Here is a 72089-nt window from a genome sequence, read left to right on the forward strand (position 1 = left end):
TGTATTTTTTTTTTGTAGACTTCCCCAGTGAAGCTATCTTGTCCTGGCCTTTTGTTTGCAGGGAGATTTTTATTATTATTATTATTACGGATTCTATTTCATCTCTAGTGACTAGTCTGTTCAAATGATCTGTTTCTTCTTGACTAGTTTTGGCAGGCTGAATGTTTACAGACACTTGTCCGTTTCTTCTAGGTTGTCCAATTTGTTGGCATATAACTGTTCATCGTATTTTTGTTATGATTTTTTGTGTTACTGTGGTTTTGGTTGTTATTTCTCCTTTTTCATTTCTTATTTTGTTTATTTGGGTTCTTCTCTTTTCTTCTTGGTGACCCTGGCTAGAGGTTTGCACAAAGCAGTGCAAAAGGATTAAGTCTGATGAATTATCACAAAACTGACAAGCCTGTGTAACGAATATTCAGGTCAAGAAATAAACTTTACCAGCATTATGGAAGTTCACTTCTTTTTCCTTTGCAGAGGTTATCACTATCTTGATTTCTAACGCCATATTACTATTTTTCTTAGTTTTAAACTCCATGTAAAAGGGAGTCATGGATTTCTTTACTCATCATTGTGTTATTGAGATTGACCCATGTTATTGTGTGGAGAAACAGTCTATTCATTTTCATTGTAATGTAGTGTATTTATTTTCCTGTTGATGTACTTTAGGGATAAGAAGATGCTTTTATGAATGTTCTTCTACATGCCTTTGATGAACATGTGTACTCATTTCAGTTATGTATGTGCTTAAAGTGGGTATAGTGAAGCATATGAACTTTATGTGTCCAATTTTTCATTTATATACTTACCAGCAATTTATGAAGGTTCCAGTTCCTCCACATTCTCAGCAACATATGGAATCATCACATGTTCAGCCATTTGGCATATGCTAAATAACATCTCACTGATGCTTTGACTTTTACTTGATAGCTAATGAGTTTTGACACCCTATCATATGTTTAGTGGCCATTTAGATACCCAGTTTTTTGAAGTGCCTCCTTATGTCTTTTTCACTCTCTGTGGTAAGCAAGCAAGGTAAAATATAATCTCCTTCCTCTGTACCCTCTACATCTACTGAACAATCCCAGCATTTTATTTGCTTTTTAGACTAGAGTCTTTTACCAAATTCTATGGCTCCCACCCGACCTCCCTCCCCTAATCATGAATATTCATAGTGTAAAAGACAGACAGAGGAGGCTGGAATGAAATTTTATAGTGAAAAAAATTGACAGGAAGATTTTAATAAAGGGAAAAGGTTGAGAATCTTCAGTAAGTAGGTTGACTAGTGGTGATCCAAAATTTTGACCAGTCAATGTTATTCTCTACTACATTAGAAAGAATGGTTGCATATGATTTCACACAGCACTTTTTGCCATTTGCACAGTAATGTATTTCAGCTTCATTTGCTCTGCATTTCCTTCTGCATAATCCTTCACCTCCCTCACACGTACTTCCAAAATCCTCTGTCTTCTGTTGTTTGGGTAATGTCTTCATGCTTCCTGGGGAAAATATGGCTATGGTTAGTCTCTATGTGATCATGATAACGGAAGATATAAAATTTTAAGTGCATGGGAGCTGTAATAAAAATAATCTATTTAAAATACACCCAAAGTAATAAAATACCTAGGAATAAATCTAACCAAGGAGGTGAAAGACTTATACATGGAAAACTATAAAACACTGATTAAGGAAATTAAAGAAGACTTTAAAAAATGGAAAGATATCCCATGCTTTTGGATTGGAAGAATCAATATTGTTAAAATGGTCACACTGCCCAAGGCAATCTACAGATTTAATGCAATCCCTATCAAATTACCCATACGTACTTCACAGAACTAGAACAAATCATAATAATATAACAAATATAACAAATCATTTATATGGAACCATCAAAGACCTAGAATTGCCAAAGCATTACTGAAGAGAAAGAAAGAGACTGGAGGAATAACTCTCCCAGACTTCAGACAATACTATAGAGCTACAGTCATCAAGACAGCATGGTATTGGTACCAAAACAGACATAGAGACCAATGGAACAGAACCGAGAGCCCAGAAATGAACCCACAAATTTTGGTCAACTAATCTTCGACAAAGGAGGCAAGAATATACAATGGAATAAAGACAGTCTATTCAGCAAATGGTGCTGGGAAAACTGGACAGCAGCATGTAAAGCAATGAAGCTAGAGCACTCCCTTACACCATGCACAACAATAAACTCAAAATGGATCAAAGACTTAAATATAAGACAAGATACAATAAACCTCCTAGAAGAAAATATAGGCAAAACATTATCTGACAGACATCTCAAAAATGTTCGCCTAGAAGAAATAAAAACAAGAATAAACAAATGGAACCTAATGAAACTTACAAGCTTCTGCACAGCAAAGGAACCATAAGTAAAACAAAAAGACAACCTACGGAATGGGAAAAAAATTTTGCAAGTGAAACCGACAAATGATCTCCAGAACATATAAGCAGCTCATACGACTCAATAAGAAACAACCATACAACCCAACCCAAAAATGGGCAAAAGACCTAAACAGGCAATTCTCCAAGGAAGACATACAGATGATCAATAGGCACATGAAAAAATGCTCAATATCACTAATTATCAGAGAAATGCAAATCAAAACTACAATGAGGTATCACACACCAGTCAGAATGGCCATCATTCAAAAATACACAAATGACAAATGCTGGAGAGGCTGTGGAGAAAAGGGAACCCTCCTACGCTGCTGGTGGGAATGCAATTTGGTGCAGCCACGGTGGAAAACAGTATGGAGATTCCTCAAAAGACTAGGAATAGACTTACCGTATGACCCAGGAATTCCGCTCCTGGGCATATATCCAGAAGGAACCCTACTCCAAAATGACATCTGCACCCCAATGTTCATAGCAGCACTATTTACAATAGCCAAGACATGGAAACAGCCTAAATGTCCATCAATGGATGACTGGATAAAGAAGAGGTGGTATATTTATACGATGGAATACTATTCAGCCATAAAAACCAACAACATAACGCCATTTGCAGCAACATGGATGCTCCTGGAGAATGTCATTCTAAGTGAAGTAAGCCAGAAAGAGAAAGAAAAATACCATATGAGATCGCTCATATGTGGAATCTAAAAAAACAAAAACAAACAAACAAAGCATAAATACAAAACAGAAACAGACTCATAGACGTAGAATACAAACTTGTGGTTGCCAAGGGGGCGGAGGGTGGGAAGGGATAGATGGGATTTCAAAGTTGTAGAATAGATAAACAAGATTATACTGTATAGCACAGGGAAATATATACAAGATCTTATGGTAGCTCACAGAGAAAAAAAATGTGACAATGAATATATACATGTTCATGTATAACTGAAAAATTGTGCTCTACACTGGAATTTGACACAACATTGTAAAATGATTATAAATTAATAAAAAAAAAATCTAGATTCAAACCTGGGCTCTGTCGTTTATTAGATCTTGTCTTTGGACAAGTAGCTTAAGCTCTCTGTCTCTCCATTGTTCTCATCTTTACAATGGCAGTAATAATAGACCACTTATTTTTTAGCATTTTTTTATTGATAAATCTATACTACACTTGAAACCATTTGGGCATTGCCACCCAACCCAGAAACAGCTACAGTGTATCAGAGGTCACATTGGCATGGATACATATGTACAACTCAGTTTATTCACAGATCCACAATCACGTGCAAACTGAGTATGGACATATGGGCTTACTGTACACACCTATTGGTGTGAGTTCAACAACTATGTATCAATGGACATGACAACGAAACAGTCACTCAGATATATACATGTGTATAAAAGACTTTTGTCTGAAAATCCTTTAGTGATACAGTCCCTAACATATTCTATAAGCATTAATTATTAGAAATATATGGGTTTCTCAAAAGAAAAAGAGGTCTTTAGAAAGAAAATAAAAACTATTATCAAACGTTTAACACTACTAGTGCCAAGAGTTTTTATATGTTGCTTCAGTGAAAACTTACAACAACCGGTAATTATCTCCATTTTTCAAATCAGAAAACTGAAGTACAAAAAGAGACCATGTTCCTGCTAAGGTCACCAAATTGGTAAAGGTGAGAGCCAAGATTTAAGTTCTGGTCTACATGACTCAAAGCTTCTGGAGTTAGTTACATCAGCAAGATGGTGGACTAGGAAGCTGCAGGCCCTCATTTCCCCCACAGAAACATCAAATAAATATTTTGAGGACCAAAGTAGCTTTGTGGGAACTCTAGTAACCAGTTAAGAAGCTTCATCAATCAAGCAAACACCTAACCAAGGAAAAGCCACACTCAGAATGCTAGAAACATTTGTAGCAATTTTGCTCACCCTTGCTCCACCCACTCCTTGGTGCAGCATAGCATGGTCAGGAGGAAGTTACTCAACTCCCATCTCCTCCCTCAGGATGGAAGAAAAAAAGTGGAATTTGCTTACAATATTCTGGCCTGTGTGTCGGCTGCCTGAGGGACTTGTTTCTGCCTTGCTTGACTAAGAGCATTGATGGAAATGATGGCATAGTTTGGATATCGAGTTAGAGCTGCTGAAGGCAGTGGTGTGCACTGAAGCTTGTGAAACTTTCAGGGGACTATAGTCCCATAGGTGCCTTAGAACAAGAGATTATGGAAAGAGGAATACAATAGAACACCTAAGGCCTTAAGAATAAACAAATGAGAGTAAGGGAAATTAAGACATTTAAAAGCAGCCATATATATGGGAAAATTGGGATAAGAGGAAACACACGCACAGGCTTAGGGAAAACACATTCTCAGAAAATACCAGAGAGGAACTTGAGCTTTCACAGTGGACTGATTAATGAAGATCTACCCCTAAATAGAGCCTGTATCAAACACTGGAAGAGAGAACTGTGGTTTTTTGTTTTTTTTAAATACCCAGTTTTCAGTAAAAGATCTCAAGGCATGCAAAGTACAGGAAACATGGTCCATTCAAAGAAACAAAATAAATCTCCAGAAACTTACCCTAAAGAAACACAGGTCTCAAACTTATTTTACAGACTTAAAACAACTGTCTCAAATATTCTTAATGAGCTAAAGAGGAACAAAAACAGACATCTAGCAAAATCAGGGAAAAAAATAAACAAAATGAAAATATAACAGAGAAAAAAATTAAAAGAATTAAACAGAAAATCTGGAGCTGCAAAAGAATAACTGAAATGAATGTCACTAGAAAGGTTTAACAACAGACTCAAAGAGGCAGATAAAAGAATCAGCAAACCTGAAGAAGGACATCTGAAATTATCAAGTTCAAAGAGCAAAAAGAAACAAAATGAACAGATCCTAAGAGTCTATGGACAACTATTGAGAATCCCTTGTACGTGGCAATTTGCTTTTCTCTTGCTTATTTCAAGATTGTCTTTTTGGCTTTGACTTTTGTAGTTTTATTATAATCTGTTTCAGTGGATCTCTTTGAGTTTATCCTACTTGGATTTTCTTTTTGCTTCTTATATTTGTATACCCATGTCTTTCCTCAAATTTGGGAAGTTTACAGCCATTATTTCTTCAAGTAAACTCTCTGCTCCTTTCTTCTCCTAGAACTCTCAATATACATTTATTAGTTCATGATGTTGTCCTTCTCCGGAGATTCAGTAGGCTTGGGGAAGGATACTTTGCAAGAGTTGCCCCCGCTGTGCCCAATTATAATATACCTCTACGTGATGTGAATTCCTCAACTCTTCCTAATCCTGACCTCCTAATACTCACATCTAGGTATTTCCCATACCACATCCCCTGGAGATGCATTTTATGATCTTTACTTCAAGATCAATTTAAGAGATGTTAAATCAAGTACCGACTACATCAGCAAACAAGAACTTTCCCAGCTCCACCCAGAGCCCAAACATATCTAATGCATTTATATCCTGCACACTGGACACCCCAAAATTTATCCTCTCCAAACTTCAAAGATTTTGCCCACTCATCTACATTTCTATGGCCCACTATTTTTATTTATTTAGTCATAAATCATTCATATATTAATTAATTCAATAGACATTTACTAAGGAAGTAAATAAAGCATTTAGATTAAATGAGAGATACAGATATTTATGACAGTCTTGGCTTTCAAGAAGATCAAGTAGGCTTTGATTTTCTTATTGGAGTAGATTGGTCAGAATAGTTCCTGGAAATGAATTGTTGCAGATGTATATATTAAATAATCATTAAGGAAGCAAAACTTTTTATAGTTCTTGAAGAATGAATTTCTGCCTTCCTTTTATTTGTAAACCCACTTCTGTGACCAATACTATTTGACTGTTTTACTGCACATGGGAACAAGTATACCTCAAGGAAGAAGGTAAAATAGGTCAAGAAATAGGGGGACAGGAGGCTAGAGAGTAAGAAGAAAGGGAGTGATGGAGCAGGAGAGGAGGAAGGAGGCGAAAGAAGAGAAAAGGCTAAACATAGTAACTCTGAGCTCAGGCCCAAGAAAGAAGTAACAATTCTGGTTGTCTACAGGGTTAGTTAAAGCTTCTCCTATGTTTCTGTCGTATTCTGGGGTGCAAGGTGAGAGCATATTTACTTGACAAGCCAAGGTTTTAAGGGATCTGGAAACATTAGAGACTCCCAGTTTTATTTACCTTCACTGCCCTCACCTGCATCTAAGGCTATTTATGGTTAATGATAGCCACATTCAAGGACGTTTTTGAAGAATGGGGAAAGATCATTGGATATATTTAATCCAGAGATGATTGACTGCCCAGCTGTGATCATCTCAGGGGATCTCATTCAAATCCAACCAACCTGTACCCTAGACTAACCCAAATTCTATCTATAGCAACCTCACAGTCAACCTCCTTGAAACAAACACCTGAAAAAACTAACTCCAAATCCCAGCTTTACCTCTATCCTATGCCCGCCCAAGCCCCAAGCCCAGGACAAACACAATACTAATCAAGCCAACCAACACCAATATCCAGCTTCAATCTAACAAACAGCCCATATGGAAATCCCATCTACTCCCAGCTTCTCACAACTTCACTGCAAGATCCATTGAGTCACAAATAGCAGTTCCATCTCTTCCTATTTCAAACCACCAGCCCCCCTGATTCCATAAATACAATCCCTCACTTCCAGTAAATCACTATTTATTTTTCTACCATCACTCCAACCAAAAGGTTTTATCTTCTTTGCACCACAATTCATTTCCCAATCTCCAAAGTAACCCCTTGATTGATTTTATAAATTCTCAACTTGGACTCAATTCCTCACACCTAACACATGTCCCAACTTGTCATTTCAATGACATTACCATCTTAATATACTCTTATGTCCAATTCTCTCCACCATTACTTCACCCAGAAGCACAAAACTCTTAAATGGATCATAACATTACAAAGCCAGTAAGACTCTGGCGTGACATGAACCTGGGGTTAACACCCTAAGTTGCCTACTCAAGGTTACCAGAATTACCAAACCACATGCAGGACTCCAGAACCTTTGAGAGTAGCTTAAGTTACCTGATGTCTTATGAACCAGGATCAGAAGGATGACAATGGTCATTAAATAAGGCTTCATAACTGCCAAGTCCTGAGAGAATAAAGAGCACCCAAGGAGGACAGAATAGAAGTCTTTGCAGCAGGACAGTGTCTTGCTTTATTAGTTTCAGAAGTAGGCCAAGTTTGTGGGCAGTGAACTAATAAGGATGGGACATACCTGAAGTCAGTGAGGCAAAAAGATAACATGTATTCCATACTTTATCCTGGACACTCTGTGTGAGTGTAGGAGCTTTGCCAGCACCCACAATGAGGTGGGCCTTCCTTCCCAGTAAGAGACAAAGTAAAAGTAGAGCCAGTTTGCATTTTGTGTAAGACAAATTGGAATGAATGAGAGAATCACTCAATCAACTAAACAAAAAAATGAATATGTAGTTATAAGAATTAAATAAACTTAATATATATATATATATATATATATATATATATATATATATATATATATATATTTATTGATACTCCTGTCAAGAGTATATCACACTAATCAGTAGCATTTACTGCATATCCAGCACTATACTAGCCATCAAGATAAAAGAAAAAAGATGAAAGGAAACTTGAGGGAAGGAGGATGGAAAAGGGAGGAAAATGGAAGGTAAAAAACATTATGCATTGGCTTCAAGATGGCAGAATAGAAGAATGTGGAAGCTCACCCTCTCCTGTGAATGTATCAAAAATACATCAACATGTAAAACAATTCTCGCAGAATACCTACTGAACTTTGGCAGAAGATCTTGTACAATTGAAAGCACAAGGTAAATCTTCATAAAACCAGGTAGGAGAACAAAGGAAATGGGGTGGGACAGAGCAGCGAAGGAGGAAAAGCGCCCTCACCTGGGGAAGCCCCCTCTCCAGTGGGGCAGAAGGGGAGCTTCATTTCTGCCAGCAACTCTACACTACAATCCTAATTATTCTTCTATTCCTTCTAGTTATTGCCCCCATGCTAATCTAGTGTAGTGGCCACTTGACCTTGCAATGCATTATTGTCCACCTGAATTTCATCCCATGTAAACAGGTGGAAGTTTTAGTAATAGTGATGCTACTATGTGCCAAGGGTAATTAGCACCCTGCTTACCACTAATAATAAGATCCCTATTCCTTTCAAACAAGTGGAAAATCCAATTCCAAATACCATTCAAAACTCTGCTTTCTAGGACCACTCGACGTCAACTGTCTTACCCTGGGTTCCCAAGGATGGGTTCTCAAAGTGTGCTTTGTGAACCACCAGTATCAGTACTACTCGGGAAGTAAGAAAATAAAAAGGTCAAAAATTGCCAAGAAACTTCTGAAGAAAAATCATCGGGATGATGACTTAACCTACCATATATTAGAACTACTTACATGACTATATAGTTGTTAAAATAGAGAAATCTTGATGCAGAGATAAACGTAATGACCAATGGAACAAAATAGGGAGCCCAGAAATAGATCATGCATATAAAGAATTTTGATGTATGATCAACATAGGTGGGAAATCAGTAGAAAAAAGAGACTAGTCAATTAGCGGAGCTATAAAATTTGGTCATACTTAGGAAGATGCAGTTATATTCCTGCCTCTTACAAAAAAATAAGAAAAATATGTCCCAGTAAAAAAAACTCCATTTAAAAAGTAAATTTTTAAAAACTTTATAGGTGTCAAAAGCAAGACTGAAATGTGTTAATTTCTTTCATTTATCCGCTAATATTTACTGAGTGCCAACTGTATCCCAGACCATCTGGGAACAGCTGGAGCTATAAGGATGAACAAGACAAACTTGAGTATTCAGAAAATACAGGTTAATATGTTCTTGACCCTATTGTAGGAAAGAATTTCTTTTCAAAAACCCAGAAAATGCTACCAGTAAATAAAAAACTAATAAATTGGACTGTATCAACAACAGAGTGGTCCATCTACTGGGGGGACTTTGATCTGAGATCCAAATACCTTGCCAGTTACTGATCTACAGATTGGTTCATCAGGCAAAATTAAATTTCTCTTTAAGATTTTACAACTCTACTGGAAAAAATGTATTATTAATTTAAAAATAATTTGACATAATTATTTCATACTGAGACATTCAGTATTACTGTTTTTCTCTCAAAAAATCACCAAAGCACAAATACAAATTTTACATGTTTAATACTTTCATCCTGTATGTCTTTATTGTCATAAAGGATAGGGTGCAATATAAAGTTTGTAAAGTTAAAAACCTGACACATGTGAGTATAAAATGAGCAAATGTCAATGATTTCATTTGACTAATGAATAATGAAGAAACCAGTAAGATGTTAAGACTGGTTTAGAGGAACAATGATGAATATAATCAATCGAAAGGATTCTGAAATAAATTTGCAAATAGATATAGACCTGTTTAATATCCTAAAGAGCAGTAAAGTATAACATTCAGTATAAACTTTCCCACCAAACAGAAATCATGTTCATCCAATTGCATCAAGACTCTTTGCATTGTTACGTATGGGAATAGTTGGCGTGACTTTCGAAAAAGAATTTTTGCAATATCAGTTTTCTGAAAATTGGCCTTTACCCATACAAAGTTTTAAAATAGCCTAGTCATGTGACAATGAATATATACATGTTCATGTATAACTGAAAAATTGTGCTCTACACTGGAATTTGACACAACATTGTAAAATGATTATAAATCAATAAAGAAATTTTAAAAATAAAAATAAATAAATAAATAAATAAAATAGCCTTGTCATTGGAAAGTCATTCAAAGGACCACACCCTTAATAGAATTCTAATCCCAGGAGGATCCACAAAATAATTTCTAGCTCTGCACAGAAAGGACACCCAGTAATCTCTTTTACTTATTTCCAAACGTCTGATAATTTTTCTTAACAATTTTTTGGTATAACAGTGCCTTTCTGAATATAGTTTTATTTCAAAAAGCTTAAATGCATGTGTAATGCTCCAAAATGCTTTTGTTTGGGGGTGGTGTTTGGTTTTATTTTGTTTTATCTTTGAAAGGAATAGATCTATTTATCTATAAATTAGAAATTACCTTACATGTTAACATACAGCTTTGTTGCCTATATTTAAGGTTAGCATCTATTCAAGTGCCTCCTTCTAGATTCAGTTTTGTTGTTTAAAATACAATCAATTCCTCCATGCCTTTGTATTCCCAAACATACTCTGAGAAGAGAGTTCTTTCTTTTCATCTATTATGTTTTGAGCAACAAGTGATTCAATTTCCCTAAAATAGAGTGAATCTGGTGAAAAGCCTTTGGTGTATTTAATCTAAGTGGAATAACACCTATTTACTATTATTTAGGATGTATTCTTTTGAACACTAGGAAATTATAGTAAGAATGCTTTGAGGGCTTAACTTATAGTGAGGCAATACTGTAGAGTTTCTGAAACCTTTCTGTACAAAATCTGGAGGTATATGAAAACTCTGGTAATGGGTTGGCTTTTAAGTCAGCAATACAAATGAGTTTTTTGAAGGGGGGAGTTTGACCTATATGTGCCTGAAAAGGCTTTTTTCCCCATTTTGGGTTTCATTAATGATATTTTTCAGCCTCTCTTAGACATACCTGTAAAACAGAGAATTTCGAATTTTGATTTCTTTTTGTAAGCCTCTTCTTCCCACAAATACCATGACTATCTTGTTGGCCAGAATGGAAGGTTTCTAGATTTTTCTCTTAGATATTTTGGAACATCTTGCCCTCAGAATAAAGCAAAAAAAAAAAAATACTAGTTTGGAGGTAATCTCTAATCACCAATTCCAAATTATACTAAGTGATATTATACCAGTTTAAAATAAGCTAAACAGAGATGGAACTGTCTTCTTGACCATTTGATTGAGGACCATTCAGAGCAGAGTCTGCCCTGAAAAACAGTAGACCTGATTTTTCTCAGGTACAGACAATAAGAGTTAACAGAGGTGACAAAAAATATAGTCAAACTCAGTTGATGGTTCCTACCTGAAGTACAAAGCATTTCTGAGCTCAAGTGTGGAACCGTGGAATCCCTGGACCACAGGAGGGAAATACAGAGGAGGATCTGAAAGTAAGGCCATATGGGAATTCGGTCCGCATTCTGTATTCCACCTCCACTTTCCTTAGGATCTTACAAACTATGCCAAATGGTTGCACAAGAATGGCCAGATTCAAAAATCTTAAGTGTTTGCCATTTATTAGAAATCTTTTTTAGTAATGTAGGTCTTGATGATTTATTACTAATTTGGGTGGTATCTATTATTTTCAGTTATTCAGATACAGTCATATTGAATTAGCATTTCATATCTGATACTGATAAATTGACATATTTCAAATTTGAGTAAAATATAAATTCCATATTTTAAAAAAAATCTTTTTCAAGAAGTAAGGAGGTAAATGTTTATCAGCCAGGGGCTGAAATTCACTTCACACCTGTTGATTAACACATCAAAATTACAGGCTTTCTTTTATAACGTAATATAGCTTAACATCCCTATAAGATCTTTGTTGATGAGCAACGGAGAGAGTGAAACTCGAGAAGGAAGAATGACAGGAACTGATGCTATGCTAGGGAGAATGAGGTGGACCTTATAAAATGACAGACTTCAAAGACACCATTTGATGGGCATACTGATAACCATCAAAAACAAAGGTAGACAAAGATACACTTGAAAACAAAGGAAAGCACATTACTTTTGAGAAGAGCAAAGGGGAATATGATACTGAAGATCCCTAAATGAGTAAAAATGTACATTCTCGGGAATAAAACATTAAGGACCTCTTAATTGGTTGAGTTTTTTCACTTTCAAAATAGTGAATCCTCTACTTTTGATTTTGCAAAGCTGATCTCATCATTAAATTGAGATCAGTCTGAGAGTTGGAACTAAAAGCACATCTTAATGGTTTGAACATGGTGACTTGAGATGAACTGGGGGGATCAAGAATGACTCTCAAGTTTCTAAACTGAGCAACAGAACGAATTGTAGATGCTGATTATCAAAAAGGAAAAACAAAGGAAAAGCCAGGCAAACAGGTTTGGAATTCAGTTTAGGACATTTGAGTCTCAGATGGCTGAGAAGTCCAAGAGGACATAACAAATATGTAATATAAAATGTAAGTCTAGACTTCAGAGATGTTGTCTGGGTTGAACATGTAAGTACAGAACTTGTCCAAAATCTCACAACTTCTGAGCAGTGATGGGGAACAGGGGACAAACCCTTCTGTCTTTATATTCATGTTTCTTTCTCTGAGACATGTAGAAACCAGGGAAATGAGAATCTGTTCTTTAAACCTAGAATCCCACAACAGTTTTCCCTCTACAAATACTATAGAAAGTAGAAAGTCTAGAAATGTTATATTTCAACTACAATGCTGAACCCAGAACCAACACTTTCTTCCAAACACTAAAATTTGGGTCTAATCATGCTACTTCTGCCAAAAATGTCTGCATCCCTTTTTGAAACCGGGTTCTGCCAAGCCTCTAATCTCTGTCAAACATGTCTGAATGTCACTGAATCTCAAACCTCTCAACATTATCGAATTTTTCTATTAAGCTTCTAAGTCGCATAAAAATTAAAATCCAACTATATAAATTGGTCATTTAATGAGTGCATGGACTTTGACCCATTGGTTTGGGCTGGGATTGTCATTTGTCTAATAATGAGAAATACAGGTAAAGTGTCTATGATGAAAAAGAGAGAAGACAGGAAAGATGGCAAAGAAATATTATGGGGCAGGTGACAGAAGAAGAACGCCCCCCCCCCCAAATGGCTAAAAAAGTAGCACGCAGAGACCAGGAGCCAAGGCAAACAAGAATTTCAAGGAAGGATTAAGGGCAGTGCAGTGAATGGGTAGCTAGAGGCAAAGTAAATGGTAAAAACATAGAAACGCTAAAGTTTTTCAACAAGGAAGGCATTGGTGAATAAAATCTGTGCCCTTTCAGTGATGTGATAAGCATAAAAGCCAGATTTCTCTTAGTTGAGGTGGAGTTAGGAAACTGGAACTTAGGGAACTTAGTTGAGAACACTAGTTTTAGAAGTTTGGGTTCAAAAAAGGAAAGAGATGAGACAGCCGTGGAAAAGGAGGATACATAACACAATGAAAATTCCATAGCATGTCAAATACTAGTTGTGACTGAGTTTGCAGTGGGAAAACAATATTCCTCAGTCCTCAAGAATGAAGGGATCGTAAAGTTCATCAGGTAAAGTGTTCATTCCAAATCCTTCTCAAGCACGATAATCACCACCATCTCTGCCCCATACCCAGAAATTTTCCTCCAGCCTCAAAACTGGCCAAGTCCCCAGAGACAAGCCTGCTTATTCTACTTTCCAACAGCTCTATCATTTAGACTTAGAAAACTTTGTTCTAATTTGTTCAGTAGATTCCTACACTCCATTCCAGCCATCCTTCTGTCTGGTTCTGGCTTTTCCTGAAGACACCATGTCATATCAAATATATCAGGATAGTTTTCTGAATGTAAAAGCCAACCTTATTGTCCCTGTCCCGATCCTTCAATGTTTACTCAGGGGACTCAGTGATCTCCCCTACATGTTCACTGGATGATCCAGACTCAATCCAGTTTTCACCTTCCCTCTGCAGCCTCCAGAACAAATCACAGCCCTCTTCGTGGTACCAAAGCAGAGCAGAAACATGATCTCCTCCCTTTCTTCAACATCTACGGAGCTATCCTAGCATCTTACTTGCTTTTTCGGTCAGTGCCCTTTCCTGTACTCCGTGGCTCCCCAGCTCCCAGGCTAACTTACCCCTGTCTAGTAATGACTGCTAACAGATGAAAGACACACACGTGAAAAGGAATGCATTTTTATGGGAAGAGTGTTCCAGCTGGGAGAGGAGTTACCCCAGGAGGGGGGAAGTTGATGATACTCAAATTTACGAGTGGCTTGAAGGGTTTCTAAGTGATAAGTTGGAGTTGGAGTCATAACCATTCTTTACATTGTTAGAACTGGCTATTTTCATAGAAAATTTCAGGCAGCACTTTTGATCGTTCAGACAGCCTAAGTATTGGATTTCATATTTTCTGCAGGCATTTCGGCACATGCCGTCATATAGCTGGCATGGATTCCAAGGCTCTTCTTGGCTCTTGCCGTAGAAGGATCTGAACAGGCCACCTGGGAAAAACATAGCTATATTTAGTTTCTGTGCGGCAGTGGTAATAGGAATGGGAAGGCATGATTTAAAGACGAGCCCTAAGAATATTAAGAGCACAGATCTGGAATCAAAAGCACCTCAGTTCAAATCGGAGCTGTGTCATTAGAGCTTTTTATCCTTGAACAAGTTACCTCAGTTCTCTGGTCCACCATTACATCATCTTCACAACAGGCATAATAATAACGCCAACTTCTTAACGATTTTATGATGACGAAATTAACACAGATACTAGGCTTAGAAAAGTATCTGGCACTTAATAAGAAGTAATTAAATATTGGGCAGTGGGGCTGATATGACAGTCTTTTCCTGAAAGTCCAGCACTTCAAGGGCTGCCACCGTGAGCACATATTGGACATGTCCTCAAGTGCCCGCACAGGTGCCTACTCCTCACCCAGCTCTCATCAGAGATTGCCAGGATCTACTCCGAGGTGGGACACACTTATTTGAGTGCCTACATGCCTTTGTAGTTTGAAACATTTGAGCAAATATGTACCATACATACTTCTCTTTGTACATTGGCTCTGCAAAAACAGACACTGTATGTACATGCGTAGAGCAACAGCAACACACACACAGGCACACGTGTGCAATAAGTTGAGCCTATACACATATACCCACATATGGCTAAAGCCCATTTGTGAATACTGATGGCTACGCATCAGTCATTTAGATAAGTGCACGTGTATACAGGCCCTTCAGCTGAAAATACCCCAGTGACAAAGTTTGTGACACTTAGCATTCTATGACTATTAGTCATGGGTAGTATTAGTTATCTGTTGGGTCTTTCAAAGACAAAGGAGCCATTAGAAAGAAAATAATGCTAACGATCACTACCATGCGTCCAGCATCTACTATATGCCAGGCATTTTGCAAATGACATTTCACTGAACCCTCATAAAATCCTTCTGGTATCTCCATCCTTTAGATGAAAACACTGAGACTCAAAGAGAGACCTTGTCGATCCACATTCCCCTAGTTGGTACTTGACCAAGCTAAAATTAAATTTCTGGTCTACATAAGAGACCATGCTCTTTCTTCTCAGTGTCATGTTGCCCCTCTGTGTGGTAGAATTTCTAGGGGAGGGTGGCACCTTCCTGCATGATGTCTGCAGGCATAAGGCCTTCTACAGCTTTCAACAGATAGCTCAAAACCCATCGTTCAGTACTCAAGGACCTTTTCAATCATCTACCCATCCCTTTATTCCACATCGATTTATCCACACTCACTCTGTGCCAGGCCATGTATCCAGTGCTATGCATGAAGGGGCCTCCAGTGCCCACCCACATTAATAAAAATTGGAAAAAGCATGTTTAATGTTATTTCCTACATGGAAAAAAACCCTTTATTAATTTTTTTTGACAAGAGGAAATAAAATTTTCAAAGTTTAGGTAAAGTCAGAGAATGAGACTAATGTAGGAAACGGAGTGAGACCGTGATGTTGGAGCATGGATGAAGGGCTGCCATTTTTTACCTCTTTCCTCTGGTTAACCAGCAAACTGGCTGAGGAAGCAGCAACTGAGTGCCTGCTCTGGATCTGAGTGCCAGTTTCTGGGGCAGTTTATATACACACCAGTACCAAAGTGCTATGGGGCGTATGCTACTGAGGCATTTTTTTCCCCTCTCATTCTCTGACTTTACCTAAACCCCATCATGGAATCTAGCTCTCTTTTGGCACCATCTTAGTTATAGGAGGTGCAAGGGGGCTCCCCAGAGTTACACACGCACTCTTCTGGCTAGCATCTGAACTGGAGGACTTCCCTTCTCTCCCAAACACACTGCATGGAAACTGGGACACCCAGGAGCTCCTCTTAGTGGTCACCAGAGGATGGATGGGAACATGGATAGCAAGAGTGAGGATCAGGCAAGTTGACTTTTCCTCTCCACATGGAAGCAGGTCAAGACAGCCCCAGGAGAATTCTGCTAATAGTGGCTTTAAAAATGAAGATTTGTCATAGATATTTATAGCTTCTCACTCCTGCAACTGTTCTGACTCTATATTGCCCGGTGTCATAAGTTGTAACACCCAAGTTAATGTAACACATCAAGTTAACACCTTTGATGATCCTTCCATCTTCAAATTGAAGTCAGAAGAGACTGGATCTTGAATCCCAGCATTGCTCCTGACCTCTGGACCTCTGGACCTGGTCTCCCCAAGAGAGAAATGGGAATGAGAGAGCTTGTACCAGATCAGAAAATCTCAACTGTGTTTGTGAAGAAGGAGATTAATAAGATACGTCATACTTTGTAGTAACCTGGGAAGTTTTTAAGTATATTCACATCAAATCTCTAGAGATTCTGATTTAATCAGTCCTAGGGAGAAGCCAGAGCAAGGGTGCTTTGCAAGAGTTTCGCAGAAAATACTTCTAAGCTTTTGCTTGAATTGAGAGCCACAACCCTGCCTGACCTTCTCACGTTCACCCATGGACATTGTCCAGCTCATTTTTCCACACTGTTTTAAGAGCAAATTAAAATATCTTAAATCAAAAACCAAAACATAATGTTTTTGACTCTTCCTAAGAGCTCCATCCAGAGTCAAAATCAATGTGACACATGATTGCTCTGCCACATGTGCGCCCCAAACATGATCCTCTTCCGTCCACCTTCTACTGTTTTTCCTACTTATATACATCAATAAACATTTACCAAAATCTATCCTTTGCAAAGCACTCAGCTCAGTACCAGTAATACATAAATTTAAAAGACTGAGGCTTGGCTTTCAAAAAGTTTAATTTCCTATGTATATGTCTGGGATGATGAAAGGAAAAAATGGCTTTGATTGTCCCAGAAAAGTTTGTCCAGAACTGTTCCTGCCCATAAATTCCACCTGGTGAAAGTATTAAATAGTTATTAAGGAAGCAGCACCGTGTACCACTTTTGAAGCATTGAGTCCTGTCTTCCTTTTTTGTTGTGTGTTTTGCAAACCTACCTGTGGTTTCTACGGTTCCCACGTGGGAACTGAGCTTTCCTGAACATGAGAACAAGAGTATCTCAAGTAAATAGGATGAAACAGGGTGAGAAATAAGGGATAGGTGAATGTGAAGTAGGAAGAAGACGAGGAAGGGAAGGAGAGGGGGAGGAGAAGAAGGAGAGGGGGGAGGAGAAGAAGGAGAGGGAGGAGAAAGAGGAAGAGGAGAAAATGCTAGACACGATGACTGTGAACTCAATCCCAAGAAAGGAGAAGCAACCTTGGTTTTCTGCAGGGTTGTGCTGAGACTACCCCCATGGCCCTCTGTACATTCCGAGGTTTTGTGGAACACCCTTGTGGATATTCCAGCTCCCTGATTTCATTTATCCTCACTGCCTACAGTTATATCTGCTGCTCTTCAGTGCCCCTGAAAATCACAATCAAGAAGCTTTTTTAAGAATTTGAAAATATGAGTGAATATTTTTCATCCAGCATCCATTCTCCTCATTTCAACAGACACAGCTCTGTGTGATGAATTTGACTGTCCTACTCAACTTTATTTACCCCCAAACTCAGGCTAAGCCAACCCCTGCCTACATAACCTCCACACATGCCCTGCTTGAATACACACTGGTGTGAACCAAACACTTATCTGCAACTCCCAGCCCTATCTCTTCGGATAACCACATAAGTCTCAATTATAAAACTTAACACAAACATAACACTAGACAAGCCACCCAACCCCAGTTCATAGCATCTATCCAAAATACAGCCCAACAACATACTTCGCTCTACACTCACTCTCAGTTCTACTCAATTCCACCCCCAGCTCAGTTCAATGATAAGTACCATTGTCTCTCCAAGCTCCAACAAAACATTAGTCCAGCCCAATTCTGTACATAGAATTGCTCATCCCCTCCTGATCCCCACTCATTTTTTCAAATTACTCTGTCTCTAAGGTCACATACCATCCCCACAACAACTCACTCTCCAAACTCCAAACTACCATTGATTCCTCCTATAACTCCCCAACTTGGATCTAATCTCTCACAAACAATCCATGAATCAAGCTTCCATCTCAATTGCAGCATTACCTGAAATGCGTCATGCTTCAACATGCCACTACCCCAGGAATAACAGGAACAACAGCCTCTTAAATTTGACTTGACAGAGCAAAACCAGGGGAGATCTTGACATGAGATGAACCTTGGGGGTAACATCCGAAATCTGAGACCAGATAAGCTTTAGGTTGTGCCTACTATATGTGAGTAGGAGTTATCTGAGAGGTTACCAAGATACCAATACCACAAGCGAGACCCCAGAACATTTGAGGGAGGCCTGAGTTACCTGGAGTCTTATGAACCAGGATCAGAAGGATGGAAATGGTCATTAAATAAGGCTTCATGACTGACCTGTCCAGGGAGAATGGAGGGCTGTGTTGCAGGGGACTGAATAGATGTCATTGCAGCAGGACAGTGCCCTCCCTTTATTAGTTTTGGAAATGGGCCAGGGTTGTGTTCAGTGAACTAAAAGGGATGAGACATACTTGGGTCAGCCAGGCAGAAGGATTACATGTATCACACAGCTGAGCTGGGCACTCTGTGTAAGTGTGGAAGGTTTGCCAGCAGCACTCATGTCAAGGTGGGCTTTTCTTTCCAGTAAGAAACAAAGGCAAATGAGAGCCAGTTGGCATTTTGTGTGAGATAAATTTAAATGAATGAATGAATCAATTGCTCAAACAAGCAAGCAATGGAAAAACTAATACATAATTACAAGAAATAAAGAATCCTTTTTTAAACATTTGTATTTATTCTCTTGATGGTGGAATGCCCTGCTCTATCAGCTATACTTACTGTATATCCAGTCTTTTACTAGGCATCATGGACAAAAAAGGAGGAGACTAAGGAGGAAGGGGCAGGGGAGGAAGAGAAGGAGAAGGGGAAGGAAGGGTAGGGAAGGAACGGGGGAAATGAAAGGAAAGAAGAAGAAAGAAAAGATGGGGAAGAAGAATGGAAGGGAAAGTATAAATGGAGGAACAGAGGAAGAGACATGAGGCAAAAATAATGGCAATTCATATTTACCTTGAATCTATCATATGCCAGTTTCTGTCCCAAATACCGTGGTATAGATATGAACACTTACTACAATGCTATAAAGTTAAATAGTAATTTCCACTTCATAGATGAGGACAAGAAAGTTTGTAGAGATGTTGTAACATTTCAAGACACACATCTAATGAGGCATAGAGTCTAAAATAGAAATGTTATCTGTCTGACAGTATATACCTTTGAAATTTCTCATTCTTTCTATAACGGAAGGGCAGAAAATGAGAAGTAAGACAAAAACATATCCAAGTTGCTAAAAATCAGAGGCTAATCACTGTTTAAGGCAATAACTTTAGCTGGAGGAATTCAGTGCTCATCCCTTGAGAAGTGGGAATGAAAGAATATTCTAGAGGAGGCCACGCTGACTTTTTATTCTAATGACTCATATGGGAGGTGGGGTCTAGTCTTTTGAATGACAGTCTAGAAATGAGTGAAAATGCTCTTTCAGAAGTCTAGGATAGGATTTTCACAACTTAACATGACAAGGCAAATGGAACTGGATTAACCCTCCCCAAAGTAAATGGAATTGTACTAGCCATCCCACTGCAAGAAACTATAACACTGGAAAAAAATAAAGAATAACTGTTTCAGATGTTGAATTAAACATAGAGCAGGAATGAAAAAGAAACCTACAAAATGTGAGAAAATATTTGCTAGTCATGTATTTGATAAAGGGCTAATATGCAAAATATATGAACTTACCAACAACAACAACAACAACAACAAAAACCAAATCATATAATTTTAAAAATGGACAAAGGACCTGAATATATATTTTTCCAAGGAGATTTTCAAATGGCCAACAGGTACAGGAAAATGTGCTCAAAGTCACTGATCATCAGGGAAATGCAAATCAAAACCACAATGAGATATCACCCCACACCTGTTCGAATGACTGTTTTTAAAAAGATAAGAGAGAACAAGTGCTGACCAGGATGTGGAGGAAAGGGAAACTTTGTTCACTGTTAGTGGGAATGTAAATTGGTTCAGATACTATGAAAAACAATATGAAAGTTCTTTATAAAATTAAAGGTAGAACTACCATGTGATCCAGCAGTTTCACTTCTGGGTGTATATCTGAAGGAAATGAAATCACTGTCTCGAAGAGATAGTTGCACCTCCATGTTAATTGCAGCCTTATTTCCAATAGCCAGACAGAAGCAACCAAAGTGTCCATCAACTGATGAATGAATGAAGAAAATGTGGTGAATATACATAAAGGCAGAACGGGACTATAATTTCTGAAAAAAAGGGAAACAAAAAAGGTTATGTATGGTTGCTCCAGATTTCTTCCTAGAGACACGTTATGAACTGTGGTGTAAGGAAGGGGAGCTCAAACAGACCTGAAGATCTCACTCAACTGAAGAGATAAAGATCAGAATTCAGGTGTACTGAAGTGGCTGGAATTCGTGAAGACACAGCAAGAAGACGACTGGGCAGAGAAGAAAATCCAGAAATCTGCATTGAGGTCTCCTTGAATCTTTGACTAAATATTAAGTTGCTTATGCACAAAGCAGGACTCCATGAGGCCTGGCAAAGAACAACTAACAGGGAAAGAGAAAGTTCCAGTACAAGAAGATTTCCAACTCAAAAGCTCAAAAATGGAAGATTTTTAAGCTCCGAGTATTCAGTGTGGATTTACCTGGTGGAGCATTCCAAATATAAAACAGAAGTACCCAAAATACTACATATTGGGATAGAACTAATCTAGCACCAGAGGAAAGTCTACTCTAGTCCAGTCCTAACAAATAAACCTTAAAAATATATACCTTGAAAGGATCAAATTTATCTACTAGTAAGCTTATTGCTGTAACAAAACACAACATTGCTTTCTGGTAGGCAGCAGAATCTGGGTGCTCAATAACAAAGCATCAGTAATAGGTAACACACAGTCAAAATTTACTAGACACTTAGAGAGGCGGGAAAAAAAGGAAGAGAAAACCAGTCAATATATACAAAGCCAGAAATGACAAAAATAATGGAATTAGCAAAATCTTTTAAAGAGCTGTTAAAAGTATGTTTAAGAGAGACTACTTCCAGTTATAGTAGCTGAGGCTAGATGATTCTCCATTGCAGAAAACAAGTTTAAAACTGGACAATATTATTTTAAACAAATAGTTCAGTTCACTTGAAAATGGCCAGTGATAGGCAACAACTTGATAAGTGTTTAATCATGAAAAACTGCTAGTGCAGGAGGTACCAACAATGATTTGTGCCCTTTCTGCCTAAGAATGTTCCCATCCCTCCAAGTGTGGGCAGTAAAAACAACTTAGCTTTATTGGCTAGAGGAAAAAGGCTGGGGAGTGTGGTGTCCATATGGGCTTTGAAAAGCTCTGACACATTCACGCATGCAAAGAAACAAAAAAGTATGACTCATACACGGGAAAAAAACAGAAAGTGTTCCAAAAGGAGCCCATACTGTGGACCTTCTAGACAATGACTTTAAATAAACTGTTTAAAATAAGTCCAAACAGGAAGAGGAAACCATGTCTGAAGAACTAAATGAGACACAAATAAAAGAAAAGACATTCTGTGTTCATGGATTGGAATACTTAATATTTTTATTATTTCTTTTTTTATTGAAGGATAGTCGGTTTACAATGTTGTGTTAATTTTGGGTGTATAGCATAGTGACTTGTATATATACTCCTTTTCATCATTATAGGCCATTACAAGGTATTGAGTATTGTTCCCTGTGCTATACAGTAGGATATTGTTGCATAGGCACATGAAAAAATGCTCAATAGCACTAATTATCAGAGAAATGCAAATCAAAACTACAATGAGGTATCACCTCACACCAGTCAGAATGGCCATCATTCAAAAATACACAAATGACAAATGCTGGAGAGGCTGTGGAGAAAAGGGAACCCTCTTACACTGCTGGTGGGAATGCAGTTTGGTGCAGCCACTGTGGAAAATAGTATAGAGATTCCTCAAAAGACTAGGAGTAGACGTACCATATGACCCAGGAATCCCACTTCTGGGCATATATCCAGGAGGAACTCTACTTCAAAATGACACCTGCACCCCAATGTTCATAGCAGCACTATTTACAATAGCCAAGACATGGAAACAGCCTAAATGTCCATCAACAGATGACTGGATAAAGAAGATGTGGTGTATTTATACAATGGAATACTATTCAGCCATAAAAACTGACAACATAACGCCATTTGCGGCAACATAGGCTCCTGGAGAATGTCATTCTAAGTGAAGTAAGCCAGAAAGAGAAAGAAAAATACCATATGCAATTGCTCGTATGTGGAATCTAAAAAACAAACAAACAAACAAACAAAGCATAAATACAAAACAGAAATAGACTCACAGACATAGAATACAAACTTGTGGTTGCCAAGGGGGCGGGAGGTGGGAAGGGATAGACTGGGATTTCAAAATTGTAGAACAGATAAATAAGATTATACTGTATAGCACAGGGAAATATATACAAGATCTTATCGTAGCTCACAGAGAAAAAAATGTGACAATGAATATATATATATGTTCATGTATAACTGAAAAATTGTGCTCTACGTTGGAATTTGACACAACATTGTAAAATGATTATAAATCAATAAAAAATGTTTTTAAAAATATTATATATATAATACTTAGTATCTACAAACACCAAACTCCCAACTTAACTGGTCTCCACCCCTTTCACCCCTGGTAGCCATAAGTTTGCTTTCTATGTTTGTGAGTCTTTATTTTGTAAATAAGTTCATTTGTGTCCTTTTTTTTGAAAAAAAAAAAAAAAAGATTCCACATATAAGTGATATCATATGATAGTTTTCTTTCTCTTTCTGGCTTATTTCACTTAGCAGAATGATCTCCAGGTCCATCCATGTTGCTGCAAATAGCATTATTTAATACTTAATATTTTTAAGATATCAGTACTACCCAAAGCAACCTACAAATTCAGTGCAATCTCTCTCAAAATCCTAGCAATTTGGGATGCAAGAACAGAAAAAAATCCATCCTAAAATTCATATGGAATCTCAAGGGGCCCTGGATAGCCAAAATAATCTCAAAAAAGAACAAAATTAGAAGCCTCATACTTTGTGATTTTAGAACTTACTACAAAGCTACAGTAATCAAAGCAGTGTGTGACTAGCATAAAGGCAGACATACAGACCAGTTGAATAGAACAGAGAGCCCAGACATATATCCTCATGTACATGCTCAAATGATTTCCAGCAAGGTTGTCAAGAGCATTCAATGGGTTTTAAAAAAAGTTTTCAATAAATAGAACTGGGAAAACTAGATATCCACATGTAAGAAAAAAAATCAGAAGGGGAGAATGAAGAGTTAGTGTTTAATAGATTCAGAGCTTGTCTAATACTAACGTTATTCTAGTCAAGTGTAACTTTTTGAGCCCAGCTGTTTAATCACCAGATCCTAAACAAGCATGATTGCTTCCCACTTCTAAAATATACTCACCCTCAGTCTTCTACATCTGATAGTTTTATTCCCAATGCTAACTTAATATAGTTCACTAATGGATCTTGTATGAGAGACACACAGGGAAACATAAAGGCATATTATGCAATAGTCAGTCCTCATAAGGTTTTTAGAGGCTTATGTTCTCACAAACATATAATCAGTCAAGTAGCAGCACTCTTGGCTATTACTTGAGCTTTCAAATTAACCATCAGTCTTAAAGTGAATATTTATAAAGATAGGAAATATGTGTGTGGGATCTGCATACTAAAGACCAAATTTGGAAAAATAGAGACTTTCTAACATCAATGAGAACTAAAATGTTAATGGGAACTAATAGCTGATTTATTAGAGTCATTGATTTATGTAATTCATTGTAGAACCCATACAGGACAACAAGATGAAATATCTAAATGAATATACACAAAAATATCCACTAAAGTTTGGACTGGGGAAATTAAAGTCCCATTACTTCTATCCAGGGACACCTATTCACAGTTTCAGAAATATTTAATATGCAGCTCCTCCCAAATTGGAAAGTTGGAATACAAAGGGAGCTAAGAAAAGCACCATAGAACATGGGATTACTCAGTGGTGTTATTCGTCTGTACCTCAATTGTATGCATCCATGGCTTCTTGTATAATCTAAGCAGCAATATCATTCAAATGAAATGAATATAATGAAAATCTTGGAATCATACCATTCCTAAATAAGGACCAGACAATTCAGTAAAATAATACAAAGACGTGTTGTTTGTTAGAAAATGTCTTTATAGGGAACATCTAAGTTATGTCAAGAAAGTCCACTGAGGCCAACATCACCTAGGACCTGGTGGCGAGTGGACATTGTAGAGCTTCTGCCATCAAAGGATAAGAAAGACTGTTCAATAAAGGTATGTGTGGTGCCTGGACAGCCAGAAGTGTTCCCATCGGCTAAAGCAGATCCTCAAATGGTGATCAAAGCCCTACTGAATTATATCATCCAAGTCTTTAGAATTCCTGAACATCTGGAATCCGATAGAGGATTTGTTTTATAGAAAATCAGGGGCTCTGTAAAACCTTACAAATACCAATAACTTATCATACTCCTTATCATTCCCAGTTTTCTGAACAAGTGAAATGAATGAATCTTACCTTAAGGAATTCTTTGGCTAAATTATACAACTGGCTTATGGTGACCAACAGCCTTACCTTGGTTCTATGAAAGTTAAGATTAACTCCCTTTAGCAAGCATGGTATTTCTCTCATTGAGTTAATGCTTGGAAACTCTGAATTTAGAGGTTAAGTGTAGTGCCTTACCTAGTAACAGTGAAAAACACGCCTGATCAAAGGGTTTGCTTGTTTCCCTAGGCTCATTCCACCATCGTGTGGCCAGATGATGGAAGACTTCCCCCTGAGAAGGTATCATCCACATAGACTAGAAGACAGTCCGCAGTAAAGTGTTCTAATGGCAGGCTGCATTGTCATTATGAGAGGGATGTAGGACCCTCCCCAGGTAGGGCTCTAACCAGGTCATGTTGATAGCTCACACCACTGTCAAAGTGAAGGAGCAGCACTGCTGGGTACATAGTTCGCATCAGTGACTGAATGGGTTCTAACTACCATTAAGGACCATATATAACCATGGGTTATATTCCCCAGACAGTAATTTACAATAATATGAAATATATATATATAATATATTATATATAATATAAATATAATATATAAATTATATATATATATAATATAAAAAATATATATATATGCAAGATGAAAGAAAAGAGCCTCTAATGGACTGATGGTAAAAGAGACAAACTGTAACACCAGTGTTACTTTATTTTTAGTTATCTTAACCATTATCATTTTTTGGTTAAACTAAATAATATTTACTTATTTATTTAGGGGTAAACAAAATTTATTCTAGGAAGAGCAACCATTATAATTTTAGTATTTTGTTTTTACCAGTTAAACATGGAGCTTATAGTTTTATTCCCCCTTCTTTAAAAAGTAAGTATCTCGCTCAATCTTACGGAATTTTCTACCAACTAGAAATTGTCCTGAATATGGAGTAAAAGCTCTTCATTTGTCTGTAACACTTCAGACCCACTGGTTGGGTGGTTTAAATTTAAAGGAAATGGAAAATTTCAAATCTTCCACAGACTTAAATCAGTATTACTCAAATGTTAAATAATATAATCTTCAATACCACCTCCTATTGTATTACTAAATATATCTTTTGGAAGGTATATTTATTAATTAATCAAGCAGAATATAACTATACTCAAATTATATTCCACAGGACATTACTACTCATTATCTTTCATAGCCACTGAAGCCTAAAGATGAAGAAAAAATATCTGAACCCAAATGGTGGAAATGGTTTCTCCAAAAGGTTCAACATACATCTTCCCATAAAAGTGAGTTTACCCTGTTTATAACCTAGCCATCTTCAGTCCTCATATCTAAGGCCCCTGGTAAAATTAAATGAACTGTATCTATATCTTAAAATGAGTCCATTTTACTTGTATGCAATAGGCTTTTCCATTTTGGAAAATTTTTACAGAAGGGTTAGAAGGACCATGTTCAAACTAAAAGAGACATTAAGTACTATGTTATGAAGACTCAAAACCAGGACCAGAACTGCAAACTCTTATGATATAGATATACTAACAACTTAATACCTTGAGGCAGTTGCAGAAATGTGTAATTTGGAGGCAAACAGGATAGACTAATCATCTAATACAGGATTTAGCAGTAGGAGAAAAATTAGAATGATACTGAGGATGAATTTGAAATTGACAGCTAAAAATGAAATCTGTTACAATAAAATATAGCTAAGGAATTGTCATAAGCCCTCACCTGTCAAACCAAACAACTAGCTAGTCAACAACTACAGGATATACTTACTAGTACTGAATTACTGGATTGTACCTACTTAAGGGAACAATTAGGTATTGGGCACAGTACTATCTATGGAAAGATGAAAAGATAGTGTAAAAAAACTGATCATATCATAGATTGAAAGCTGAAAATTGGCATTTACAGATTGAAACTCCTTAAAACCTTACCAATATAATATAATTTTCTCCATTACTGACATGGAACAAATGTGTTAGATGAGTGCCTGTCATTTAAGGATCCAGGCACGCAAACAGACAGGTACTATAATTCAGATGTTACTATTGGTATTGACAGTTGTTATAAATGGCAAATTGGATATGTTTGTCCCCAAGATTTGAAACAAGCTGAGCCCACTTCCTCGCAATCTAATAGATTTTTATGTTCCCTCCAATGGGCACCTCATAATGGAACTTTAATAATCAATGATATAATTTATTGGATCTTATATTGGAAGCATTACTTGGGAAGATGAGACTATTTTTTTTTATTAAAAAATTTTTTTGGTGGTGGGGGAGATAATTAGGTTTATTTATTTATTTATTTATTTATTTATTTATTTTTATTTTAGAGGAGGTACTGGGGATTGAACCCAGGACCTTGTGCATGCTAAGCATGCTCTCTACTACTTGAGCTATAACCTACCCCCCAGGGACTATTTCTATAGGCCGTGGTTTAACTTACAAGAATAATATAACTTGCAAAACTGATGAATATGTTGGCCCATCCAAGAAACATTTTTACACAAAGCTTTAGCCTACCACCCCCTACGTGCTGATTATCCACTAGGTATCAATTGGGTTAAGCTAAGAGGAGAACTGACAAATTCTCAAATTGTAAAATGTTTAGAAAAACAAGCTAGTAAAACTAATCATCAATTTGTAAAGCTGTTATGTGATAAAGGAGAATTCTTATGTGTAGCTAATCAAAAATCTGCTTTAACTATATACATCACTAATATGATATTTTCAAAGGCTAGTCACTTAAAACCAATATTCTTTAAAATAAAAAAATCATCCTTTTGTAATATTTATCATGGTTTTATCATGTATACTTATGGGGGCTTGTTGGATGTATAGAATATTAATAACAGCTCAAAGAGAAATCAACAATGCAATGCAAATTGTATGGAGAATCTGCTGTAACAAAACAGTATCAAAAGAGGAAATGATTGTGGGAAACTGAACTTTAACTTAACCTTACTAATGAACTTCAGCTTACTGGGGCATGTTGAAGGATATGACTAATCTTATGTGTAACTTACACTATTAGGGGCCACCCTAGGAGGTACTGATAAAGCATTTTAGAGAATAGAACATCAAAGCAAGTCCAATAAGGAATTATAAAAAACAGGATGTGAGAGTAAGATCAATGTAACTACCGATGCAAATTGGGTTTCTGCAGACTTTTACTAAAAGTAAACAATATTTTGGCTTAAGTATTTTTATTATTCTATTTATCCCTCTATTAGGTTGTCAATAAAAATCCATTCATTATTTTCTTAGTCATATCGCCAGGATTTAAATTATACATCTTTGACTTTAATAAGTATAATACAAACTAGTATCAGAGAAATGCAAATCAAAACTGCAATGAGGTATCACCTCACACTAGTCAGAATGGCCATCATTCAAAAATACACAAATGACAAATGCTGGAGAGGCTGTGGAGAAAGGGGAACCCTCCTACACTGCTGGTGGGAATGCAGTTTGGTGCAGCCACGGTGGAAAACAGTATGGAGATTCCTCAGAAGACTAGGAATAGACTTACCATATGACCCAGGAATCCCACTCCTGGGCATATATCCAGAAGGAACCCTGCTTCAGAATGACACCTGCACCCAATGTTCATAGCAGCACTATTTACAATAGCCAGGACATACAATAAATGTCCATCAACAGGTGACTGGGTAAAGAAGATGTGGTATATTTATACAATGAAATACTATTCAGCCATAAAAACCAACAACATAATGCCATTTGCAGCAACATGGATGTTCCTGGAGAATGTCATTCTAAGTGAAGTAAGCCAGAAAGAGAAAGAAAAATACCATATGAGATCGCTCATATGTGGAATCTAAAAAAAAAAAACCATAAATACAAACAGAAACAGATTCATAGACATAGAATACAAACTTGTGGTTGCCAAGGGGGCAGGGTGTGGGAAGGGACAGACTGGGATTTCAAAATGTAGAACAGATAAACAAGATTGTACTGTGTAGCACAGGGAAATATATACAGGATCTTGTGGTGGCTCACAGCGAAAGAGAGCGTGACAATGAATGTATTTATGTTCATGTATAACTGAAAAATTGTGCTCTACACTGGAATTTGACACAACATTGTAAAATGACTATAACTCAATAAAAAATGTTTAAAAAATTAAAATTAAAATTAAAAAATAAATGTAATATTAATTAGTAAGTTTGCCACTTCTTAGATAATATAAGAGCTTTAAAACAATATAACCCATAAATTCCTCTTTCAAACTATATCTTGTCTTTGTCATGTTTTTATGGTTTAAAACCATGTGATATGAATATTATGTTTTACATACCTAACATTCATTCAGATTTGCTCATAACTTTTTAAATGAACTGTCTTATTGAAGTATATAAACTACATTCTGTAAAGTACAGAAATCAAAATTGTGCAGAGCAGGAATCATTCCAAGGTGCACACACTTGTGTAACCACCACTTAGGTCAAGAAGTAAGATATTACCTGCAACTTAGAAGCCCTGATAGTGTTCCTACCCTGCCCCTATCCACACACCCCTCACCAAAGTTAATCATGCTCCTGAATTTAATTCTCTCATAGATAAGATATCCTAATTGGTTTTGCCTTTATATAAATGGAATTAGACTTAAGTGTGCTTTTGTGTCTGACTGTCTCAGTCATCATTATGTTTGTAAGATTCGTGTGGTAATAAGCATCAGATATTTTCCAGTGTGGAGTCATTAGGAATAATACTACTATGAATATTCTTATCCATGTCATTTTATGCACATATGTAGGCATTTCTGTCGGAGAAATTGGTAGATCATGCATATGTACCTGACGACCTTTTGTACCTACAGTCAAACAGTTTCCCAAAGTGGTTATTACCATTTTAATACATCCCTGCCAATATGTGGTGTTGTCAGTCTTTATTAATTTTAGCCATTCTCACGTGCATGTGTAATGGTAGCTCACTGTGGTTTTAATTTGCATTTCCTTAATAACCAGTGTGATTGAGAGTCTTTTCTTACGATCACTGATCATGTGGCTATTCTGTTTTGCGAAAGGTCTGTTTAATACTTCGGCCTTCTTTCCTCTTGTAGTGTGTCTGAATTTTTCTTAATGATTTGTATGAATTCTTTATATAGCCTAGATACAATATCTTTGTTGATTATGTGTTTTAGAAATAGCTCCCACAATTCTACTGCTTTTCTTTTCACTGTCATAATGATATCTTTTGTTCAGCCAATGTTCCTAGTTTAATGAGGTTCTATTTATCTCTTTTCCTTTGTAGTTAGTAGATTCTGTGTCCTGTTTACAAAATCTTTACTTATGCTAAGGTCATAAAAATATTCTCCTATGTTCCTTCTAGAAACTTAACTGTTTTACCATTTTTATTGAGATCTACAATGCACATGGAATTGTTTTTAGTGGCCAAGTTTCTTTTTTTCTCTGTGGATATCTAATTGATGAAGCACTATTTATTGAAAATACTATCCTTTCTTTTTTATTCTGTTATGTCACTTTTCTCATAAATTAAGTAACCATGTATAACTAGCTCTATTTCCGGACTCTTTATTTTGTTATTTTAGTTTATTTATTTTTGCCTCAATATTACACTTTACCAATTACTGTGGTTTTACAATAAATCTTAACATCCAGGAATATAAATCCTACAACTTTGTTCTTCAGGATTATCTTGACTGTTCTTTCCCCATTTATGTTTAGAAATCTTTGAGTTAGCTTGTCAATTTTCACAAAAACACATGGGATTTTGATAGTGATAACACTGAATCTACGGATCAGTTTGGAGAGTACTGGCATCATGTAGAAGATAGAGCCCTTCATTTGTTTAGTTTTTCTTTAATTTCTCTCAATAATATTCTTTACTGGTTTTCCACATAGAATTCTTATCTTTCTTGAATTTATTCCAAATTATTTGATTTTTTTATTCCATTGTAAATGTGTTTTTTCTTTTACCTTTCTTTTTTTTCTTTTGCAGAATTTTTTTGTGCACTTACTTAAATAATTTTTCTTAAAAAGGGAGAAAATAGCTGAAGTATTCCTAATAACTCTTTTCTTTACTGAGATATAATTGATGTATAACATTGTATAAGTTTGAGGTGTACAGTGTGTTGATCTGATACACTGATGTACTGTAAAATGACTATCATGGCAGTGTTTGCTAATGCCGCCATCATACTCCATAGTTTCTTTTTTCTGGTGAGAGCATTCAAGATCTACTCTCTTAGCAACTTTCAAATATATGATATTAACTCTAGTCACCATCTTGTACATTAGATCCCCAGAACTTGTAACAGTAAGTTTGTACCCTTAACCAACATCTCTTCACTTCCGCCTACCCACCCTCAGCCCCTGGCAACCACTCTTCTCTGTTTCTACTGTATGGTCTAACTTCATTTTCTGATGACTTTTGATCTGTATCCAGAAAAGCTGATGAACTTTCTTATTAATTCTAATAATTTATTTGTAGATTCTTCTTAATTTTCTACAAATACATGCAGGTGGGAGCTAATTCCTACTTGCCAGGGGTTTTGTGAGGTTATGAAGGATAATGACGATGATTGCTAACAATTAACGAGCACCTACTATGTTTCAAGAGTTTTTGTTCTTTCCAAAGAACAACTTTCAAAAGTGAACTGAAATGTAAACTGCAGTGTTAGATTGTCTTCAGCTCTTTAGAAAGTTAAACATAGTCAGAAGACTAAGAAGCTCTGGAGGATGAGTTGCTAGCCCAGCCTCTATTTATGATAGATGTTTTAATTGAAGAAAAATATGGAACGTTTCACGACTTTGCATGTTAACCTTGCATAGGGGCCATGCTAATCTTCTCTGGATCATTCCATTTTTATTACATGTGCTGCCAAAGCCAGCGCTACGATGGGGATGAATTTAGAGAAGCAGGGTCTGTCCAAGATGGAGAAACCAGCATCTATTTGGACTCTGCACAAAATTTCAAGGTATTTGTGAGTACTGTCTGTTCCCATAAGCACTTAGACAACCTGTGGGAAGGACACCATGGCAGCACGGTTCTATTTGCCTGGATGCATACTTGAATATCATGTCTCCTTTTGAGCTCAAGAGGGATACTCAGGAGAAAAAAAAAGTGCAAAGAAGGACAGCTCAAGCCTCTTTCAACACATTGCTAGATTTTGGAGGAGCTGCTAGATCTGATGTAGACCAAGAGGAAGTTGTGGATGAAAGAGCCAGGCAGGATGTGGGATCATTGTTGAGTCTGATCCATGAAATCTTGGACTTTGATCAAGCTCAGCAGATAAAATGCTTTAATAGTAAATTGTTCCTATGCAATATCTGTTTCTGTGAGAAACTGGGTCGTGATGTGCCTTGGAGTGCAGGCAAGTGAACTGCAAAGCCTGTCTGAAGAACTCTTTTGGAATCCAGATCAGAGATGGTCAAGTTCAGTGATACCTCAGCTACCCAGAACTCAACTGCCCCTTGGTGGCCACTCCTAGCCAGGTCAAATGACTAGTGGAAGCAAAGCAAGCTGGTCATGACCAGTTTCTTCTCCAGTCCACCTTGGACCCAAAACAGATGTGATGCCCTGCCCTTCCCATGCTGCCAGCTGCCTAGGATGCAGGAGCCTGCATCTGCTCCAGCTGCAATTTTTACCTTCTGTACTTTATGCAAATTGACCTACCATGGGGTCTTTTCATGAAGGATGACTGCAGGCTTATAAAATGAATATGTGCAAGCAGATAAGACCAATAAAAGATTTGGGGAACAAAGGTATGGTAAGAGGGTTATTCTGAAGGCACTGGAAGAAAAGGAAAGTATGGAGTGGCTGCCGTGTTGTGGAACTCCCATAGAGAAATTAGATGGATGTGACAAGATGACATGTACCGCCCGTGTGCGACACGTCTGCTGGATTGGCTTCTCTTTCTAGAGCAAATTCTTATAAAACATTTCACTGATCCTGACATATAACATTACCTTGGGTATGGTTAGCTTCTTTCAGTAGAGGGCAATGCCCAGAGACAGAGTCTGCTATGAGTTTCTGATATTATATCATCCTCACATTTTTAGATATATCCAGATCACTCCTTGTATATTTTTAACACATGATTAAATTTGGTTATCTACAATTTTATTTGGAATTTTGGCATATACATACAGACAGATATGGTCTATTGTTTTCTGTTCTTTATTGTTCTTAGCTGGTTTTGAAATCAACATAATATTAACCTAAAATCATCTGAGCACCTTTTTTTTTTTTCCATCTAAGCAACTTTTACATTTCCTCTATTTTCTGGAACAACTTGTGTAAGACAGAAATTAATTGTTCCCTCAAGGTTTGCGAGATCTGAGGTGACCATATGATTTATCCATAATTAATGTAAACAGGACACTTTCAAGAATAAAGGAGAGCATTATTAATAATTATGCCATGGCAAGAGAGTGTGAACAAAGACTCTTCTAAGCAAAACAAACTAGAACTCAGTGTTAACACTTTATAAGTGTGGGACCTGGTGGGAGGAGAGGTCTCTTAGTGCCATGTCGGGATCTTCATGCTTGGTTGATCTATTCAGGTTTTCATTACTTGCAGCACTGCTTTTGATGGATTCGTTTTCTTTGAAGTATTTTCAGATTGATTATGCATATTTGCTCGTCATAGAGCAAAGTGTTCCGTAAAGCTGGCATGCCCAAAGCACTATGTGTAACTTTTATATCCTTTCAATCTCTTTCAGTCTAGCACAGTCCCCATTTTGTCACACACTGACTTGTTGAAGACATTGGGCCAGTTGTTGTTATGGTGACCCACTTACCTGTTTTTCTTTAGTTTGTTCACCAATATATCATGCAAATAGGAGGTTAGTTCTAAGGGTTTTACCGATTCAAGTTAATATTTTTGGCAAAAATGCATCAGAGGTGAAGCTGTGTCCTTTAGATGACAACCCATCGGGAGTCACCTAATATCTGGATGTCATTTAATGTTCAGATTCATAACTGAGTTAAAGTGATGACTGTTCTTTTCATTGAGCTTCACTGAGAAACCACAGTTCTGGTTTTCTCCTTTATATTCAAGGTAATCTATATGATGCTACTTTTGCCTACACAAATGTCTGATTCCATGCTGATGATACACTTCATGGTTTTATCACAAATTCTAGTCCTTGACTGAGTCAATAAATTCTTTAGGATTTGCAAGATACAACTCTAGATTAGAACTTTCCCTTATGAACTAGATCTATTCGGTTGCTAGACATACAGCTCCTACTAGAGACACAAGATAAATACTTAACTCGTTCAAATGAGTTACCGGTTTCCAAAGTCAGTTTTTTTAGTGGTTGCCTCAAATGGTAATATATGAGTTTTTCTGGTTATCCATCTCTGAACATCATTACATAATCATGTCTTTTCACTGATTCAGTGTATTTCAGTCAGTTATATTTGGCTTTATTTTTGATGCTCAACATGGTCATAACTTTAAGTAGAAATTTCTTCCAGCTGGTTCCTATGTCCTTTTGAATGACATATTTATTAGTGTTTTAAATAAGTCTAAGCATTAGGTCTGATAAGAAGTGCAATTTCAAAATAGTGGTAAGCATAAGTGATATCGCAAAGTATATTTTTAACTGTTTTTTTGCTTTTGTTTTGGGGGGAGGTAATGGGGTTATTTATTTATTTATTTATTTAGTTTTTAGTAGAGCCGCTGGGGGTTGAACCTAAGACCTCGTGCGTGCTAAACACGAGCTCTGCCACTGAGCTATATCCTCCCCTCTTCAAGGTATATTTTTTAATATGGTATAAAATTATTTTTATTTCTATTGGTGATAAAGGCAAATGGTAGCTAATACTAATGAATTTATTGAACAAATTTGTAAATCAAGGAAATGTTCATATTTCAACTAGAGATTAGTGATAATAAAGACATTATTCTCCATTTGTGTACATAGTCCTCAATTTATGAACATGTACTAGTGGGAAAAGCTTTGGTCTCAGAGTGAAAAACCCTTGGTATAGCAATCTAGTGCTGCACATTCTTCTTTTTTCCTGTTTTATTTAGATATATTTGACATATAACATGTATTAGTTTAAGGTGTACAACAAAATGATTTGATATATACATATATTGAGAAATGATTACCACAATTAAGTTTAGTTAATATCCATCACCTCACATAATTGCAGTTTTTTTCTTGTGATGAGAATTTTTTTTATTTAATTTTTATTTTTTATTTTTGTATTTACATATTTTTTGTCAAAGTATAGTCAGTTTACAATGTTGTGTCCATTTCTGGTGTACAGCATAATGTTTCAGTCATACATATACATACGTATATTCGTTTTCATATTCTTTTTCATTATAGGTTACTACAAGATACTGAGTATAGTTCCCTGTGCTATACGATATAAACTTGTTATCTATTTTATATATAGTAGTTAGTATCTGCAAATTTCGAACTTCCAATTTATCCTTTCCCATCCCCTTTATCCCTGGAAACTGTAAATTTGTTCTCTACGTCTGTGAGTCTGCTTCTGTTTTGTGAATATAACTAATTTAATTTTAAATTTAATATAAAGAATTGCAAACTAGACATTTAAGAATCAAAAAAGTTTTTAAAGAACACAGAGCAGTCACAGAGATAGCAGCTGCAGGAATCAGCTGCCACTCCCAGGGCTGGGACAGCAAGAAAGGAGACTGCAGTTACCAAAGCTTAGAAACTTGAAGGAAGAGATCTGCAGAGCTGAAACTCAAACCCCTAAGGAAAGATCCCTCCTCAGCCAAAGCTGGTATCTCTGTGAAGCATAATAAGGCTGGCTCTGTAAATGATGGAAATTACAAACTGGGTCCAGCAGCTGCTGAGGGAATGCCTCGCCACTGTTGGGGTGAAGAAGCCAGGCGAGGGTAATGCTGATGGTGACAGGAAATAGACAGGAAGCCCTGAGGAAACAAATGGGATGGAGCAAGTGTCCCTCTAGCAACCTCTACTGGCAGAGCTTAATGAAGTGACTAGCAAAGAAGAACTGTGGTTTGCAGAGTGCTAACCTTAGCAGCGCAAAGCAGAGTGTATAGAAGGTTGGATTTGAAGCTGAGGGACAAGAGGCAATAGCTTAAGAAGTGGCATAGATATCAGTGCCAGCCTTGATGCTGACACATGCCCAAACCTTCTACTACTCCACTGCTGCAGCAGCACCAATCTCTTAAATCTAATTTGGTAGAAAAGTGCCAGAGAGAGATGCTAATGTGAAATGAACATGGAAGTAAATTCTCCCAAGATGCCTGAAATCAGGCTTCAGTTGCTTGCTGCCCTTAGACTAGTCTTCTAAAACAGGATCAGAGGTACTACTGAGCGAGCCCTATATCATTTGAGTTTCAGGGACAATTCTCTGTGGAAGTCTTCCAGGACAAAGATCAGGATATGAAACTCCATGACTGCAGGGTACCAGGAGAAGAAGGTGGCTGATTCATGAAGAATGGAAAATCATTTTTGCAGCAAGGCTGAACTCGGACATTATTAACTGCCGAAGCAAGATAGCTTTTGGTCAGTGAAGTAGAGAGAGACAGAAGAAACTTACCTGAAACTGACCAAGCAGACAGACATATGTCCTCACTAGATACCATTTGGGAGAGCTGGATACTGGCCAACACCCATAACAGAAGTGAGCTCTCCCTCCTAGTAAGGCAAACAGACAAGTGAAAACCGTCTGTCCTTTTGTGTGAGACACAAATAATAATGGACATTTTTTTAAGACAAGAATTTAGAATAATAAATTGTCTTTGCCCACCTGTCAGGAAAGAGTTATGGAGCACTTCTCATGCATTCAGGCTCCTGCTAGGAGCAAAGAAGGTAAAGGGGTGGGAATCAAAGTTGAGGGAAAAAAAGAAAGACAGAAGGTGGGAAGATCAATTAATATTTATCAAGCAACTATTTTGTGTCAGGCTCTGTTCTAAACAACAACCTATACAGTAGATACAGATAAGGAAATGGAAGTTCAAAGAGAGGTGTTAACTTCCCCAAGGTCACTGGCTCCTGAGAAAAGGATGAGAATGCAGATTTATCTGAAGTCTTGAGAAAAGTACATTTTCTTCACAGAGACAGGGTGGGGTGGAGGCAGCGGAAAAGATATTTATAAAATGATACTGTCGAATCAATATTTTCTTAATGGTCATTACTAAGTCAAACATATCCAACTTTTGGTTTAGATAAGAAACCAGTGGGATCATTTTCCTTGTCTGTTTCATTGTATGAGAGGAGTCGGAAGAGCCAGTGATCCCCTTCTGATTTTTTATCTTTAAGAAAAGATAAAATATAAGATAAAATATGACAAATTAAATATAACAACCAGGTGGAATTACAGAACTCGTGGAGGTTAAGGTTAATTTCATAGGCCATGCAGCAAACTTTGAAGTCTGAGTGGTTTGCAAAACATCTTTGTCAGCGTTAATCATCATAAGAATAGCTTTATCAAACTGGATATCATCTGCTTTCCTAGCAGACTGCATAGGAGGAAGGAACATTTTCTTCTTATCTTGTTGATATTTATTTCACCAACAGTGAATAGGATTTACAGTTCCCAGGATCTCAAGTGCCGGAATCTCAATAGTTACTAAGAAGGGGAGGGAAAAGCAAGTTTAAAACTGAGAGACAGAGACAAAAGAGGGTTTTTAACAAATAAAATATGGAGCATGTAACATTTTACATTCACAATTTCCTTCTCTGTTGCCACTACAATTTACCTTAGCCTTGAATTTGCAGAAAATGCCTGAGCTCCCTTTCACTGGGCTTCTTTTTCTAGACTGCACTGGAATCTATGTGAGAACATTTGTTATTCATTAGTCAAGACTGCAAATTATGCAACATTCCATAAGTGTCACCTCTTAATATAAACTGTTTCTTCCAGCACCATTACTATACTGCAAGTGTTGAATTTTTTTTTAGGAATTACCGTCTATATACACTTTCCTTTTACCAGAACTCCTCCCTCAGGGCCCTCTTCACACTTCTTTTCCTCCTCCATTTTCCCTTTTATACACGCAAAGTTTTCTGAAAACGTCTTAATTGTCTCTTCATCAGATGATAAAAGTCACTGCATAGCTCTCATTTATACGTGAATTTGTAGAAGAGATCAATTAATGGCAAGCCTCAGTTTCGAGACACCCATTCTGGGTGAGGATTTATAAATGGGACTTCAAAGCTAACAATCATCTGCAAGACTGCTACTTCCTTGGTCCAGCCAGTAAATTATTACTTAATAAATCACTGCATGCATTTGAAAAGAAAAGAGAGTCTAATCTTTGAGAATCAATTTTTGCTATTACTCTTCTTCCAGCCTCCTGCACAGCACAAATCTCAAGCGCTCTGGTTACCCAGGGTTTTTTCATAGTGTTCACTAGATTTAACTGGTCAACCTCCAGAGGTGTCCAGAAAGGTCTCAAACTATACATTGCACCACCTAGAATCCCCATCAGGACCGAAGACTTCATTCCCTAGCTGCCAGGAGTGCCACTGCTGACAGCTGCCATACCCAAGGTAATGTTATATGTCAGTTACATCTCAATAAAATTAATTGATTGATTGATTGATGGGGCGGAGAAAGCTGTCCTAATAAAGAGACTTGTACTCAATTTAAAAAAATACACGTTTATCTGGGCCACACTTCATGCGTAGAAAAAAAAAATCTGTCTAAACACTTACAGTTCAAATGTAGGTATGAACTGCTTTCTCCAGCTGAACACCATTAAAATAAAACCACTTTTGTAATACTATTGAGCAATTCTGAAAGAATCCAAAACATACCACCCAAGCCTAATTGGTGCTAAAATGTCCTTTTTCCCTCTATGTGTATCACGTCATAGATTACATAAACAAAGTGAGAGAGTAAATCCTTGGTGCAGACAAGCAGTTAGTTACTTAAGAACACCAAATCTGGTCTGCATATGAAAGATGCCTGTCAGACTCTGAAGGTCTAAATTTGAGTCCTTATTTGGGCAGTATCTGTGAGCACTGTCACAAGAGGCTGAACAAAGAACACAGGTGCTTGAGATGAGAAGGCCACAGTCTTGCCTGTGTGAATAATTGGAGTCATGACATTTTAGAATCACTGTTGTAGATGCTCAGAGGAGGACCTTTAGAAATTTCAGCTACTCCAGAAGCAAAGGAGTCTTTATTGTATTTACAGTTGTCTAAGTCATAAAATACCCTAAATGCATAATGAGTCAATGCTTTTTTTAGATTTGAGAAAACACACTTTATGAAGGGACAAAGGCTGCCACCTGTACAAAACACCCAGAAAGCAAAAACTAGGTGTTAACTCATATTGAGAGCAGACTACATAGGTGGAGTTCACCTTTCTTTTCTCTGATCTACCCATCTTTCTCCCCTATTGAATTCAAAATTTTTTCATTAGTTTTAATATATCTTGGTATGTACTTACATGTATATACAGTATACCCTTAACCAAACAATGATTAAATGACACTATGTAAGCTCTAATGTCAAAAACATAAAATGTCTTATCAAGCATATTTTAAGGCAATGTATATAATACTTTGATTATAACACCCATGACACCCACCCTAACTTGAATGACTTGAAGAACAGATTCATTTATATCAGTAAGATTACGTAAGTTTTTAAAAATTAGAGCTATTAGAGCAGTAACAGAGATTTTAATTTCTGTCTCCCCAAATGTTAATTTTCTTAAAGTATCAAGATAAACAAAGATTTCTACCCAATTGCCATATTATTGAATTGTTTTAAAGATCCCAATTCAATGACAGATTTCAGAAAACATATTTAAGTTAACTTTCTAAAGAACAATGAAGAGGAGAAGGGTATAGCTCAGTGGTAGAGCACATGCTTAGCATACACAAGCTCCTGGGTTCAGTCCCCAGTACCTCCATTAAAATAAATAAACTCCCCCACAAGAAAATTAAATAAATAAAGGACAATGAAATCATAAACATAATAACTATTTGACAGAGAAGTAAAGAAATCATGAAACTGTACCTGGATGGTATATGTGGCAAAACTATCAATCCACATAAGTGGAATATTATCTGAAATTTATAAGAAACAAATTTATAAACACTACATGTTTAAGTTATGGCTTATTGAATTGAAGACCTAAGTTTATAGTTCATATCTTTAAATATTATTATAATTGGTAAAAATTGATCTACAAAGTATAAAGAACTTAGGTATTTATTTTAACCATTTTATAACTAATAAATAAAAAGCCTAGATAAACTAAAACTATCATGTTTGTATTTTTATTTCCCACTGAGACAATTCGGAGAAAAATGAGTTCTTTTAACCCAAACTTTATCAAAAAATAAAAACGTTTCCCTTGCTTGGGAGTATTGATGGGAACTGGATGTAACTATAAAATCTCTCAACCAATTCGTGTTAAAAACTTTACAGAAGGTTTCATAATGCCTTTTTATGGTTACTGATTGTTAGCCTAAAGTCAATTTACATATCTTTTGTTCCTAATATTGCACTCAGCAGGAACACTTAGATCATTTAACTAAAATTAGATTTTCCCTTTTCTCATCCAAAGACATTGTTAAGTGAAAGAATTTATATTAGAACACAAGAACTCCATTTAAATCATTTTTAAGAACTTTGTGATTTTGCAAATTTCTTTATACATTTTTACTAATATATTTTTAAGATTTTATTCCTGAAAAAGTGTATTTTTTTTTTTTTGGCCAAAAGATTTTAAACAATTCAGTACTTTAATTTCTTCACTTGTAAAGAACATTTTCATGTATAAAATTGTAAGATTATTTATAGGATTATAAGATTCAGTCTCAAAGATTTCTTTAATTTATTTAATGTATTTGCACATTTGTTTTAATTGATGGGTCAATTCTTTGCCACTGCCTCCTAGGCTGGAGAGTTTTTTCTCAAAGTGCTAGCAGATTTAAAGCATTAGGAATTTGGGCTTGATTTATTTATTTTCCTTGGGTGTTAATAAAAACATCTAAACCCCTTCCAATAACCTCCTTGGGCAGCCTTGCCTATCTAATGTAGAGATACATTTTAAAGGAAACTCCTTTCTTTTCTCAGCTGTATCATATCTACATCAACATTTAAAGGTATGTGGCTTCTGCAACTGTATTTACTCTACTTAGGTAGCATCAGAAAGCATCAGAAAAACTCTGATTACAGAGTCTTCCTGGATTCTCCACTCCTGGTCTCTCAATTCACATGGTCTCACATATAGGAAAAAATCTCACAAACAACAGAAGAAGCTACAAATTCTTGGACAAGCTGGCGATTATAGAACAACCCTTATTTTTCAAGGAAAAGGAAGAAAAATGAAGATCTATTCAGACAAGAAAACACGTCAAGCTGCTTTGAACTTCCGGTGAATTAAAACTTGACCTCTAGGGGGCAGCAGTTCCCTGATACTGAGGACAAACAATATTTCAAAGATCCCTTTGTTTCTGGGATCTTCTGTACTGCCATCTTGTTCCCAAACAAGGGAACATTCTCACAAAGTAAGAAAACTCATTTACCTGGAAGTAGATAAAATTCTGCACTAATCAACACTCAAACCTACATTCATTGCAGGAGAACAGAAATAGGGTTCCCACCTTTGAGACCATCACTGATGGCTTCGTAAGTAAAGCTCTACCTGTATTACATGAACACACATGGGGCAAAAGCCGTAAATCCACAATCAGCAACAACTACAACAGTTTTAAAAATTTCCTAATGACTTTATAGATTCTTGGCAAATGGTTCTTTATAGTGTTTCTAAGACCCAAATGGAAATACAGCTTAGCTCTCCTTTGACGGTGTATAGTTAGCTCCAAATTCCATACTTGGTTTAGCCAATCTATTGCATAGAGTAATTTTGATAATGAAAGTCTTTCAAAAAACTTTTTTGAAATAACAAATAGCAAAACCATTTTATTTACTGCCTCTGTTCATGTGGAAATAATGAGATACCAACAATTTCTTTCCTGTATAACAAAGAAAATCATAGTATTTATAGTATTTAATAAAACAAAGTTGTCATTTTAGGTCTATGAAGGAAGATTTCAAAATTTAATGAGGTCAGAACAAAAGGACACAGGAATTTCACTGGAAGGATGCCCACTGGCCAGTGATGATAATTTGAACAAAAAAGAAGATTGAGGTTTCAGATACTAACCAGCTGAAGTAAGTTCACTTCTGATTAAAACTTGTAACTCTGGGGTGGGGGTAGGTAGCTCAGTGGTAGAGAGCATCTTAGCATATACAAGGTCCTGGGTTCAATCCCCAGTACCTCCATTAAAAACAAACTTGTAACTCTGGACGAAAGACGAGAATCAACCACCTGAGGAAAACAGAGTTAAAAATACTAAGTGAATCTCTGGCATGCCACGTAGTGGGGTGACTTTCTCAACTCTATTCTTCTTTTTCAAAATTATTTTGGTTATTCTAGTTCCTTTTCCTTTCCGTATGCATTTCAGAATCATTTTTTTGATACCTATAAAAAAATCTTTCTGCGATTTTGATTGGAATTGTGTTGAAACTGTACTGATGTCTTAATAATATTGAATCTTCCAATCCCTGACATAGTCTGTCCCTTTATTCAGGCCTTCCCTTTTTTTTTTTTTTTTTTTTGGTGCTATTGTCAATAGTACTCTTTTAAAAAGTTGAATTCCAATTCTTCCAATTGTTAGTATGTAGAAATACAATAGACTTTTGTATGCTGTTCTTGTAGACCCATTGGGATTTTCTATGTAGAAAATTATGTCACCTTCAAATAGAGACAACTTATTTCTTGACTCTAAGCTTCTCAAATTTCTAAATTAAGTATTCTGCCATTATTTATTCAGAAATTTTTTCTGCACCAATCCCTTTCTCCTCTTTGGATTCTAGTGATGAATGACATGAATGTTAGAAGACCCTTACATGCTCACAGGTTCCTGTTCGTGTTTTTCAGTCTTATTTGTGCCTGTTTTTCAGATGGGATCATTTCTATTGATATACCTTTAAATTCACTGAGTTTTCCAGTGTCATTCCCATTCTGCTATTGATCTTACCCAGTGAGTATTTTAGATTTTCTTATTTTCTTATTTTAGATGTTGTGTTTTTCATTTCCAAACTTCTCATTTTTAAAAGCAGTTTTTATTTCTTTGCTGAGAACTTTTGTCTTTCCGTTCATTTCGAAAGTGTTTACCTTTTAATTCCTGAGTCATGCTTATAAGATCTGCTTTAAAGTACTTGCCTGAGAATTTCAACATTTAGGTTATTTATGGTTGACATCAGTTGATTGTCTTTCCCCTTGAGAATAGGTCACATTTTCCTGGTTCTTTGCATGTGTGAAACAACATTAACATACTTACATATATTTCTTTGCTCTACTAGCTGAGAGGGCTTAAATGACACCTCTTCAGCAATAGAAACATCTAGTGCCCAAACCTTGGCTTCAGTATTATTCTCCATAAAAGAAACCATGCCTCCTCAGGGAAATGACTGATTCTGGGACTTGGAAAGGAAGTATATAAGATGAGCCTGAAGCATCTTACACGTAGTGCCAGAATGTAAGGAAGTACAAAAATTACGAAATTTGATGCAGTGAAAGGGTAAGAAGAACCGTTTCAAATTACCTGCATCACATCCCCCTCTCCAGAGCAGGGGAGGCCACGTTTTGCATCCCAGTCCCTCTAGGGTGAGTACATGTGACCTTCAGTCTCAGTGTTCTCTTTGCTTGAGATCCTAATTCCAAGCAGAAAACCAGTTCACCCATTGTAGCTCATTTGCCCTCAGCAACAATTAGGGGGTTATGGTTCTGTGATTAGCAGGTCCACCAAGGGAAGCAGTTCCCCAAAGGGACACGCTGTGCAGACAAAAACAATTTACTCCTACTACATTCTCTTTGAAGTGAAATTAATAGAAAAGTCACATGAAATTTTAATTTTTTGACGTAATGAAGACTTTCAAGGAAATAAAAATGGAGCACAAAAAAGATACCTTCTAGAACTCAAATACTGAGTAAATAAATAAAGGATGGTTACAACAGGTACTAAACTGCTGATCTATATGATGAAGTGGAAGGGATATTTCACAATGCAAAACAAAATACAATGAAATGAAAATTGTTAGCAGGGGGAATTCTTCCTGCACCTTCCTCCTGCTTTCATGAAAAGACTTGCTACACACTCCAAGAGGGTTAAGTACTTCTCCAGATTATGAGATCAAGAATTAGAAGGGGAATATATAGAAATTATGATTAGAAACTTCTCAAAACTGAAAAAAAAATAAGAATTTTTACGTTGAAAATGCTCACCAAGTCCCAGGCATATCCATGAGAGAAAGCACGCATCTAGACATAAACTGGCAGAACAAAAAAATCTGCCTTCCCAGGATAGAAAGACATTATTAGAAGCTTCCAAGTAAAAGATATAAGATTCCAACAAAGGAAAGAGGATCAAACTAACATCAGACTTTTCATCTACAATTCTGGAAATTGGAAATATAATATAATATATTATAATAATAAATAACAATAATAATAAAATATTTTTATAGACTGTTGAAGGAGGTGCAAATTCTGAATCAGCTTCACAGCCAGAGTACAATTTCTATGTTAGTCCCCAAAATAAAGAGGAATTCAAGGGCAAGACAAAGTAAAATAGTATGAAAATGAAATGGTTCCAATCTATAGAGAAGCTGTGAAAGTCGTAAGAACTGACACACCATAAAAATAGAGCAACAAAATTAATTTGTAATGTAGAGTCTAAAATAAAAAGAATTTGATTAAATGCTTAATCACACTTGGAAGATTTTAATACAATTATCTGAGGATTTCATAGTTCATGTAAACAGAAATTTAATAAGAATATTGGAAATTGATTAAAATTGCAAAAGCTTAATTTAATAGGGGACATTGTCCCAGATTATACAAAAAAAAATTAGCAATAAGAAATTACAACTACATTCCCAAAGTTAAAAAATAATAGGACCCAGTTTCTCACCATGGTCCATTAAGACCAGAAATAAACCACTGAAACAAAAATGACCAAAAGAAATAAACCACCTGGAAACATCCAGAACAGGGATATTAGACAATTCCTCGGAAGATTTATTAGTACTTCTGTGGCCAAGCAAGCATGTTGGCATAAAGTTAAATGACTTGTTCCTGCAAGGGCTGATATGGGCAAAAATGAGGCCTAAGAGAGACAAGACTAACCTGGATCCAGTACGTCAGCTGGGTGCAGAGTCAGCGCCTTATGTCAAAGTGTTCAGAGAAGTTACTGTGCTCTTTCCCAGGATACCCACGACACAAGCAGTATCCCCAGTACTACACTTCATCTATCCTGGGAATAGGGAATTTCTGATTACATCAGGCCCTGTTAATAAGAGTCCTCTCCCCAACTCTTCTCTCTTGACCTCAATGTTCCATCTATGAAATGAGGAATTCTGACTTACTTGATTCCCAAGATCCTAACTGTAGGAGGATGTTACGTGTTGTATTTAAAATGTGTTTATTCACTTCATTAAACTGTTGTTTTCTGGATTCCTCTTAATTTAAGCCGTTGATCCTGGAAACAGTAGAGATGGGCAGCTTCTGCCCACAGTGTGTTTTCAGTTGGTTTAATGCTGTGTAAAGAGGACCTGGATAGAGGGGGAGGGTCTGTGAACAGGATTATCCCACTCCCGTGAGTCGGGTGGGCTGGGGGCCAGGAAGACTTCCTGGTGTGTGGATCCTCTCTTTATATACTTCCATGATATTTTAACCTTCTCTTCTATTCTTCTGCCTCCCCTCAGAGGACCTAGAATTAAGGCTCTGTGTTGTAATGCTACTGGCCAAAGGATAAATGTTTCTTTGTACTTCTCCTTGTTTCATTATCAGTGATCCAGCCCCCTGAACCCCGCCCCATGGAGGCAAATAAAAATCTGAGTCCCAAGCTCCATTGCAGAATGTTCTGGACTCTTGGACCTGCCACAGCCTTCTCAAACACCATGAAATTCTTGCTCCTGACCCTTACTGTATTTTTGATCCTGTTCCAGATGTTGCCAGGTAACCGGAACCAGGGAAGAAGGAAAAGAGAGCTGGGACAGGGAACTGCCCATGAAAGTTTAATATCTTTCTGTCCATTCAGATAGGGTTTTTAAGGGCTCCTGAAATGTTCTTGATCTTATCAGAATATTCTCTTCCCAGGATAAACCAGAGGTCCCATATAGAAACGGATATCTGGCCAGGATCTCTAGAGCTGAGTAGAGCAGGATGTCTTCTGAAAAAGACACCCTTCAATACTCAGGTGTAATCTCAGCGTGTAAAATTGCCTTTGGTACTTTGCCCCAATCTATGTCCCGAGGACCTAACTAAGCAGCTGTCTGACTTCAGCTGTCTTTCTAGTCTTTACCAGATCAGGAGTCCTGAAGCATATCTTAGACATTAGGTCTTATTATCCCTTCATATGAAATCCCTGTTCCCATAGTCTGGGGTGATGGTATCTACAGAGCAGTCATGTGGAAGGGAGCACATGTCCTTCCTGCTCCTTTCCAGCTACTGAAGTCTGTGATTTTCTTCATGATTTGTAAGATTACACAAACACGTGGCCAAAACTTTGAAACTACTGTTTATGAAGGCCTGAATAATTTTTTAGACAAGGTACCATTCCCTTCATCTCTCTGATGTTTGAAACCTTTCTACGCATTTATAAATATGAAGGTACCTATGCTTTTTTTAACCAAAAGAAATGGCTACGTATTGCTCTAAAATTTTTTCTGCAACAATATATGATAAACATCTTCCTCGTCAGCACAGAAAAATTGGCCTCGTTGCTTCTAGAAGTCACATACTAGTCCATCATATGGACAGATCATACTTTCTACATCTAACCCCTATTGAAGGTAAAATGTGCTCTTTCCAGATATTTGATAAGACAAACAAAGCTGCAGCTGATTTCTTGCACATATGTTTTTACTTACTTGGACAGAAATTTCTCTGTAAGTTCCTAGAGGTCAACTTTCTAGATAGAGTAAATTTATAATTTTGTTTTTCTTAAGCACTTTCTCTATGTCTCCTTTGGATCAGACATAGCCAGAAGAAATCACTTGCCTTCCAGGGCAAAAGAGCTTAAGAAAACCCAAATGACCACTCTTTACATAAACCCGGAAAAATCAGGGTTGTGGCAAGTTCTCAATTGTAACACTGAAAGGAAAATAAATAATTTAATAGTGAAGGAAAGGAACCCTAAACCTAGAATCTTATATCCATTTACACTGTTATTTAAATGTGGGAGTAGAACAAAAATATTCTCAAGCATCATCTGAGGGCCTCAGAATGTTTGCCACACAAAGACACACTTTGAAAACAGTGTTGGTGAAAGAACTCAAATAAAAAGAGAAGTAAATCCCAGAAGGATGTTAGCAATGAGAGGTAAGAATTATCAATTAATTTGTAATTTTGTAGTTGACCTAAAAAGAAAAGTAGACTGAATGGGAGGGATAGACAAAGAAAATGTATCCCATAATTTCCATAAATTTTAGATAATCTGCGTGATTAGAAAGGGGATGACCAAGTCTCAGTGGAGAAAAAGTCAAGGAATGTGAGAGCACTGCTGAGGTGCTTGCCTTGATAAGGTCTAAGATATAATTATAGATGTTTCAAAATCAATAAAGATAGGTGTCATGGACATGGGCTTTATGTTATTGCTGATAGCATAAGAGTAAAAATAAAATAAATACATTTTAAACCATTTGAAAAAAATACCCTTATTTATTCTAATTAAAAATAGCAAATAAGAAAAAAACCGCAATAAGTGGAAAATGTAAAATAAGATAGGAGAAATAAGCCCAAATATAATTTAATTACAATAAATATCAATGGATTAAATAAAGGCTTAGGCTCTCAAATGAGAAAGAAAGATCAAACAACATGTTGTCTAAAAGACACAGACTTCTTAAAATTGAAGTATAATTGATTTACAATATTGTATTATTTTCAGGTATACAGCAAAGTGATTTGGCTACACATATATATGCATATATATTCTTTTATTCTGATTCTCTTTCATTATAGGTTATTACTAGATATTGAGTATAATTCCCTGTGCTTTACAGTAAATTTTTGTTGCTTATCTATTTTATGTGTACTAGTTTGCGTCTGTTAATCCCCTACTCCTAATTTATCCCTCCCACTTTCTATTTCCCCTTTGGTAACCATAAGTTTGTTTTATATGTCTGTGAATCTGTTTCTGTTTAGTATGATTTTTTAGATTCTACGGGTGGAATTAAATTAGCCCACTCTGCTCAGTTAATTTCATATAACGATACAACTTCTTACTTAATAACATCAGTTCCTGCTAGCTAGCAAGTTGCTTTGACATTGATAATAAGATGCTTAGAAATATAGTGTGTACTGAACCTTGCTTTGCTTACACAACCTCCCTTAAGGAGCACGAGGTTATTGTGAAGATTACAGATATGGCCACTCTAATTGTTATGACTATGAGCCTCAATGTCTTGAGATAATTGCCTTTCTTTACTCTTTTCAGTCTGCAGGGGCCGAAAATCTTGCTGGATCTTGAAAGGACACTGCAGGCAAGACTGCAAATCTGGTGAACAGATTAAAAAGCCATGTAGAAATGGTGACTATTGCTGTGTTCCAAGGAAGACAGATTCTCAGCACCATGGACCACTCCAAGCACCTATCAGGAAATCTCAAACTTTTAATAATAATTTGAAAGGAACTTTGCATTTGGAGCATGTACCAGGAGTCATCATAGAACCAGCAAGAATTTAGAGTGAAGCCGAAAATTTGGAGGACTTCTTAGGCCAGGGACTGTTAACTTCAGTCTCTTTTCCATGGGTCCATTAAAGCACATGAAAAACTCTTCGCTGTCACTCATTTCCGTCCTCAAAAGGCTGGATTAAGACCTTGAGGTGCCCAAAGCACTGAAAATACCATGGTGTCCCACCCCCATCAGTATATAATTCTAAACAAGACAATGGTAAACAAATTAAATAGTTATAAGGAAATCCAGAAACTTTCCCATGAAAGTATACTCAAAGAATTTTTTTTGAAACATCAAGTATCAAATTACTTCACCCAAGAAAAACACATTCCATTTCTTCTGCATCTGCTTTGATAGTATTCCAAGTCAGAGGCATTATTCTCTCCATTTGGGCCTCTGCCTTCCCAAACAGAGTTTGGCAAGCTTAAGGGAAATTCCCTGTTTTATATTTGCTTTCTGGTTCAACATAAGTAGTTCCTTGATTTTTTTTTTTTTTTTTTTTTTGCAACAGCTACCAGGACAGTAAGAGTTTTTTTGTAAATTAAGAGCCTCAGATAAATGCATCCTGTTTATTACTAACTCACCTTTGGTTGTAAACCTCTGTGTAACTTAGGCTAATAGAATAGAATATAGAGCCCAGAAATAGACTCCCTCATGTATGGTCAGTTAATATTCCACAAGGGAGCCAAGAATACTCAATGGGGAAAGAATAGTCTCTTCAACAAATGGTGTTGGGAAAACTGGATAACCACATGCAGAAGAATGAAATTGGGCCCCTATCTTACATCACTCACAAAAACAAACTCAAATGGATTAACGACTTAAATTTAAGAGCTGAAACAGTTAAACTCATAGGGGAAAAGCTTCTTGACATTGGTCTTGGCAATGATTTTTCAAATATGACACCAAAAGCCCACACAACAAAAGCAAAAATAAACAAGTGGGACTACATCAAACTAAAAAGCTTTAGCACTGCCAAAGAAACTACCAACAAAATGAAAAGGCCACCAATGGAATGGGAAAAAATATTTGCAAATCATAAGGGGTTAACATCCAAAATATATAAGGAACTCATAAAATTCAGTAGCAAAAAAAAAATAATAATAATAATAATAACCTGTACATGAAAAAGTGGACATCACTAATCATCAGGGACATTCAGACCAAAACCTCAATGAACTTGGTAAAAGACTAGATCATAGTTGTCTTCACTACAAAAAAGAAATGATAATTATGTGACATGATAGAGGTGCTATCATTGCAATGGCAATCATATATGTTTGATACAATATATAAATGTATCAGCTCAACCTGTCCCATACCTTAAATTTACACAATGTTATGTGTCCAATAAATTTCAATTAAAAAATAAAACACTTGTCTAAATAAAAAAATAATAAACCAACAAACTTCTGTCTGATGCCCTGCCCTAGAAAGTGGCCGGGCCAGAAGTGTGCCCTGAGGAATCCTTGTGTCTCCTTTGCTTAAAGACTAAACAACAAAGATAACTTTGTTGATTTGCAGGCTCCAGGGGCTTATTTTCTTGACCCAAGCTCCGACCATATTTGGCAATCCGAGGGCCTGTGTAGAAAGTAGCTGAACCCTGTGTGATAATACTTGTCTTCCTAAACATATTTGTGTTAGGGGAGGAGGCCCCAGAAAAGGAAAAAAAAAAAAAACCCAGAAACCTCAAATAAATGTTCCAGCATAAACACCAAAGGGAGGAGAGAGCTCAAGATCAGGTTCATTTGATACCTTTTTGTGGCCTCCATTAAGAGGCCCATTCTCAGAGTGGGTTATGGCTCAGTGGTAGAGTGTGTGCTTAGTATGCATGAGGTCCTGGGTTCAATCCCCAGTACCACCATCAAAAATAAATAAATAAACCCACTTATCTTGTCCCCCTTCCCCCCCCCCACCAAAACCTACAAGAGGTCCATTCCCAAGGGCCACTTCGGAGTCCTCAAGGACTCTGTATTGGTTTTGATCTCTGCACATCTCCATCTTCTTGGAGACTCAGCAAGATGAGAAGCCTTGAGCTCCCCTTCATGGTTTGAATATGTAATGATCTCACATTATGGGAACCTGTAAGAAAATCTTGTCCCAAATAAAAAGAAGGGCTTTTAGCAGCAAGTGAGGTTAAGCCCTGCTGTACTGGCCACAGTCTTGCAGAAAGTTCCTCACTGAGTAGCCCTCATCCAACCAGTTTTTGTTAATAATTATAAGTTCCCTGCAGATATGATTCTTTCTAAGCTTCAAATGTTAAAGTATCAGGAGCTCTATTTCCCTTTTGGGAAATTGAACAACAGTTAAATTTGAGCTCTAAGAATAAATCACTACTCAAAACATAGCAGCACTAAAAAAAAAATTTTTTTAACTGTGACATGGAGACTAGTACTATCACACTTCATAGATAAGAAAACTGATGCCAAATAGGGTCCATTTCATTAATTATTCAACAGATGTTTTCCAAATAACAATGATATTGAAAGACATTGTGGTTGACACTGGGGCTACAGTATTGAAGATGCCAAGTTTGTTGCCTGATCCAAGGAAGCTTTCTATCCAGCAAAAAGTGGAAAATAAACAAGTGAAAAATGATGAATTTTTTGTTGCTATTATAGGTGAAACAAGAAAGTGACTCAGACCAAATAACAACTGAGTAAGAGTGCCTACTTTAGAATATTCAGAGAAATCCCTTCTGAGAATGTGACATTCAAGCTAAAGCCTGAAACAAATAGCCATGAAAAAGTATCTTAGGCACAATGTTCTAAGGAGAGGATACAAAGAAAATATAGTCAGGATATGATAGAATATATTGCAATAGCAAATAAACCCGGAAATCTCAGTGGCTTAAAAACAGCAATTTATTTTTGCTTATACAAAGTCCAACGTAGGTCACTCAGACATTCTCCAACTTGTCATTAATTACAGCATCTGAAATATGTGGCATCTAAGATTATCACACCAAGGGGGAAAAGGGCTGGATGATCATATAAATTGTCCTTAACAGCCAAGGTAGGAAGACGTTCATCATTTTACTACTTATTCCCATTGGCCAGAGCCCAGTCACATGACACTAACCTAGCTACAAGAAAGGCTGAAAAATGCAGAAGCACATGGGTATTGGTAAGCTAACAGAATCTAACATGGTCTGAAATACAGCCAGATCCTCTTAATCTCAGAATGGCAAAGTAGCAATCTCTGAGCAACCCTCTGTCTCCATATCTCCAAACACTTCCTAAAAGCCCGTGACTTATAAAACCTTTGCGTGCCCTCCCAGTGGCTGTATCAGATGCTTGATCAATGTACCAGCCAACAGACTGTTGTTCTGCATGGGTTAGCATTTACAGATCTGTCCAGTTCAGTGCCCCATCCCTCTGCCCCCACCCTAGAGAGGCCAATAAAACTCTAGTTCAGATTCATACTGCGCAACGTGTTCTGGACTCCTGGATCCACTGCCTCCTACTTCCCAAGGACCATGAGACTTCTGCTCCTGACTTTTACTGTGCTTGTGTTCCTACCACAAGTGATCCCAGGTAATCAGAACCCAGGGAAGCTGAGAAAATGGAGGTAGAATAGGCTCTGGCCCATGTAAATTACAGTGTGTCACTGTACCCCCTAATCTGAGCAACGCCATAGCCCCCATATTGGGACTACATTCCCTGGCAGGGGTAGACCTGAAGGTAGACAAGTTATCCGCAATCAACAGGGGCAACCCCAACATCTGAGTTGTCCTTGGTTCTCTGTTCCAAGTTGCCACCTAAGGAACCAGATGACAGCTTAACTCATTTCAGTTCTCTTTCCACTTTGTGCCAGCTCTTGAAAAGGATTCCCCAAGCCTACTTTCCTAAGTTTCCCTGATCCTAGAAATCCTGTTACAGCTTTAAATGAGTTCTTTTCTCTTTTCTCAGAGCCTGGAATTGAGCAAACAGGTCAGAAAATATCTGCAGAGCTGTTATGCAAAAAAAAAAAAAAAAATAGAGCTGAATTTCCTTCTCTCTTGTCCAATAAAAGTCTATGCTTTTAATAATCACTGCTTTTATAAGTATATCAAAAGTCACAACCAGAACTTTGAAATTGCTACTGAGGAGGACCTGAATAATTTTTCTATTCAGCATACCCTGCTTTCTCCTTTGTTGTAAATCTCTCAAGATACATTTCAAAATATGAACACAGTCATATAAAAACTAATCTATATATTCCTTTTTTATATAAAAAGTAAGCATACCATACATGTGGTTATGCTGTGTTCTTCATTCACTTAATAATATTTTGTGACCATCTTTTCATGTCACCACCTAAAGATCTGCCTCATTCTTTGTAAAGTTGTAAAATTCCACAGTGGAATAAGTCATAATTTATGAGCAGTCATTTGGGAATTCCCCAGTTTTCTAAGAACCCATCAAGGAACGTACTTGTATGAATATCTCTACATATTTGGATAAGGATTTATACAAAATAGATTTCCTTGAAATCAGATGGCTTTGAAATCAAAAGGTAAGTGTGAAATATTTTATTCCATTAATTCCTCCTGTGTACGCCTTTCAGGACAGTGCCAGTAGAAATAAGTAGATCTCGAGAGGTTTTGAGTATAATTCTCCAGGTGCAATTCCAGACACAATCAGGGACAATTTCACATGATCCACATGGGACCAGTGTGTCTGTTTGAGTTCTGGTGGTGGTGTTGAGACTAGGAAAGACACAGATATGAAAGATCTTGTTAGAGCAATCCATAAATCATTGAAATGGAACATGTAGGGAGCAAAGGAAATATTACATGTTCTAGGGTTTTAAGTCTGAGTGTTCTGGTAAGAGATAAATTTGGCACCATTCCCTTAGGGGGAATAGTTGAGATGATGAAGGAAGCATAATGTCTTCCTATTTTATCTTGGACCATCCCTATGTTTAAGAAAGAAGAATAAAAATCAGTGATATTTATAGGGGCAGGGAAATCTCCGTACCTCTCACCAGCAGTGCACCAGGGTCACCACGTCACCATAATCCCTCCAATGCTCAGCATTATTTTTACCTGTCTGATGGGTATAAAGTAATATCACACGGCTGTTTTTATTTGCATTTCTCTTACTGGGATCAAAGTATAGGAACGGCTTGCTTTCAGTGACCTGCAAGACCCTGGGAGCTCTCAACTTCCATTATATTTCTCTAATTCTCTCCACCCAACTTTGTCTGCAGTCACCATAGCAACCTAAAGGTTTTGCAGAAACTTTGGGATAATTCCTGCCTCCTTGCTTGCTGCTTCCTCTGCCTGGTACACTTCCCCCACCAGTTAGTGTCATAGCTCACTTTCTCACTTCCTTCTTAATGGGGTCTTTTATTGTTTCCCTTCTAATCACACACTTCCTACTCACCCTTCCCTGCTTCCTGCTCTCCAGAATGCTTATCATCTATGCTAACAACATCTGACGTAAAAAAAGGTCTCAATTTTTTCTCTTACTTACAGTCTCATTTACTGTCTCCTGAGAAGACAGATCCCCGTAAGAGCAGAAAGTTTAGCTCATTTCGCTAATGAGAGTAGCCCCTGTATCTTGAACAGTGCCTTCAACATTTGTTGAATGAATAAACTTGTGCCTTTTTCCACTTCTGTTAATTGCCTGTTTATATCCTTTGCCCACAGTTTCTACTGGGCAAGTGATACTTTCTCGTTGACAGGCAGGAGATCTTTATCTATATTTTACATTATTATCTCATCAGTTTTAGTCCCTGAATATTGTCCCCCAATCTGTCATCTACCTGTCTATAAATTCTGCCCATGATATATCCTTCAACTGAACAGAAATACTTAATTCCGGGCTATTCAAATTCAACAGTATTTTGCCTTGTGGGTTGTGATTGGTGATTTTGTTAAAGAAATTCTTCCCATTCTTGTGTCTAAAAGGAAATCTCTGACATTATCTTCTAATAACTTTTTAACTTTGCCTTTCACATTTAGATCTTTAAGCCACCAGATGGAATGTGTATATCCACTTTTGTTTTTCTCATGGAGTTCACCAGTTTGCCCAACACTGTATGCTAAATAATCTATGCCTCTCCATTAATTCACGGTGAAATTGTTATTGTGTATCAGGTTCCCCATTTAAGCATGGGTCTATTTCAAGCTGTCTATTCTGTTCTATTGATCTATTTGTTCTGGTGACAATCTACTATATTTTTTGTGTTACCATGGCTTGGTAGGCTGTCAGTGTCTAGAAAGGCAAGCTTTTGTCTTGCTTTTTAAAAACATAATCTTAGCAATTGATGGCTTTTATACTTCATTATAAATTTTAATGTAAAATGAAGTTTCCTCAAAATCCCACTAGGATTTTGATTTGAATTCCGTTAAATTTGTGGATTAATTTATAGGGAAGTGAATCTATATAATTAAGTCATCTCATTTAAGATCATGTCTTCTGCTATAGTTTTAAGACCATAGAGGTCTTAGATATTCTCAGTTTAAAACAAGGTATTTCAGAGCTCTGCTGTGTATGTTAATATATTTTCTAGTTAGTTGTGGCTGATGTAGAGAAGTGCTAATGAGTCTTGTAGGTTGATGTGACACAACTTCTAAACCCCTATTAACTATATTTTGTTGGTCCCTTTTTTATATTATAATCATGACTGCTAGAATGAATGACAATTTTCTCTCTTTCATTCCAATCCTCATACTCTGGTTTGGTGTTTTGTTTTGTTTTTTTTTCCCCTTTAAGCATTGGCCAGGTATGCGACTATTATTTCAAATAATAGTAATAATAGAGAATATCTTTTTGTTTTCCTGACCTTAGTGGGAATTCGTTTCTCCATTAGATAATGTTAGTTCTAGAATTTACTACATAACCTTCACCAAATTAAGGAAATTCCTACTATTCTTGCTTTGCCTCAGGTTTTCATCATAAGCAAGCATTGAACTTTATCAAGTCATTTTTCTGCATAAAACAATATAATTCTATTATTTATCTCCTTAATTCCATAAAGGTAGTAAATTTCATTGAAGGATCTTTTAATGTTGGATAATATTTTGCATTTGGAGTTAAACCCTACTTGATCATAATATATTTTAATACACTGTTGAATTCAATTGGCTGATACTTCAGGGTTTTTAAAATCTACATTTATAAAGAAAATGAACCTATTGTTTTCTAGTTTTAGAATCAAAGTTACAGTTGTCTCACAAAAGGAGTTTGGGGTTAGTATATACATATTACCTTATATAAAATAGATAAACAACAAGGACCTACTGCACAGCACAGGGAACTATATTCAATTTCTTGTAATGAGTTGTTATGGAAATGAATCTGAAATATATACATATGTATGTATGGGTATAACTGAATTGCTTTGCTTTACATGTGAAACTGACATGGTAAATTGACTACACTTCAATAGAAAGTAAGAATTAAATAATAAATAAATAAATAAAATGATGCAGGCAGCTTTTCTTTCCCTCACTCTGCTATTTTCTGGAACTTTTTATGTAAGATTAGTATTTGGATCTTCTGTGAAATTAGTAGAACTTATTTTTAAAATCAGCTAGGATAAGAGCATCATTCACAATAGCTCAAAGCTGGAAGAAATCCAAATATCTGTTGATTGATGAAGAGATAAAGAAACTGTGGTCTACACATGCAGTGGAATATTATTCAGCTTTAAAAAGGAAGGAAATTCTGACACATGCTGCATGTGGATGAACATTGACGACATAATGCTAAGTGGAGGAGCCAGTCACAAAATGGCAAATAGTGCATGATTCCACTCACATGAGGCACTTAGAGTAGTCAGATTTATCAGGACAGAAAACAGAATGATGGTTGCCAAGGTGGTGGGGGTGAGGTATTTTTTTAATGGGTACAAAGTTTCTGTTGCAAGATTAAAAAAGAGTTCTGTGGGTGATGGCAACACAACAAAGTGAATTATACTGAACCATACACTTAGAAATGGTGAAGATGCTAAATGTTATGTTATACGTATCACTGCAGTTTTTAAAATCATCTAGAACAGACTCATAGGCATAGAATACAAACTTGTGGTTGCCAAGGGGGTGGGGGGTGGGAAGGGACAGACTGGAATTTCAAAATGTAGAACAGATAAACAAGATTATACTGTATAGCACAGGGAAATACATACAGGATCTTGTGGTAGCTCACAGAGAAAAACAAAATGTGACAATGAATATATGTATGTTCATGTATAACTGAAAATTTGTGCTCTACACTGGAATTTGACACAACACTGTAAAATGACTATAACTCAATAAAAAAATGTTAAAAATCATCTAGGGCTGAGGCCTTGGGGAAGAAGAGTTTTTTTCACATTTCAATTTTCAAACACTGATTAATTGATGTAGGTTTGTGTTTTCTTCCTAGGCTATCATTCAAATATTTTTAGGCATTTACCTATTTCATCTAGACTTTAATTAATTTTATTAGTGTAGAATTGTTGACAGTTCTTTTCTGTTATTTTTTACATGTTGTATCTGGTTTTATTTCACCATTTCATGAATGGTGTCATTTCTATTTTCCTTTTTTTTTCTTAATCAGTCTATCCAGATGTTTTCTGATTTCATTATTTCTAATTTCATTATTTCTACGCTTCTAATTTGTCTTATTTTTTATCATATTGTTTAATTTTCAGATACATGGGATTTTTCATTCTAATTTTATTGCATTTGGTTGGAAAATATAGAATGTAGGCTATTAAACAAATGGAATGTATTAAGGTTTTTTTACAGACTAAAACCTTGTTGCATAAAATGTTGTCCATGCACTAGCAGTACTGGTACCTAGAGGATTGTTAGAAAAGCAGAAACTCAGACCCTTTCCCACCAATTGAAACAGAATCTGCATTTTAACCAGGCTTCTATGTGATTCATATGCAAATTACAAAGTTTAAGAAGCCCTAATACCTTCATCTTTCTTAGGAACACCTAGACCATGGTAAGGCTCTAATAATGTTCTATTTCTTAATCAGAATGCATGGGTGTTCATTTTATTATTTTTTAAAGTACAAGGATATATTTTATATACTTATTCAAATGTATATTTTGAAAGTATTCAAAGAAATTTAGCCACGTAGGATGTGAGCAATGCAAATAACTCAATCCCAGTGACAAGAGGAACTTTCTTTATGTGGGTAGCTTCACACAGGCCCAGTGGCTTCTTTATAACTAGTTCCAATTCCTTCTGACTAGCAAGTGTCTTTTCGTTTATGGTAAGAATGCATCTCACTTTCAGAAAAGTTTTTAAAAATGGACAGATATGAGTTTGGGAACAGATACTTTCAGAAACACAGTATTTACCACGCCTGAGTCGGGAACCTCGCGGCCATATTCTAATTATGACCCGTGATGTTGTCATGGGATGTCAAGTGCACAGCCATGCTTGTAGAATTGAGAGCACCGGTATCCTAAAATCAGTGGTATTTCCTTTTGTATTTCAGCCTATCGTGGTGGAAAAAAATGCTGGCATAACTCAGGGCGCTGCAGGAAAAAATGCAATGCTGACGAAGTCATAAAAGCAGTATGTAAAAATCATCAATCCTGCTGTGTTCCAGTCGAAGAGCAAATGCCCTCAAACGAGGAAACTGTCACTTCTTACAAACCCTCACCTGATTTGGTATCGGGTATTATAGATCAAATTGCAACAGAAGGGCCCTCTACAACCAACTGAGAATAAAGCTCAGGAATAAAGGAGATGAAAAGTCTGACCCGGCAGTGAAAACTCATCTCTCTCTTCCAGAAGTTCACCCAAGTTCATGACTTCCTCTTGGTTGTCACTCACCCCATCCTCAAAGGGATAGATTAAGTCATATAGATTAATGCACTGAACATACCACCATGACCCAACACAAAAAAAGCTGTGTAAAGAAGTCCAAAATTTTCCAATGATAAACTCCTCAGTGCTTTTCTTGAAATTTCAAATTATTTCCACAAGTTTACATCCATTTTCAGTGCCCCGGTTGCAGGTTACCTATGCCCAGCCTTAACTACTTAAAGTAGTCCAACACTGGTCTTTCCATTTGTCCCTCTGTCTTCTCAGCAAGTCTTTTGGAATCCCAAAGGCAGCCAGTGTGTTAGTCCTGCCTCTCGATGGCAGTATAAATGACCACAATCAAAATTCCAAGTCTTTGTGTTTGGGAAAGGAGCTTCTAGGATCCTTATGAAGGCTTCCTTTTATAGCCGCAGACACCTCAGGTGAAAGCAACCATCTTAACAGCTGTCTTTGGCCCTAATGCCCCATGTTCTCGCTCACTGTAGGGAACTGGCCGGCCCAGGTGGGAGCTGGGAGGACTCGTTTTTACCCCAGTTGCTTCAGATCGGAAGAGAAGCTGTTGAAAGTTTGGCTGCATAGGTCCGTCTCCTTGACCAAGCCTTGACCACATATAGACATCCAAGGGTAGAGATGGCCCCTTAATTGTGGGTGAAAAGATGGATCGTTTTGTCCCCCTTATTACTGAGAGTTTTATCTATCTGCCTGTGATGGCACAAAAATATATTCACACCCCATCCCCTTTCAGAGAGGTCCAGCCACACAACTTCACCAAATACCTCAGTGTTACAAATCTACTAATCTTGCTCTTTCTGAGACCCTGACCAACCCACCAGTCAACCCTCTGTCACTGTCCATGAATTACTACAGATCCATACCTTAGACTAGCCCTCTTTCTACTGAAAAGATTTCCCTTACTCGCTGTCTAATTTCAGGGCCACCTCTAAATCAGGCTGTCATGCAGTACTCCTGGCTGGTGCTAGCAGATCATTCGAATTACTAGTAATTCTAATATTTTCAGTCTTTGAAAGTCTGAATCTCTGGTCTGTGGTTTCTGCTGGCCTAAATTCAAGGTACCTTATTTCCTTGCATGTTTTATGATTTGGGGCTCTGATCTTTGCATTTTCCTTGGAAATTTATCTGAGTAAATTAGTTGAGTCCTGTCCTAAAAGTCTATCCTTTCATTTGCTTCTGTCAGATGTCTTTGTCACTATGAATTTGGGACAACTTTAAGCTAAATCTTCATCTTGATTTTTCTGGGACCATTCATACACTGTGACTTCAAGCTAAGAGACTATGTGAGAGCCAGTTTGAGGCTGTAAATTCTCAATGGGGTTTTTTCCTATATACTAAGTACCAAGGTTCAAGACCAAGCAATTTTCCTTGACAAATCGAAGGTGAAGGAGAAGGAACATTGTATCTGTTCATCTTTACACAGCTTAGATAAAACTTTCAGGACCAAGATTTATGTAGGAGTCCCCTGTTAGACTCACACTTCTTCAGACCCTAGACACTACTGTCTTCTCTCCCCTGCCCACTCCCACACTGGCCAAAGTCATGGAAACCAAAGGTCAAGTTCACGTGATTCCGCAAATGTTCTCAAGACAAAAGCCAACTTTAGTTACTGCCTTCAGAAAAGTACCTGGTTTCACCGGCCTTTATAGTCTTTATCTTTTTTTTTTTTTCTTTCAAAATCGAGGACACTTAAGTTTCTTTTTTGGTATATTTTAAACAAGTTATTTTATATATTTTCAATGGGAGGGTTAATCTGGATTCTTAGATTATCATTCTGCCAGAAACAGAGGTCCAGAACCAACACTTTTCTCCAGGCTGTAAGCATTGTGGTCGTGAGAGGATGTGTGGCAGCACAGATGGAGGGAGAAAAGAAGGTAACTGTCAAAGGATGAAGCTGTCAATGTCTGAAACCAAAATATTGAAACATTGCTTTCCTAAATAAAATAGAGCCATCCTGGTCATGCATAGGCCATTAGGTGGAGCAAAGTGCTGAACTGTTACAGCATTTGACAGAAGCCTTTTGGGGAGTGGTGTTGGTTACAGATGTGGGGTTGAGTGATGTCCATTTAGAAGTGTATACACAGAAGTGAATCCAGCGTTGATTGGCTGACCTTCAAAGCATAATGCTATCCACGAGAATTTGGTTTTCAGAGGTGTGTTCACTAAACCAAGTTGTCTCTACTCAATGAGAAAGGTTTAAAACCTTTCAAAATATTTATTTACTATCATGGCTATAGAGCTGTCAACCTTTTCCCAGGAAGGAGGAGGGTTTTTATTCTCACAAGAGACGAGAAACTTCAGAGGAATGCAGTGAGACAAAGGACAGAAAAGGAACACCCCAAAATAAATGAAGAGCAGCCCAAAAGTTAGGAGGAAAAAAAGAAGAGTGAAGCCACAGAAGCCAGTCAAGTTAAGATTGTCAAGGAGGGGATGAACTGTGGTTGGAAATGCTACCAAGAGGCCGAGTGAGATAGAAATTGAGCAACAAATATGAAACTTTTAAAAACAAGTTCTGCTGGTGACCTTGGCCAGAATCAGTAGAACAATAACCACAAAAGCAAATTGTAAAGCGTTGAGGACAAGCAGAGAAATCGAGAAAGATAATTGGCAAGCTCGGCTACTCTCCTTTTGACAAAATGTGGAACTAAAATGGAAATATTAGCAGATATTAGAAAATAAGATACTAGTAGAGGTAAGACATTAAAAAGTCAAATTAGAATTTTACCTTTAAAAGCTAGTGTTGGTTGTAACTGAGGGACACAAGCCTCCTAGCTTCTCAAGAAGTAAAAGACCTTAACGATCATCAGAAAGAGCAACGGCATCTGATGTTTCAGGTCCTTCCACGGTAATCACCAAACAGACATTCAGCATCACAACTTGAAACCTTGACAGGAAGACTTATTCTACATTACACCAGCTGGTTAGGGAGTTCTTCCTTGGACTAGGATGTATTTGTTACAGGACCTCCGTCTACTGCCCTATGCATCATTCCCACTGGTTCTGGTCCCCCCCACTGAGTCCAACATAGCACAGACTAAGTCACGGCTCTGCCTGCACCCTGCAACCCCTCCTCAATGGGCTCAAGCACATTCTCTCCCCATCATCACTGATGTGTCTAGATTCTCTCTCTCTTGGTCACTCCAGTTGTTTCCAGCCTTCTCTCTCACAGGTCTGGATCCAGAGTGGGACAGATCTCTCACCATGCAAAACCCAGTCTCTCACTGCGATTTCCAATGGATGAAAGACACACAAGGTTGGCAGGTGCATGAATTTTAATGAGGGGTATTGGCAGCAGGTTGAGGATGGTGATCACTAGCACTCAAGATATTTTTGGCCAGCGGTTCTCTTGGCTCCAGTCGTTTTTCCCCTCCTTGCCATAAATGTCTATCCTTACGTAGGACTGGAGGCAGCATGACTGATAATTTCTGCAGTTGAGGTAGGGCTGTTCAGCCTTTTTGCAAGAGGGTCTACAGATTCCCAAGTTACCCATGCATCGAAGGATGTGACGTCTGCCTGGCCAAAAAAACAAAAACAAAAACAAAAACAGTTAATTTCTATTTAGCAGTAACATAGATCTGATGAGTCAGAGAGCATAGTAAAAACATAAAGAGCTAAAACAATAAAGAGATACCACTGCACATCTATTAGAATGACCCAGAACTGGAACAGTGAAAACATCAAATGCTGGCAGGGAAGTGGAGTAACAGGAACTCTCATTCATTGATGGTGAGAATGAAAAACGGTCTAGCCATTTTGGAAGACATTTTGGTGGTTTCTTACAAAACTAAACGTAATCTGACCTTATAATCCTACAACTGCACTCCTTGGTATTTACCCAAAGGACTTGAAATTTCATGTCCAGGAAAAAATCTGCACACAGAGATTTATAGTAGCTTTGTTCATAAATGCCAAAATTTGGAAGCAACCAAGATGCCCTTCAGTAGGTGAGAAGATAGATAAATGGTGATACATCCAGACAATGGAATATTATTTGGCGCTAAAAAAGAAATGAGCTACCAAGCTATAAACAGACATGGAAGAAGCTTAAATGCATATTAATCACTAAGTGAAAGAAGCCAAAGTGAGAAGGCTAAATACTGTTTGATTCCAACTATGTGACATTCTGGAAAAGGAAACAATAAAAAAGAGCAGTGGTTACTAGGGATTGGAGTAGGGGAAGAGACGAGTAGGTAGAGCACAGAGGATTTGGAGGGTGGTGAGAATACTCTGGGTGATACTATATTGGTGGATTCATGTCATCATACATTTTTCCAAACCCATAGAATGTGCAACGCCAAGAGTGGATCCTAATGTAAACTATGCACTTTGGGTGATTTGAATGTAGATTCATCAATTGTAACAAATGTACCAGATGTTGAAAATAGGAGTGGTCCTGCAGCAATGCGGGCAAAAAGCTACGGGAAATCCGTCCCTTCTCAATTTTGCTGTGAACCTAAAACTGGTCCAAAAAAATAAGTCTTTTTATTTAACGAATCCCTTAGAAAATAAAGCTGCTATGAACATTTGCCTACAAATTGCTGGAACTAAATTTTCATTTCTCTGGAATAAAGGCCCAAGAGTACATTGGCTGGGTAGTATAGTCATTGTGTATTTAGTTTTTTAAGAAAGAAACTACCAAACAATTTTCCAGGGCATGGTTGTACCATTTCACAGTGTATAAAAGATCCAGTTTCTCTGCATCCTTTCCACTATTTGGTATTGTCACTACTTTTTAATTGAAGTATAGTTGATTTACAATGTTGTGTTAGTTTCAGATGTGCAGCAAAATGATTCATTTATATGTATATATGTATATATATTCTTTTTCAGATTCCTTTCCATTATTGCAACATCTTGAATATAGTTCTCTGTGCTGTACAGTAGGTCCTTGTTTATCTATTTTATATGTAGTAGCGTGTCTATTTTAATCCCAAACTCCTAATTTATCCTTCCCCCACTTTCTATTTTGGTAGCCATAGGTTTGTTTTCTGTGTCTGTGAGTCTATTTCTATTTTGTAAATAAGTTTCTTTGTATCATTTTTTTAGATTCCACATATAAGTGATATCATATGATATTCGTCTTTGTCTGACTGACTTCACTTCGTATGGTAATCCTGAGGTCCATCCATGTTGCTGCAAGTGGCATTATTTCATTCTTTTTTATGGCTGAGTAGTATTCCAGTGTGTGTGTGTGTGTGTGTGTGTGTGTGTGTGTGTGTGTATAACATCGTCTTTATCTGTTTATCTGTCAATGGACATTTAGGTTGCTTCCATGTCTTGGCTATTGTAAATAGTGCTGCTGTGAACATGGGGGTGCGTGTACCTTCTTAAATTAGAGTTTTCTTCAGATATATTCCCAGGTGTGGGATTGCAGGATTATATGGTGTCACTGTTTTTAATTTTAGTGGTTCTAATAGGTATGTAGGGAACCTTACTGTGGTTTTGCATTTCCCTAATTGCTAATGATGTTGAACATCTTTTCATGTGCTTATTTGCCATCTGTATATCCTCTTCAGTGAAATATCTTTTCATGTTTTTCTTCAAATTGAATCATTTGTTTTTCACTGTTTTGACAGTTGTTTTTATATTCTGGATACAAGTTCTTTGCCAGATGTGTGATTTTTCTCCCAGTCTGTAGTTTGTCTTTCCATCTATCCTTTTCACAGGGTCTCACAGAGTGAAAGTTTTACATTTTACATTTCCAATTTATTGATTTTTTTTTCTTTTTTGGATTAACGCTCTTCATTTCCAAGAACTTTTCACTTAGCCCTAGGTCTGAAAGTTTTTCCTATATTTCTTCTACAAGTTTACATTTTACATTTAAGTTTGTGATCTATTTGGGGTTAATTTGTGGAAAATCAGTTGGTTGTACTTGTGTAAGGCAATTTCTGAGTTTCCTATTCTGTTCCACTGATCTATGTGGCTGTCTCTCCACCAGGAACACACAGTCTTGGTTACTTTAGCTATATAAATCTTGAAACCTAGTAGAATCATTCCTCTGACTTTTTCTTTGTTTTTAGCTATGCCCATTCCTTTGTGGACTTCTTTATAGACGAGATACAGACAGAATAATCTCATCTATGTCCACAAAAAAGCTTTCTGGAATTTTGATAACAATTGTGATAAATGTGTCTTTCAACTTATGGAGAGTTGACATATTTCCTCGTTGAATCTTACAATCTATAATCACACTATGTCTCTTCACTTATTTATAGTTTTGATTTTTTTATCACCATTCTATAGTTTTCAGCCTGCAATTTCTGTACATGTTTTATTAGGCTTACACTTAAGCGTTTTATTTTTTTGGAATGATTGTGAATGGTATTGTAATTTTAATTTCAATGTTCACATGTTCAGTGATAGGATATAGAAGTATAACTGATTTTTAGATAATGACAGTTGGACCCCTGGCCCTCTATGGTCTTCAATATCAAACCCAAACTTCTGAACTGGCATTCAAGGGCCTCTCATTCATTCCTCAAATGGTTAGTGGCACCCACTCTTTGCCAGGCCTTGAACTTGCTGCTAAGAACATAGGGTCCCCTATGTCCAAACGGGCTTAATACACACACACTCAAACACACACTGAAAACCTAAACCCTTGCATTGAATAAAAGGGATCTATTCAATTTTATTTTCACCAAAGAACATATGTTGTCCAAGCAAGGATGAGGAGAGATAAGGAGGAAATATTTTTATTCGTGTGGTGCTTGGACAAGAATCAAAGATGAATTCCTCATCCAAGTATCAAATGTAACTCAGACTGTGGACACTGCTGTGCAAACAGAGGCTGACTTGAGCTTAAGCTACACCAGCAGGCCTGTGTATCAGTCCCAGGAAAGGTCCAGGACAGGTGCCCAGCCATCCTTGCTTTGGGGTCAACGCTTCTACAACCGCCGGGTCAACCCCTCATCTCAGGGGCGCCTGCTCTCCACAGACAAAGTTTATCCCCATCTTCACTCCTCAGCCTACAAGGAAGAAAAGAGAGATTCCAGGAAGCCTTACAAGAGCAAAAACACCACTCTTTCTGTCATATCCCCTGGAGATGAGATCCTTTTCCATTTTCCTTGAGAAGGAAGGCCAATGTGGGACTTGGGTCCAAAAGAAGACTGTACGGCAGGGAGGGTATAGCTCAAGTCATAGAGCGCAGGCTCAGCATGCACAGGGTCCTGGGTTCAATCCCCAGCACCCCTTCCAAAAATAAATAAATAAACAAACCTAATTACTACCCCCCCAAAAAAGAAAGAAAGAAAATAGATATTCTACACCTTTCTAAAAGAAGAAGAAGAAGAAGAATGTACAGAGGATACATCTGAGATGGGAGAGCAGGCAGGCCAGCCTGCTTCAATCTTCCCCCCTGGAGAGAGGCCACGGCACCCCAGAAAGGAGTTTCAAAGATATTCAAACTAACTGGAAAGCTTTTGTCAGGGGGGCTGCAGCTCCTCCCACCTGCCCTCCTACCAGGCCTATATCACTATGTGCCACCACCCACAGTATCACCCACAGTGACTTAATGTCACCTTCCATGTCCCTGTAGCCCTCTCACCAGAACTCAGAGGAAAATCTGCTTATCAATGCCGTCATTGTTTTGAACCTACTTATGAACATAGGCTACTTTTCCTCCTTGGACCTCAGTTTCCTCATCTGTGAAATGGGAAGATAAGAGAAAGTTGCCTAGATTAGAGATTCTCACAGTTTGAGTGCTATCTGGAATAAAGAAAGTTTGACAAGGCAGTTGGAAATGGAATCTTATCTCCCAAAAGAATAATTTGACGAAATTTTCAAGATTTCACCTGCCCAGACCCTAAGTCCAGACATTCAGACAAGGGGATTAGGTATCTTCTGAAAATTTACAGTGACTTAGTAGTGAGTTCCAAGCCCTTTTTTCACCCCACCATCCCACCATTCCCCACGGTTGTCTCTACGTAAAGCACAGAGGAGGATCTTAACAAGTGTTGTTCACCAGAAAGTCACATCTGAGCCACCCTGGGCTTAACACCAGGCATACAGATGTAAATAAGTTGTCTTCTCACCCCCTGAGGATTTCCATCTGGTATGTGTATGTTTGGGGATGGGTGGGAAGGGGACAATGACAAATAATTCCACACTAACAGGATATGTGCCATACCTTCTTAAGAGTGACTCTTTGGGAAGCCAGTCGGAGCTGAGTTTGAATCTCTGCTCTCTTAATGTCATGTGACCTTGGCTAATTATATCACCTCCTAGACCTCTGTTTCTTCATCCATTGAGACAGGGATAAGAAGAAGGTTGTTGTAAGAAGAGAATGATTTCAGGCCTATAAACACCAAGAACAGCACCTGGCACAGAAGTGTCGATGACAACTATTATATAGCTATTATCATTAGAATCATTAAGAAATAGTGAGACAGAGCTTGGGTGATGGCTTTCCAGGGTGGGGCATTAACTGGGCTCTGAAGGGTGAGGGGCTCATCCCAGAGATAAGCCTGGTGATGGGGACAAGGTGGTGGGGACCCATGGACCAAAGCAACGTGAGGAGCAGGGGAGGATGGTGGGAGCTGAAGAGAAAGCCCAAGAGTGGCAGTCATGAGAAACGAGGCTGGGCCACCACGTGAAGGTCCTGAATGCCCAACCCCGGGGCAGTGAGGACCAGAGGAAGATATGTAAGCAGGAGAGCAACACAGTCAGATGAACTTCCTAGAAATAATCCTCCTGATAACAGAGACTAATGCAAAGAATATCTGGAGGCAGGGAGGCCAGCAAGGAAGTGTTTTGGATGGTCTCATCCAGGGCTTCAAGGCACAGGTAGCTCTGGTGAGCAGCCTCAGACCCCAGGTCACAGACATGAAGGCTGTGAAGTGGGCTTGGAGGTGGGCTGTGAGGCCAGAGCAGGATCTGAATTCCAGGCTCAACCCTAACAGTTGTGGGTTTCTAGACAAGAATTCAAATAGAGGTTCATGTATCCTATGCCTGAATAGTTAGTAGTTATGAATCAAGCTAACAAGCAGCATAAATAAAATATACCTTATTGCCCTTTATGAAAGATCCCTTCAGAATAACCTGGAAGGTCAGATCTGAGTTTATAACTCTTGGAGTCAGAGGTCCATGCAGCCCGAGAGGAGCTGGCTCAACTCCCAGCCCAGATCTCTTCTTGCCCGTCCCCAGCTCCACCCAGTTCTCATGTGCAGTCGTGGACACTCCAGCCTGAACCTCCAAGCTCTGCCCTCAGCCCCTGCAAAGAGGAGTGTCCCTTGGCATTTCTCCTGCCTAGATGTGCAGACGCAATAGACCCCACCTTCCAGGGGTAAACCTGGAGGGAAAGTCCATGCAGTCCCTGAAAGCACAGGGGTTCTTTGGGTGGGGAGTTCCAGACCCCAGCTACTCAAAGCATGGCCTAGTGGACCATGGGCAGGTGGTCTGGGCAGATCTCTGGGCAGATCAAGCCCCCTTACCCCCAAGAACTCCTCACCCATGAGGAGGGACTTAGCCAGAGGAAGCCCAGAGTAGGACCATGATCAGAGGAGGAGGGGTCTCTCTTTCCAGAGTCTAAGAATGGAAATATTGAATCGAGAGCAAATTATCTCCATGGTTCAAAGTGAACTCTGTCTCTCTGTCTCTATGACAGGCACCGTGCCTCAGAGTACTTCCGGGCTCTGACCTCACGGCAGGGAACACAGTCCAGGGGTGAACAACTGTGTTGGATAAATGAGACCCAGAGAATAGGATTTGAGATGACAAAGACTAGGAAGAGCCCCAAGTCCTCCAGCTGTCCAATCAGAATTCTTCATTGTTCCCGACTGGTTAGTCTTCTCCCAGGCTAAATTCTTAGTTCAAATGAGACAGGCATCTGTTTTCCTCACAGTCTAACGCAGCACATATTCCTCCAATGCTTAAATCAATGAACATAACAACAGCTAACATTTATTGGGGGCTTACTATGGACAGGGCACTGCATTCTGCATTATCCATTTCATTCTTACCGCAATCCTGAGATAGGTTATATTCACCCCATCTCACAGATGGGGAAGCTGGAGTTCTGAGAGGTGTATATGCATGGAGTCTGACTCATAAGTGAGACAGGACAGCTGAGGTTGAATGAATGAATCAATGAATCCACAGAAGAAGGTAAAAAACAAACGATGAACAAATTTGATTACAAATGAGTAAATTTATGTGCTTTATCTTTTTTTTGGTATTTGGAAACCTTCTGATCCTTGGGGCTGTGGGCTCTCAAGCATCAAAAGGCATTTTGGGGGGAAAGGTTATGGCTCAGTGGTGACAGTGCATTCCTAGCATGTACTAGTGCTAGTCCTGGATTCAGTCCCTAGTACCTCCATCAAAAAATAAAATAAAATAAGTAATAAACCTAATTACCTCCCCCCTGAAAAAAAAAAGTAATCTTTAAAAAAAAAGGCATCTCAGCCAACTTCCCTAGAAATCCAAGGATTTGGGCTCTACTCAGTCCCTGTCCACCCCAGCTCACTCACCCCCAAGATGGATCAACTCTCTCAGCCCAAGGATTCTCCCACTCTCAAGGTATTAGCTGTGTCTTTAAGTCTCTTGGCTTCTCATATGTTCTTCTCAGTCCACTCTGATCCAATAGCCTTTCCTGAAGCCAGTAGATGAGGAACTATGTCCAAGACTGAAATCATTACCCCACGGATGTGGCCCAACCCCATCGATATCTCTCTGCTAATTCTTAACACCCATTCTGCCATCCCCCCCCCCACCCTCAATCCATTTGGAATAACCTTCCTCATGATTGACTGACACAAGAAACAGATTTGCGAGTTTTAATGGAATGTGGGAACTAAGGAAACTGAAGCAAAGTAATTTTATCCACGATTTCCATGTGTCTTCCCTGAATTGTCAAGTTTGGCTTTAATGATTTACTTGTTTGTTGGGCGAGGAGTGGTCCAGGGGAGGACTCCATCAATTGTCATTGGTTTGATCGTCAAATAACGACTAAGGACACAGCACCGTTTACGATCTGAGCAGCGTGTGACGCTGTCTTCATTACTTTTGCACACCAACCGGCAATGTCCATTCAGCCAACAGTCTGTTACTGGGCATAGGAACAACCATTAAGGATGTTAGTATCCCTCAATGGAAAGACAAGAGGAGGAGGGGCAGGAGGGGAAAAGGGAAGGAGAGAGTTGAGTAGGTAATGCTAGACCCAGTCCCAGGAAAGGAAAGAAGAGGTCTCGCGAGGGGAGAGAACTGAGGCAATTGTTCCAACGTTGAGAACTTAAGGATTTTACAAAAGCCTTTTTCAGAATCCCCCCTTTTTGTCTTCATATCCCCCAAGCTCCTACTCCTAACTTTGAAGCCAATCACATGAAGCCAATGAAGTTCCCACCTAATGGAGCTGAGGAATAATGGGAAAAGGACCGTGAACACCTGTAATACTAGGAAATGGAAGAGATTCACCCACGTTTCAACAGACTCAGCTCCTTATCCTTAGCCTGACCTTGTCTAGCTTGAGCCCAACAAGTCCCAGCTCCAGCCACAACCCAATCTCCAGTCCTCCTTGATCCCATATTCACCCAAGCCAAACTCAAATACCAGTCTAATCTTAATAAGAACTCCCATCCGTACCAAACCCAGTGCCCCTGGAGCCCAACTCCAAGCTAAACCCCAATCTAATCAAGGCACCAAACTCAGTCCTGAGCAGCTGTCCATCACCTAGCTGAACCTCAAACACCCCGCACCATCCAGTACACCTGCCAGCCTCAGCCCAAGGCCCAGCCTAATCCCCAACACCAGCTCTACTCAACCCAAAACCCCATGCCCTCCTCCAGCCTGCTCCAAGCCATCAAGAAAGCCCAACTCCTTACCTCTAGCTCATCCTCATCTTCCCTCTATCACTTCAACCCCAGAGTCTTTCCACCCCCTTATAATTCCCCTTCCCAGCCTTCAATCTAATCTCCCAAAGCTCCCAGCAACTCCCAAACCTGCACCAAACCCTTCACCATTAAGTCCTCTCCCAAGATCCCACCAGAATACTAGCCTGCCGTTAAGTTCATGTGCTCCAAACTTCTATCATCCCCCCACCTTGGCAAAAAGAATCAGGGAGAGATGTGGACATGAGATGATTGTTAGAAAACCTCCCAAAACCACTTGAAATAAGGAAAGGTTTCAGATGTTGCCCAATTAGGCGGAAAAGGAGGGGGAGGGGAGAAGTCTGTGACCAGGATCCCAGACATCTGAGAGACACCCAAGTTACCTGATACCACTGGTTCTGTGGCCAGAAGGATGGCAAGAAACAGGAAAAGACACTTCATGGCTGGAAGGTCACAGGAGAAGGAGGCAGCTGTGCTGCTGGGTATGGAAATAGAGTTCTCTGCAGCAGGGATGAGCCTTGCTTTTATTGGCAGGACTGTGGGCAGTGAATTATAGCAGAAGAGGATTTATATCAGATCAGCCAGGCCAAAGGACAGTGTGTAGCAGATGTCGTAGCAAAGCACAAGATGAGAGTGTGGGAAACTGGCCAGCAACTGTGCCCAAAGTGCCTTTCCCTCCTGGTAAGGAGACAGGCAAATTAAAGCCATTTGGCCTTTGGAGATCCACAAAGGAATTAATTAATGCACAAATACATCTCAAGAAACACTTAATTTTTAAAAAATACTCATTCTCAACTTTCTAACAGAAAGACACACACATGTATGTCTTTCTGAATCTTGAACTTGCCAATCTCATTCCCAGTTCAAACCTCTAGTGTGTGTCATTTGTTCTTCCTGTAAAGTTCTGCCTTCAGCGCTGCCCACAGCCACCTCCTACTCATCATTCAGTCTCCTCAGCTCCAACGTCACCTTCTTTGGAGAAGCTTTTCTGGGTCACCTTAGATAAGGGTTCTCCCACCCACAGTCACTCTGTGTCATAATAATTTGTTTTGTGACCTTCATATATTTATCTGTTATTTTTAAATTTATTTTACATGTTTAAACTTTGTCTCTCCCATTAGAACATCAGAAATTTGCCCTGTAACCCTACTGCCCGTAGCATCACCTGACGTATTAATTAGGAAATGACTTCAACTATTTTAACAGACGTCCTCCCCAAACAATGATTCCAAAAGACAGATACTGATTTCCTTCTTATATAAAAGTCTGGCCAGCAGTCAAGTGTAGCAGCTTCATGACTCAGCAGGGAGCAAGATTCCACCTGGCTTGATGCTGTGTCGTCCTTATCAGGCAGCTTCATTTGATGATCCATGGGGGCTGCTCCAGTTCCCAACATCGAGTCCCCAGTCCAGCCGTCAGGGAGAAGGGAAGGAAGGAAATGAAGTACGCACCTTTCCCTTTAAGAGCCCCACCCAGAATCTGCACACGTTGCTTCCATTGCAGTCCAGTGACCAGAGCTCATTCAGAGGGCCATATCTAGCTGCAAGGGAGGCTGGAAATAGTTTCTTTATTCTGGGCAACC

The 72089-nt window shown here is 37.8% G+C and overlaps 3 protein-coding genes, 1 non-coding gene and 1 pseudogene across 4 annotated transcripts; 2 read left to right on the forward strand and 3 right to left on the reverse strand.

Moving 5' to 3' along the window:
- Positions 1–14278: 14278 nt before the first annotated feature.
- Positions 14279–18942, reverse strand: DEFB116 (defensin beta 116). The gene is made up of 2 exons (XM_014565895.2): positions 18885–18942; positions 14279–14592 (listed from the first exon to the last, which is right to left on the reverse strand). Exons 1-2 carry the CDS (start codon positions 18940–18942, stop codon positions 14354–14356), a joined length of 297 nt encoding a protein of 98 aa, XP_014421381.1. The 3' UTR covers positions 14279–14353.
- Positions 18943–31970: 13028 nt separating this feature from the next.
- Positions 31971–32077, reverse strand: LOC116658055. The gene has a single exon (XR_004313258.1). It is a non-coding gene; the product is annotated as a U6 spliceosomal RNA (small nuclear RNA).
- Positions 32024–33133, forward strand: LOC116657803 (annotated as a pseudogene).
- Positions 33134–45882: 12749 nt separating this feature from the next.
- LOC116657799 (beta-defensin 118-like) lies at positions 45883–48955 on the forward strand. The gene is made up of 2 exons (XM_032461176.1): positions 45883–46190; positions 48673–48955. Exons 1-2 carry the CDS (start codon positions 46049–46051, stop codon positions 48918–48920), a joined length of 390 nt encoding a protein of 129 aa, XP_032317067.1. The 5' UTR covers positions 45883–46048; the 3' UTR covers positions 48921–48955.
- Positions 48956–61939: 12984 nt separating this feature from the next.
- DEFB119 (defensin beta 119) lies at positions 61940–71045 on the reverse strand. Its single transcript, XM_006192533.2, has 2 exons — positions 70891–71045; positions 61940–62198 (listed from the first exon to the last, which is right to left on the reverse strand). The coding sequence occupies exons 1-2, from the start codon at positions 70946–70948 to the stop codon at positions 62005–62007; spliced, it is 252 nt and encodes an 83-aa protein (XP_006192595.1). The 5' UTR covers positions 70949–71045; the 3' UTR covers positions 61940–62004.
- Positions 71046–72089: the final 1044 nt, after the last annotated feature.

Source organism: Camelus ferus, chromosome 19, assembly GCF_009834535.1.
Source record: "Camelus ferus isolate YT-003-E chromosome 19, BCGSAC_Cfer_1.0, whole genome shotgun sequence".
Lineage (NCBI taxonomy): Eukaryota > Metazoa > Chordata > Mammalia > Artiodactyla > Camelidae > Camelus > Camelus ferus.

Coding starts and splice junctions, on each gene's coding strand:
- DEFB116 (XM_014565895.2), bottom strand. CDS start 18,942: ATGAAGCCTTATTTAATGACCATTTCCATCCTTCTGATCCTGGTTCAT. Junction 14,593..18,884: donor CCTGGTTCATAAGACTCCAG/GTAACTCAGGCC, acceptor TGTTTTTCCCAG/GTGGCCTGTTCAGATCCTTC.
- LOC116657799 (XM_032461176.1), top strand. CDS start 46,049: ATGGAGGCAAATAAAAATCTGAGTCCCAAGCTCCATTGCAGAATGTTC. Junction 46,191..48,672: donor CCTGTTCCAGATGTTGCCAG/GTAACCGGAACC, acceptor TACTCTTTTCAG/TCTGCAGGGGCCGAAAATCT.
- DEFB119 (XM_006192533.2), bottom strand. CDS start 70,948: ATGAAGTGTCTTTTCCTGTTTCTTGCCATCCTTCTGGCCACAGAACCA. Junction 62,199..70,890: donor CACAGAACCAGTGGTATCAG/GTAACTTGGGTG, acceptor TTTTTTGGCCAG/GCAGACGTCACATCCTTCGA.